Here is a 72089-nt window from a genome sequence, read left to right on the forward strand (position 1 = left end):
AGATGACAGCACTGTGGGGGATCTAGCTCACTCGTTAGAACAGCCACCAGAGATGACAGCACTGTGGGGGATCTAGCTCACTCGTTAGAACAGCCACCAGAGATGACAGCACTGTGGGGGATCTAGCTCACTCGTTAGAACAGCCACCAGAGATGACAGCACTGTGGGGGATCTAGCTCACTCGTTAGAACAGCCACCAGAGATGACAGCACTGTGGGGGATCTAGCTCACTCGTTAGAACAGCCACCAGAGATGACAGCACTGTGGGGGATCTAGCTCACTCGTTAGAACAGCCACCAGAGATGACAGCACTGTGGGGGATCTAGCTCACTCGTTAGAACAGCCACCAGAGAGGACAGCACTGTGGGGGATCTAGCTCACTCGTTAGAACAGCCACCAGAGATGACAGCACTGTGGGGGATCTAGCTCACTCGTTAGAACAGCCACCAGAGAGGACAGCACTGTGGGGGATCTAGCTCACTCGTTAGAACAGCCACCAGAGAGGACAGCACTGTGGGGGATCTAGCTCACTCGTTAGAACAGCCACCAGAGATGACAGCACTGTGGGGGATCTAGCTCACTCGTTAGAACAGCCACCAGAGATGACAGCACTGTGGGGGATCTAGCTCACTCGTTAGAACAGCCACCAGAGATGACAGCACTGTGGGGGATCTAGCTCACTCGTTAGAACAGCCACCAGAGAGGACAGCACTGTGGGGGATCTAGCTCACTCGTTAGAACAGCCACCAGAGAGGACAGCACTGTGGGGGATCTAGCTCACTCGTTAGAACAGCCACCAGAGAGGACAGCACTGTGGGGGATCTAGCTCACTCGTTAGAACAGCCACCAGAGAGGACAGCACTGTGGGGGATCTAGCTCAGAACAGCCACCAGAGATCAGACAGACAGCACTGTGGGGGATCTAGCTCACTCGTTAGAACAGCCACCAGAGATGACAGCACTGTGGGGGATCTAGCTCACTCGTTAGAACAGCCACCAGAGATGACAGCACTGTGGGGGATCTAGCTCACTCGTTAGAACAGCCACCAGAGATGACAGCACTGTGGGGGATCTAGCTCACTCGTTAGAACAGCCACCAGAGATGACAGCACTGTGGGGGATCTAGCTCACTCGTTAGAACAGCCACCAGAGATGACAGCACTGTGGGGGATCTAGCTCACTCGTTAGAACAGCCACCAGAGATGACAGCACTGTGGGGGATCTAGCTCACTCGTTAGAACAGCCACCAGAGATGACAGCACTGTGGGGGATCTAGCTCACTCGTTAGAACAGCCACCAGAGATGACAGCACTGTGGGGGATCTAGCTCACTCGTTAGAACAGCCACCAGAGATGACAGCACTGTGGGGGATCTAGCTCACTCGTTAGAACAGCCACCAGAGATGACAGCACTGTGGGGGATCTAGCTCACTCGTTAGAACAGCCACCAGAGATGACAGCACTGTGGGGGATCTAGCTCACTCGTTAGAACAGCCACCAGAGATGACAGCACTGTGGGGGATCTAGCTCACTCGTTAGAACAGCCACCAGAGATGACAGCACTGTGGGGGATCTAGCTCACTCGTTAGAACAGCCACCAGATAGGACAGCACTGTGGGGGATCTAGCTCACTCGTTAGAACAGCCACCAGAGAGGACAGCACTGTGGGGGATCTAGCTCACTCGTTAGAACAGCCACCAGAGAGGACAGCACTGTGGGGGATCTAGCTCACTCGTTAGAACAGCCACCAGAGAGGACAGCACTGTGGGGGATCTAGCTCACTCGTTAGAACAGCCACCAGAGATGACAGCACTGTGGGGGATCTAGCTCACTCGTTAGAACAGCCACCAGAGATGACAGCACTGTGGGGGATCTAGCTCACTCGTTAGAACAGCCACCAGAGATGACAGCACTGTGGGGGATCTAGCTCACTCGTTAGAACAGCCACCAGATAGGACAGCACTGTGGGGGATCTAGCTCACTCGTTAGAACAGCCACCAGATAGGACAGCACTGTGGGGGATCTAGCTCACTCGTTAGAACAGCCACCAGATAGGACAGCACTGTGGGGGATCTAGCTCACTCGTTAGAACAGCCACCAGAGATGACAGCACTGTGGGGGATCTAGCTCACTCGTTAGAACAGCCACCAGAGATGACAGCACTGTGGGGGATCTAGCTCACTCGTTAGAACAGCCACCAGAGATGACAGCACTGTGGGGGATCTAGCTCACTCGTTAGAACAGCCACCAGAGATGACAGCACTGTGGGGGATCTAGCTCACTCGTTAGAACAGCCACCAGAGATGACAGCACTGTGGGGGATCTAGCTCACTCGTTAGAACAGCCACCAGAGAGGACAGCACTGTGGGGGATCTAGCTCACTCGTTAGAACAGCCACCAGAGAGACAGCACTGTGGGGGATCTAGCTCACTCGTTAGAACAGCCACCAGAGGGATCTAGCTCACTCGACAGCACTGTGGGGGATCTAGCTCACTCTTGATAAGCCAGTCGTGGTGCACTGGCTGAAACGAGAAATAGGCTAATTGGCCCACCGACGGGGATCGATCCCAGACCGACTGCACATCGAGCGAACGCTTTACGACTGAGCTATGTCCCGCCCCATGGGTTTTTTAGGATCGATCTCCGTTGGTGGACACATTGGACTATTTGTTACTCTATCCAGTGCACACCCACTGGTATACCAAAGAATGTGGTATATGCTATCCTGTCTGTGGGATGTTACATATAAAAGATCACTTGCTACTAATAGAAAAATGTAGCGGGTGTCCTCTCTAAGACTATACGTAACAAAAAATAGAAATGTTTGACATCCAATAGCCGATGATTAATAAATTAATGTGCTCTAGTGGTGTTGTTAAACAAAACAAACTTTAACTTTTTATTTCTATCCATCTAACAAGAACATTATTTCACTTAGACTGCCATGAAACAAGCAGAGAAAAGTTCTGTGTCAGGATATCAAATTGCATATTCTTTGCATCAGGGAACTGGCTTCAATATTGTGGCCAACAGTGGTGAACTTGTCATAACACTCCCTGGACATCTTAATCGGTTTCGTGGGTTTCCGACAAGTGTCTTTAAGTCTTTGCCAGGTAGTTTTATGAACCTCAAGACATTGTTCTTTGCCTTTTATGGTACATTTTTAGTAAATTAGTAAATTTTATCATTAGTTGTACCAAAGTAAATGTTTTGCTTGGTCGGTCTACGCAATATATTTGCACGGGTTATGAGCACAATGCGAGTACACTGTTTAAAATCACCTTCGACACCCACATTGGCGTAGCCATGATTATATATTGGGGGTACCTACAATGTTTAGGTCATGTTTATATATATACCGACAGGAAAATACCGGACTCTGTGATGTAGTGGTGAAACAATCAGACTCCAGACTGGTAGGTACTGGATTCGCATCCCGGTACCGGCTCACACTCGGAGAGAGTTTAACACCTCAGTGGGTAGGTGTACAGCCACTACACGGACCTCTCTCTTACTAACCCTAACAACTAATCCACCAGATAGCTGAGGTATGTGCCCAGGATATCGTGATTGCACCTTAACTGGATATAAGCACGAAAATACGTATAAATGAAATGGGGAACAAATGAAATAAAACATGAAATATGAAGAAATAAACTGAAGCACCGAATTGGACATTTGTTCATTTTTTTCAATCAGCAACTTATATATATATATATATATATATATATATATATACATACATACATACATACATACATACACACATACACACACACACACACACACACACACACACACACATACATACATACATATATATATATATATATATATATATATATATATATATATATATATATATATATATATATATATACTGGACTGGTAACCAAAACATAGTGAGTAGATAGTGAGTAGTCCGCATAACCTGCGTTGGGAACCAGTCATCAGATAGACAAATGGAAAATTATCGCATATTTCCAACAAACAGAACAATATTATCATTATGTTACTGTGAGAAATGACGTCGTGCAACTGTTATACCTTAGAAGCGAAGTGTGGCTACCCACAGCATAAACACTTATCTAATAATCGTTTAGCAGTGGTTGGGAGCAGAATAAAACCATCAATTTCATATCGTACACGACATGACACTCTACCCACTAAGTTCAATATTGCCATTATGTAACAATGAGAAATGACGTCAGACAACTGTTAGAACTTAGAAGCGAAGTTTGCCTATCTACAGCATAAACAAAGGTCGAAGAATCGTTGAGCACTGGTTGGGAAGGTAACAGAAAAAAAGTGATCGAGTTCATATGCTACACGGCATCGCGCTCTACTAACTACACTGAATATTGCCATTATGTTAGAATGACGTCACAGAATTGTTCGACAAGCAGATGCGAAGTTTCGCTCCCCACAGGATGAACACCTATCTAAGAATCGTTTTGCGCTGCTGGTTTGGAAGAGGATAATACCATCGACTTCAAATTGTACATGATATGGTGCTCTACCCATTAAGCTCAATATTGCCATTATGTAACAATGAGAAATGACGTCACACAATAGTTAGACCTTTAAAGCGAAATTTAGCTAGACACAGGACATACCAAGGTATAAATATCGTCGGACACTGGTTGGAACGAGAATAAAAGCAATGACTGCATATCCTGCATGACATGGCGCGCTATCCACTAAGTTTAATATTATCATAATGTTACTGTGAGAAATGACGCCATGCAACTGTTATACCTTAAAAGTGATGAGTGGCTACCCACAGCATAAACACTTATCTAATAATCGTTTAGCAGTGGTTGGGAGTAGAATAAAACCATCAATTTCATATCGTACACGACATGACACTCTACACACTAAGTTCAATAATTGGCATTACGTAACAATGAGAAATGACGTCAGACAACTGTTAGAACTTAGATGCGAAGTTTTCCTATCTACAGCATAAACAAAGGTCTAAGAATCGTTGAGCACTGGTTGGGAAGGTAACAGAAAAAAACCTGATCGAGTTCATATGCTACACGGCATCGCGCTCTACTAACTACACTGAATATTGCCATTATGTGAGAATGACGTCACAGAATTGGTGAACAAGTAAATGCGAAATATCGCCCGACACAGGATGAACACCTATCTAGGAATCGTTCTGAGCTGCTGGTTTGGAAGAGGATAGTACCATCGACTTCAAATTGTACATGATATGGCGCTCTACCCATTAAGCTCAATATTGCCATTATGTAACAATGAGAAATGACGTCACACAATAGTTAGACCTTTAAAGCGAAATTTAGCTAGACACAGGACATACCATGGTATAAATATCGTCGGACACTGGTTGGAACGAGAATAAAAGCAATGACTGCATATCCTGCATGACATGGCGCGCTATCCACTAAGTTTAATATTATCATTTTACTGTGAGAAGTGACGTCATGTAACTGTTAGACCTTAGAAGCGAAGTCTGGCTACCCACAGCATAAACAAATATCAAATAATCGTTTAGCAATAGTTGAGAACAGCATACAACCATCAATTTCATAGGGTACAGGACACGACACTCTACGCATTAAGTTCAATAATTGGCATTACGTAACAATGAGAAATGACGTCAGACAACTGTTAGAACTTAGATGCGAAGTTTTCCTATCTACAGCATAAACAAAGGTCGAAGAATCGTTGAGCACTGGTTGGGAAGGTAACAGAAAAAAAAAAAAAGATCGAGTTCATATGCTACACGGCATCGCGCTCTACTAACTACACTGAATATTGCCATTATGTTAGAATGACGTCACAGAATTGTTCAACAAGTAAATGCGAAATTTCGCTCCCCACAGGATGAACACCTATCTAAGAATCGTTTTGCGCTGGATTGGAAGAGGATAAAACCACCGAATTCAAACTGTACATGACATGGTGCTCTACCCACTAAGCTCAATATTGCCATTATATAACAATGAGAAATGACGTCACACAATAGTTAGACCTTAAAAGCGAAATTTGGCTACACCAATCACATACCAAGGTATAAGTATCGGTGGGCACTGGTTGAAACGAGAATAAAAGCATAGTCTGCATATTCTACATGACATGGCGCGCTATCCACTAAGGTTAACATTACCATTATGTTACTTTGAGAAATGACGTCATGCAACTGTTAAACCATAGAAGTGAAGAGTGGCTACCCACAGCATAAACACTTATCTAATAATCGTTTAGCAGTCGTTGCGATCAGGATAAAACCAACAATTTCATATCGTACACCACATGACACTCTACCCACTAAGTTCAATATTGCCATTATGTAACAATGAGAAATGACGTCAGACAACTGTTAGAACTTAGAAGCGAAGTTTGCCTACCCACAGTATAAGCAAAGGTCTAAGAATCGTTTAGCAGTGGGTGGAAGCAGAGTAAAACTATCAATTTCATGTCGTACACGATATGTCACTCTACGCACTAAGTTCAATATGGCCATTATGTAATAATGAGAAATGACGTCAGACAACAGTTAGAACTTAGAAGCGAAGTTTGCCTATCTACAGCATAAACAAAGGTCGAAGAATCGTTGAGCACTGATTGTGAAGGTAGCAGAAAAGAAGTGATCGAGTTCATATGCTACACGGCATCTCGCTCTACTAAGTACACTGAATATTACCATTATGTTAGAATGACGTCACAGAATTGTTCGACAAGCAGATGCGAAGTTTCGCTCCCCACAGGATGAACACCTATCTAAGAATCGTTTTCCGCTGCTGGTTTGGAAGAGGATAATACCATCGACTTCAAATTGTACATGACATGGTGCTCTACCCATTAAGCTCAATATTGCCATTATGTAACAATGACAAATGACGTCACACAATAGTTAGACCTTAAAAGCGAAATTTGGCTACACACAGAATATACCAAGGTATAAGTATCGTCGGGCACTGGTTGGGACGAGAATAAAAGCATAGACTGCATATCCTACATGACATGGCGCGCTATCCACTAAGTTTAATATTATCATTATGTTACTGTGAGAAATGACGTCATGCAACTGTTAGACATTAGAAGCGAAGTGTGGCTACCCACAGCATAAACACTTATCTAATAATCGTTTAGCAGTCGTTGGGAGCAGAATAAAACCATCAATTTCATATCATACACGACATGACACTCTACCCACTAAGTTCAATATTGCCATTATGTAACAATGAGAAATGACGTCAGACAACTGTTAGAACTTAGAAGCGAAGTTTGCCTATCTACAGCATAAACAAAGGTCGAAGAATCGTTGAGCACTGGTTGGGAAGGTAACAGAAAAAAAGTGATCGAGTTCATATGCTACACGGCATCGCGCTCTACTAACTACACTGAATATTGCCATTATGTTAGAATGACGTCACAGAATTGTTCGACAAGCAGATGCGAAGTTTCGCTCCACACAGGATAAACACCTATCTAAGAATCGTTCGTTTTGCTGCTGGTTTGGAAGAGGATAAAACCATCGACTTCAAATTGTACATGATATGGTGCTCTACCCATAAGCTCAATATTGCCATTATGTAACAATGAGAAATGACGTCACACAATAGTTAGACCTTAGAAGCGAAATTTGCCTACACACAGCATATACCAAGTATAAATATCGTCGGGCACTGGTTGGAACGAGAATAAAAGCATGACTGCATATCCTGCATGACATGGCGCGCTATCCACTAAGTTTAATATTATCATTATGTTACTGTGAGAAATGACGTCATGCAACTGTTAGACAAGCAGAAGCGAAGTGTGGCTACCCACAGCATAAACACTTATCTAATAATCGTTTAGCAGTGGTTGGGAGCAGAATAAAACCATCAATTTCATATCGTACACGACATGACACTCTACGCACTAAGTTCAATATTGCCATTATGTAACAATGAGAAATGACGTCAGACAACTGTTAGAACTTAGAAGCGAAGTTTGCCTATCTACAGCATAAACAAAGGTCGAAGAATCGTTGAGCACTGGTTGGGAAGGTAACAGAAAAAAAGTGATCGAGTTCATATGCTACACGGCATCGCGCTCTACTAACTACACTGAATATTGCCATTATGTCAGAATGACGTCACGGAATTGTTCGACAAGCAGATGCGAAGTTTCGCTCCACACAGGATAAACACCTATCTAAGAATCGTTTTGCGCTGGTTTGGAAGAGGATAAAACCATCGACTTCAAATTGTACATGATATGGTGCTCTACCCATTAAGCTCAATATTGCCATTATGTAACAATGAGAAATGACGTCACACAATAGTTAGACCTTTAAAGCGAAATTTAGCTAGACACAGGACATACCAAGGTATAAATATCGTCGGACACTGGTTGGAACGAGAATAAAAGCATGGACTGCATATCCTGCATGACATGGCGCGCTATCCACTAAGTTTAATATTATCATTATGTTACTGTGAGAAATGACGTCGTGCAACTGTTATACCTTAGAAGCGAAGTGTGGCTACCCACAGCATAAACACTTATCTAATAATCGTTTAGCAGTGGTTGGGAGTAGAATAAAACCATCAATTTCATATCGTACACGACATGACACTCTACCCACTAAGTTCAATATTGCCATTATGTAACAATGAGAAATGACGTCAGACAACTGTTAGAACTTAGAAGCGAAGTTTCCCTACCTACAGCATAAACAAACGTCTAAGAATCGTTGGGCACTGGTTGGGAAGGTAACAGAAAAAAAAAGTGATCGAGTTCATATCCTACACGGCATCGCGCTCTACTAACTACACTGAATATTGCCATTATGTTAGAATGACGTCACGGAATTGTTCGACAAGCAGATGCGAAGTTTCGCTCCACACAGGATAAACACCTATCTAAGAATCGTTTTGCGCTGGTTTGGAAGAGGATAAAACCATCGACTTCAAATTGTACATGATATGGTGCTCTACCCATTAAGCTCAATATTGCCATTATGTAACAATGAGAAATGACGTCACACAATAGTTAGACCTTAAAAGCGAAATTTGGCTACACACAGCATATACCAAGGTATAAATATCGTCGGGCACTGTTTGGGACGAGAACAAAAGCATGGACTGCATATCCTGCATGACATGGCGCGCTATCCACTAAGTTTAATATTATCATTATGCTATACAGAAGTGACGTCATGCAACTGTTAGACCGTAGAAGCGAAGTCTGGCTACCCACAGCATAAACACTTATCAAATAATCGTTTAGCAATAGTTGGGAACAGCATACAACCATGAATTTCATATGGTACAGGACACGACACTCTACCCACAAAGTCCAATAATTGGTATTACGTAACAATGAGAAATGACGTCAGACAACTGTTAGAACTTAGAAGCGAAGTTTGCCTATCTACAGCATAAACAAAGGTCGAAGAATCGTTGAGCACTGGTTAGGAAGGTAACAGAAAAAAAAAAAGAAAAACATCGAGTTCATATGCTACACGGCATCGCGCTCTACTAACTACACTGAATATTGCCATTATGTGAGAATGACGTCACAGAATTGGTGAACAAGTAAATGCGAAATATCGCCCGACACAGGATGAACACCTATCTAGGAATCGTTCTGAGCTGCTGGTTTGGAAGAGGATAGTACCATCGACTTCAAATTGTACATGATATGGCGCTCTACCCATTAAGCTCAATATTGCCATTATGTAACAATGAGAAATGACGTCACACAATAGTTAGACCTTTAAAGCGAAATTTAGCTAGACACAGGACATACCATGGTATAAATATCGTCGGGCACTGGTTGGAACGAGAATAAAAGCAATGACTGCATATCCTGCATGACATGGCGCGCTATCCACTAAGTTTAATATTATCATTATGTTACTGTGAGAAATGACGTCATGCAACTGTTATACCTTAAAAGTGAAGAGTGGCTACCCACAGCATAAACACTTATCTAATAATCGTTTAGCAGTGGTTGGGAGTAGAATAAAACCATCAATTTCATATCGTACACGACATGACACTCTACCCACTAAGTTCAATATTGCCATTATGTAACAATGAGAAATGACGTCAGACAACTGTTAGAACTTAGAAACGAAGTTTCCCTACCCACAGCATAAACAAAGGTCGAAGAATCGTTGAGCACTGTTTGGGAAGGTAACAGAAAAAAAAGTGATCGAGTTCATATGCTACACGGCATCGCGCTCTACTAACTACACTGAATATTGCGATTATGTTAGAATGACGTCACATAATTGTTCGACAAGCAGATGCGAAATTTCGCTCCCCAGAGGATGAACACCTATATGAGGACTATATAAGAATCGTTTTGCGCTGGATTGGAAGAGGATAAAACCACCGAATTCAAACTGTACATGACATGGTGCTCTACCCACTAAGCTCAATATTGCCATTATATAACAATGAGAAATGACGTCACACAATAGTTAGACCTTAAAAGCGAAATTTGGCTACACCAATCACATACCAAGGTATAAGTATCGGTGGGCACTGGTTGAAACGAGAATAAAAGCATAGACTGCATATCCTGCATGACATGGCGCGCTATCCACTAAGTTTAATATTATCATTATGTTACTGTGAGAAATGACGTCATGCAACTGTTATACCTTAGAAGCGAAGAGTGGCTACCCACAGCATAAACACTTATCTAATAATCGTTTAGCAGTGGTTGGGAGTAGAATAAAACCATCAATTTCATATCGTACACGACATGACACTCTACCCACTAAGTTCAATATTGCCATTATGTAACAATGAGAAATGACGTCAGACAACTGTTAGAACTTAGAAGCGAAGTTTGCCTACCCACAGCATAAACAAAGGTCTAAGAATCGTTGGGCACTGGTTGGGAAGGTAACAGAAAAAAAAAAGAATGATCGAGTTCATATCCTACACGACATCGCGCTCTACTAAATACACTGAATATTGCCATTATGTCAGAATGACGTCACGGAATTGTTCGACAAGCAGATGCGAAGTTTCGCTCCACACAGGATAAACACCTATCTAAGAATCGTTTTGCGCTGGTTTGGAAGAGGATAAAACCATCGACTTCAAATTGTACATGACATGGTGCTCTACCCATTATGCTCAATATTAACATTATGTAACAATGACAGATGACGTCACACAATAGTTAGACCTTAAAAGCGAAATTTGGCTACACACAGGACATACCAAGGTATAAATATCGTCGGGCACACTGAAAGAATAAAAGCATAGACTGCATATCCTGCATGACATGGCGCGCTATCCACTAAGTTTAATATTATCATTATGTTACTGTGAACGAAATGACGTCATGTAACTGTAGACCTTAGAAGCGAGTCTGGCTACCCACAGCATAAACACATGACACTATCAATAATCGTTTAGCAATAGGTTGAAACAGAATAAACCATCAATTTCATATCGTACAGGACATGACACTCTACGCATCCACTAAGTTCAATATTGGCATCTCACTCTAGTGCACTAAATATGGCATAACAATGAGAAATGACGTCAGACAACAGTTAGAACTTAGAAGCGAAGTTTGCCTATCTACAGCATAAACAAAGGTCGAAGAATCGTTGAGCACTGATTGTGAAGGTAGCAGAAAAGAAGTGATCGAGTTCATATGCTACACGGCATCTCGCTCTACTAAGTACACTGAATATTACCATTATGTTAGAATGACGTCACAGAATTGTTCGACAAGCAGATGCGAAGTTTCGCTCCCCACAGGATGAACACCTATCTAAGAATCGTTTTCCGCTGCTGGTTTGGAAGAGGATAATACCATCGACTTCAAATTGTACATGATATGGTGCTCTACCCATTAAGCTCAATAGTGCCATTATGTAACAATGAGAAATGACGTCACACAATAGTTAGACCTATAAAGCGAAATTTAGCTAGACACAGGACATACCATGGTATAAATATCGTCGGGCACTGGCTGGAACGAGAATAAAAGGAATGACTGCATATCCTGCATGACATGGCGCGCTATCCACTAAGTTTAATATTATCATTATGTTACTGTGAGGAATGACGTCGTGCAACTGTTATACGTTAGAAGAGAAGAGTGGCTACCCACAGCATAAACACTTATCTAATAATCGTTTAGCAGTGGTCGGGAGTAGAATAAAACCATCAATTTCATACCGTACACGACATGACACTCCACCCACTAAGTTCAATATTGCCATTATGTAACAATGAGAAATGACGTCAGACAACTGTTAGAACTTAGAAGCGAAGTTTCCCTCCCCACAGGATGATTAAATGTCTAAGAATCGTTGGGCACCGGTTGGGGAGATAACAAAACAATAAAAGTGATCGAGTTCATATGCTACACGGCATCGCTCTCTACTAACTACGCTGAATATTGCGATTATGTTAGAATGACGTCACGGAATTGTTCGACAAGCAGATGCGAAGTTTCGCTCCACACAGGATAAACACCTATCTCAAAATAATTTTGTGCTGGTTTCGAAGAGTATAAAACCATCGACTTCAAATTGTACATAATATGGTGCTCTACCCATTAAGCTCGATATTGCCATTATGTAACAATGAGAAATGACGTCACACAATAGTTAGACCTTAAAAGCGAAATTCAGCTACACACAGCTTATACCAAGATATAAATATCGTCAGACACTGTTTGGGACGAGAACAAAAGCATGGACTGCATATCCTGCATGCAATGGCGCGCTATCCACTAAGTTTAATATTATCATTTTACTATAAAGAAGTGACGTCATGTAACTGTTAGACCTTAGAAGCGAAGTCTGGCTACCCACAGCATAAACACTTATCAAATAATCGTTTAGCAATAGTTGAGAACAGCATACAACCATCAATTTCATAGGGTACAGGACACGACACTCTACGCATTAAGTTCAATAATTGGCATTACGTAACAATGAGAAATGACGTCAGACAACTGTTAGAACTTAGATGCGAAGTTTTCCTATCTACAGCATAAACAAAGGTCGAAGAATCGTTGAGCACTGGTTGGGAAGGTAACAGAAAAAAAACTGATCGAGTTCATATGCTACACGGCATCGCGCTCTACTAACTACACTGAATATTGCCATTATGTGAGAATGACGTCACAGAATTGGTGAACAAGTAAATGCGAAATATCGCCCGACACAGGATGAACACCTATCTAGGAATCGTTCTGAGCTGCTGGTTTGGAAGAGGATAGTACCATCGACTTCAAATTGTACATGATATGGCGCTCTACCCATTAAGCTCAATATTGCCATTATGTAACAATGAGAAATGACGTCACACAATAGTTAGACCTTTAAAGCGAAATTTAGCTAGACACAGGACATACCATGGTATAAATATCGTCGGACACTGGTTGGAACGAGAATAAAAGCAATGACTGCATATCCTGCATGACATGGCGCGCTATCCACTAAGTTTAATATTATCATTTTACTATAAAGAAGTGACGTCATGTAACTGTTAGACCTTAGAAGCGAAGTCTGGCTACCCACAGCATAAACACTTATCTAATAATCGTTTAGCAGTGGTTGGGAGTAGAATAAAACCATCAATTTCATATCGTACACGACATGACACTCTACCCACTAAGTTCAATATTGCCATTATGTAACAATGAGAAATGACGTCAGACAACTGTTAGAACTTAGATGCGAAGTTTTCCTATCTACAGCATAAACAAAGGTCGAAGAATCGTTGAGCACTGGTTGGGAAGGTAACAGAAAAAAAGTGATCGAGTTCATATGCTACACGGCATCGCGCTCTACTAACTACACTGAATATTGCCATTATGTTAGAATGACGTCACATAATTGTTCGACAAGCAGATGCGAAATTCTGCTCCCCACAGGATGAACACCTATCTAAGAATCGTTTTGCGCTGCTGGTTTGGAAGAGGATAAAACCATCGACTTCAAATTGTACATGATATGGTGCTCTACCCATTAAGCTCAATATTGCCATTATGTAACAATGAGAAATGACGTCACACAATAGTTAGACCTTTAAAGCGAAATTTAGCTAGACACAGGACATACCATGGTATAAATATCGTCGGGCACTGGTTGGAACGAGAATAAAAGCATGACTGCATATCCTGCATGACATGGCGCGCTATCCACTAAGTTTAATATTATCATTATGTTACTGTGAGAAATGACGTCATGCAACTGTTAGACATTAGAAGCGAAGAGTGGCTACCCACAGCATAAACACTTATCTAATAATCGTTTAGCAGTGGTTGGGAGTAGAATAAAACCATCAATTTCATATCGTACACGACATGACACTCTACCCACTAAGTTCAATATTGCCATTATGTAACAATGAGAAATGACGTCAGACAACTGTTAGAACTTAGAAGCGAAGTTTGCCTATCTACAGCATAAACAAAGGTCGAAGAATCGTTGAGCACTGTTTGGGAAGGTAACAGAAAAAAAAGTGATCGAGTTCATATGCTACACGGCATCGCGCTCTACTAACTACACTGAATATTGCGATTATGTTAGAATGACGTCACAGAATTGTTCGACAAGCAGATGCGAAATTTCGCTCCCCAGAGGATGAACACCCATATAAGAACTATATAAGAATCGTTTTGCGCTGCTGGTTTGGAAGAGGATAATACCATCGACTTCAAATTGTACATGATATGGTGCTCTACCCATTAAGCTCAATATTGCCATTATGTAACAATGAGAAATGACGTCACACAATAGTTAGACCTATAAAGCGAAATTTAGCTAGACACAGGACATACCATGGTATAAATATCGTCGGGCACTGGCTGGAACGAGAATAAAAGCAATGACTGCATATCCTGCATGACATGGCGCGCTATCCACTAAGTTTAATATTATCATTATGTTACTGTGAGAATGACGTCATGCAACTGTTATACCTTAGAAGCGAAGAGTGGCTACCCACAGCATAAACACTTATCTAATAATCGTTTAGCAGTGGTTGGGATAATAAAACATTAATTTGATATCGTACACGAATAAAACCATCAATTTCATATCGTACACGACACAACTGACACTCTACCCACTAAGTTCAATATTGCCATTATGTAACAATGAGAAATGACGTCAGACAAGATATATCATTTATTTTATTTTACTCTTTTTTTTTTGCCCCCAGGAAACCATTGGGTGATTTAGAATTAGGGAGCCCTAATTCATTGCCCCTTTTTATGTTTATATTAAAAAAAAAGAGAAAAAAGAGGATTATATGGCAAAGTGTCCATATGTTTAAGAAACATTACACACACTCTCTCTCTCTCAAGAATGAAATGCACAAATCATATATGAGCTGCGGAACATCAAAGTAGCTTTGATCATTTCTGATCTCTTTGTGTTGTCATAACCGACCCGCTTTATTTTTCAAACAAACAAAACTTTATAAATAAGTACGTTTCAAAACTCCCGTCCCAGCCAATGCCCCACGACTGGTATATGAAAGATCATGGTATGTACTATCTGATCTATGGGTAAGTGAATATAAAAGAACCCTTGCTTTTTTGTTAGGAGTAGCCTATTGAGTGGCGGCAGCGGGTTTCCTCTCTTGGTCTTTGTGGTTCTTAACCATATGTCCGACGCCAATATAACCGTAATTAAAATGTTTTTGGCTAGTTGTTTAATAAAACAGTGAATAGTTAAGAAACACGAATAGTTAAGAAAGCATTTCCTCTTTACTTATTTTTTTTATTACCTAATTATTATTTTTTTAATGCTATTAATTTATCATGTACCTCCATAGTCATTTTCGGGATAATAAATAAATCATAATTTAAATAAATAAAAATAAATAAATAAATCAGTCAATCAATAAATCAGTCAATCAGTCAATCAGTTAATGACTCTATTTGTCACAGCTGTAATCAGTCTTTGGCTGAAAAAATATATATATACATTTTGCACGAAATGGACTACGAAACTTCAGTGTATAAATGTTTCCAAATATTTTTCAACAGTATAATCTTGTTTATAGTGACAAGACAATGATAGACGTGAGGATGTAAATAACCTGAATAACATGTTTTGTACTGATTTCTAAGGCGTTGTTTGATAACTTGGGAAGATAAGTCATTTTCCCCAGGCTTCTATAAATCCAAGTTCATAAAGAAGAGTTACATATGAAGCCCGAATCTTATAATTTGTAATACATGTCATCTCAAGCTTTGAAAATCGGTACGTTTCATACAAAATAGGTTTGGATACGAACAATTTTTAACCAATATAGGTTGGATAACACGAAATCATTTCACATAGGCGACAATATTAACGTTTGTAAAGTTAAAGTTTGTTTTATTTAACGACGCTACTAGATGTTAGTGTTTGAGGCTAAATATAGTATATGCAGCGTTTCAACCCACGAGACCCCCCCCCCCCCCCCCACACACACACTACACCACACACATTTTACAAGCGATCAAAGTAAGAATTTGAAGGATCTTTATTTATTTATTTATTTTATTATTATTATTAACTTTACCCGTAAATGGTTTTATCCCTACAAATATCCCAGAGTAGAAAACACTTCAACGCCGCCCACCCCCAAAACACGAACATATACGTACCGCACGCACACTCTAAATTGCCTTATAACATGTCATTGGATTTTTTAAAATGTCAAATATGAACTCGTATTTAATAGGTGCCCACCCACTCCCCAGCTGCTGCCATCTTCCGACGCCTATGCTTTTGTATAAAATATTTAAATACTTGCATGCGTTCACTTAGTATACATGGGGAAGGAGTGTTTTAACGACGTAAGCCTATTTACTACTTACCCCGCATAATGAGCGAGAAAACCCGATACCGCCACGTCGTGGACTACTCTATTCAATTAATTAATAGAAAGGGATATTTTATATTCTCCATCCCGCAGACAAGATTGTACATACCAAGGCTTTTGATACACAAACTATGGAGTATTAATGGAATGAGACAGACTAAGGGACCATGGTTACATCATTATATAAACGATACGGTATTATTTTAGCTCTCCCCTGCGCGTGCTGTAACCTCACCGTGGTGCAGGGGTGTAACATTCTCTTTGAGAATGGCCAATACAGCACAAAATTGAAATTTTGGGTAAAAGTCAGCATCTATCTGTGATATTTGTATTTTTGCACAGTTCTTTACACTGTTTCTGTTTCTGTCGTCAGTGATTAGACTGCGTTATGTTTTAGCACTAAGCTGTGTCTCCCACACCTCATAAGATGCAACAATTCTTGCAGTTTACAATTTAGTGTATTATTATTTACTAAATGCTTTCGGAAACAGAAGCAATATTTTCTTTCACGACATATTTTAAACAATGGCTATTAAATGTGTAACAGTATGTTTTATGTACAAATGACCCGTGTTACAGCGGCGACTTTTTTCCGAACGGCACTCTTTTAAGAAAAAGAAATGAATGCACTACTTTGGGGTACGTAATGTGTTTTCTCAAATATTTTAACTGGGATATTAACAGTCTTTATTAACAGGTGAAAAAAAAAGGAAAAAAGAATAATAAATTAAATTAATATTAATGTAATGTAATGTAATGTAATGTAATGTAATGTAATGTAGTGCAATGCAATGTAATATCATGCGATGCGATGCGATGCGATGCGATGCGATGTGATATAATATAAAATAATACAAAATGCAAAAACGAAAAAAAAATCATGACCCCCCCCCCCCCCCCCCCCCCCCCCCCCCAAAAAAAAAAAAAATCCCCCAAACAAACAAACAAAACAAAACAAAACAAAATAAACACACGCACACAAAAACACCAAAAGACCACAAAAACGTGCAATAGGTATCTGGTTCCGTTCCGGTCCGGTCCGCGTTTTACCAACACCCCGTGCTTTTGGACATTACTGAAAGGTAATGGACTGTTTTTTAATACTTTAGTAGTGCAGGTGTATTTTATTGCTAAATCGTCAAGATTAGCCTAATAAGTGACGCCAACGGAGTTTTCTCTGACTCTCCAGATCAAAGGTTAGACACCAAATACTACTAGCCGTAGTTTACAAAATGGAGCGGCACGTAGCCTAGTGGTAAAGCGTTCGCTTAATACGCGGTCGGTTTGAGATCGATCCTCGTCGGTGGGCCCATTGGGCTATTTATCGTTCCAACCAGTGCACCACGGCTGGCATATCAAAGGCCGTGGTATGTGTTATCCTGTCTGTGGGATGGTGCATATAAAAGATCCCTGGCTACTAATTGAATAATGTAGCGGGTTTCCTTTCTAAGACTATTGTTGAAAAAAAAAAATTGACATCCAATAGCCGATGATAAATAAATCAATGTGCTCTAGAGGTGTCGTTAAACAAAACAAACTTGACAAAATGTGTTGATGTGTATAAGCTACGTCATCACAACTGTGACACTATTCAATGAGCTCTGTCTTGTGCAACTTCAGATTTATGAAACAAATCAGTGAAGTGGCAGTCAGCCTATAGACGACACATCTGACAGTGGTTCATGAGAGCAGCCACGCCCTAATTAAAGCATCCTTTGAACACTGCCTGTACATAGATACCGGCCTAAACACGTTAAAGGTTTTCTTATTCATATGGCCATACTACACTGTGATTGATCAAGGGGAAATAACTTCTATATTTTTTTTGTCTTTAATAATGAAGATAACCTGATACTTCAAACTCAGTGAATGATTGAAAATAAGTTGAAGGCGCAAAGCCTAGTTTCAACCCTTGAAAATAGACACTAAGTTTAGTTAATCTACAAACCTTCAACACATTTGGATACGGTTATAACAGAGAGAAGCTAAAGTGTGATGTTTAAAGGGGGAAATACAGTGAAAAAGAACTAGAGTTTGTCTCAATAACCATTACTTCTCAATAACCATTACTTCTCAGTAACCATTACTTCTCAAAAACCATTACTTCTCAATAACCATTACTTCTCAAAAACCTGGATGACCAAAACCACTTCAGGTGTAGGAAAATTAATATTCTAAATAATAAAATGTAATTATTTCTAATTTAAATGATAAAAAACGGCTTTAATAATTAAAATGCGTTGTTGTGTTTATAAACTAGGGTCGGTAATTTTAAAGGTTTTGTTAATGGCACCACTAGAGCACATTGATTTATTATTCCCCAGATATTGGATGTCAAGCATTTGGTAATTTGAAATATAGTCAAGGAAACCCGCTATATGTTTCTATTAGTAGCAAGGGATATTTTATATGCACCATCCCATAGACAGAATAGCACATACCACGGCCTGTGATATACCAGTCGTCGTGCACTGGCTGGAACGATCCTAGCCCGACCTGGCAAACCTAACAAACGGAGACTTGCATTCATTTTATATCAGATAAGATAATTCAACTACAATAATAGATAAAATGTCGGAGAATATGTGTAAAACAAAAGACTAAAGTCCAGGCGTTATTAATTTATATAAATACTATAATAAGTTAAATTTCCAGGATTTTACATAATTCTTGAGTCAATTAGACATGACCCATGTTATCTGAAAAGTCCATTTTTATACATAATCCTTGACAATACGTATTCCCATCAACCATATGTACGCATGGTAAACAAATGTATCGTCCGTTGCCCTGTTTCGGTGAGGTTCCTGTTTCGGTGGTTGCGTCGTTTTTGCGCAACTGTACGTACATTTGAATAGTTTTGACTTTTGCATGAGGAAAGTAAACAAATGTCTGTCATGTTCAAAGAAATGTTCGTAAAAATAAAGTTAAAACAAGCAAAGAAAGCAAAATTGAACTTTATCCACTCATAAACACGGCACATTTCTTAATACCTTTTTTTCTATTATTTTCAAAGACTGTAATTTGAAAGAAAACTTAATTTTAAAAGCTATTTCTGTCTGTTCTCAGCTGTACTGGTAACTGGTGTCTAGTTTTTGAAGTCATATGATTGTCACAGCGTCTGCTGGTAAAACTTTCTTTACAGATACTTGCCAAAAATATATTGTCCTTATATGTTTTAACATAAATATCTTTCTGGATATCTGTTTATATATTTATTAAAACTCAGAATACAGCTTATATTTTTAACCAAACAATTTTACCATCATAACCATTCATTTGCTCAACTTATAACACGATTGCAAGACATCAAAAGTGTTATATTCATTATCCAAAAAATTTGTGTTAACATGGACTTGTGTTAACACGAAGACTCCATTTTGTAATTTGCCGTAAAATATTTTTAAATATTTTTTTTATAAATTATTGTAAGTGAATGTTTTGTTGAACAATATACAAGTTTTGATAAAACACTGACATTTTTCGTATTGGGAAGTTTTTGCTGTAAGCTATACCACTAAACGTATCACTCACCGAAATAAGTTACATAGTAGTTAACAATATTTACTGCTAATACAGGTTTTGACGCACGTGTGGTAAACTTAGCTACTTAGCGGCCAGTTTAGTGCTCATGTGAAATAAGGAAGGAAATGGTGTATTTAATGACGCACTCATCACATTTTATTTACGGTTATATGGCGTCGGATGTGCTCATGTGAAGCATAAGAAAGTAGGTATTTGAATAACAACTGTCTGTTTATAAATATTGATATGCTTTAGAACCAAATGCTTTATGCTCACCGAAACTGGTCCACCAATGATATTAATTTTTAACAGTAAAGCAGGGACAGTAGCCCAGTGGTCATGCGCTCGTTTGATGCGCGGTTGGTTTGGGATCGATCCCTGTCGTTGGGTTCATTGGGCTATTTATGGTACCAGCCAGTGCACCACGACTGTTATATCAAAGGCCGTGGTATGTGCTATTCTGTCTGTGGGATGGTGCATATGAAAGATCCATTGCTACTAATGGAAAGATGTAGCGGGTTTCCTCTCTTAGACTATATATCAGAATTACCAAATGTTTGACATCCAATAACCGATGATATCTGACACCCAGTAGCTAAATGTTTGACATTCAATCTAACAGTAAACCATTACGCCGTGCGGCAGAAATCTCTAGATAATCGATTTTAAAAACCGCACTGCATGCCGCATGAAAGAAAGCGGTTTCTTCTGATATAAAAACGTCGGTTGTCACAATTTTAAAAAGTGTTTTGCAACATCTTGTATCTGTATTTAATGTTTTGTATCAATGGCTTCCAAGTGTGCACGTTAAATAGTTACAAGATCAAATTTAAAAAGAGAAAATTAAATGTTTACCATTAGGCCTACGTCATGCGATAGAAGTAGCTTCATGGTTGAAGCCATAATAATTTTAAACGAAGATTAACAGGAGTATTGAGCCGCCATAAACATTTGGGCCCTATTGGGCTATTTCTGGTGAACAGTGACTGTTAAAAAACATTAGTCTATACGAAAAGTCTGAAAAGACTGATCCACTTAAATCGTCAGTCCGTCTTAAAACCTAAGTATTGGCTTGTTAAAGGAAGGAAATGTTTTATTTAACGACGCACTCAACACATTTTATTTACGGATATATTGCGTCGGACATATGGTTAAGGACCACACAGATATTGAGAGAGGAAACCCTCCGTCGCCACTTCATGGGCTACTCTTTTCGATTAGCAGCAAGGGATCTTTTATATGCACCATCCCACAGGGTAGTACATACCACGGCCTTTGATATGCCAGTCTGGCTTGTTAAGGTTCTAACAGACCAAATCAATTCATACTGCCGATAAAGTTAACGTTTACTAATAGAACTCATATAAGCAGCGTATCAACACACACAGGAAGTAAGCAATAAAAAGTGTGGCACCTCACATCTAATCTACCTGCAAAAAAACTGGGGGGTCACATACAATTTAAATATTTAATTAATGTTTTTATTAGCAACGGTCATTTTTGCTGAAAATTGCAGTTCCATTTTTGGAGGTACCCCGCATTGGTTTCAACCTCTGGTATATACTGCATAACAACTGTATAACAAATAAAAAGTGTATTTATTTATTGTCAATGGATAATAATAGTATTTGCACAAATAATCAATGTCACATATTACTTTCAATCACTCCCACAGCTGTTTTTACTCCGTAAATATTTGAGGTGCACCTCGAACTTTGACACGTAACTCTATTCTTTTGTACCATGCAACCTATATAAAAAAAAGTTTTTTTTTTTTTTAAATGTCCAATTGGGTGTTTTTATGACTATCAGGATCTTTTGTGTTCTGATATGATGTGACAACATAATTGAAAGTGTTGTTGCTACAGTGCAACCTGATTTAATGTACACCTCAGGTAGCATCAGTGTTATGCAAAGTTGAGAAAAAGAGAAAGAAATGCTTTATTTAACGACGCACTCAACACATTTATTTACGGTTATATGGCGTCAGACATATGGTTACGGACCACACAGATTTTGAGGGAAAACCCGCTGTCGCCACTTCATGGGCTACTCTTTTTGATTAGCATTTACCATAATTTGACACCCAATAGCCGATGTATTTTTCGTGCTGGGGTGTCGTTAAACATTCATTTATTCTTTGCGATTAGCGGCAAGGGATCTTTTATTTGCGCTTCCCACAGGCAGGATAGCACAAACCATGGCCTTTGTTGAACCAGTTATGGATCACTGGTCGGTGCAAGTGGTTTACACCTACCCATTGAGCCTTGCGGAGCACTCACTCAGGGTTTGGAGTCGGTATCTGGATTAAAAATCCCATGCCTAGACTGGGATCCGAAACTAGTACCTACCAGCCTGTATACCGATGGCCTAACCATGACGCCACCGAGGCCGGTTAAAAAGTTGCATACAAATACAATGTATCATATTTAAAACAAATAATAAATAGAAATACTACTCTTGAAGATACATACATACATACTATGGGCTGGTTGTGTATGCTTAGTGGTAAATGTAGTGTGTGCATGCGTAGTCAGAATCTCTCATTTTTAATAAATCATTCCCTTAAAACTTATTTATTGCAGTGACCCCGTGTTTTGAAAGACTTTAATGGGCATATGATAAGAACTTCACTAGAAAAAAGGACATATTGCATGTGACATCTGAAATGAACACCACTGCATCAACAGACAGCAGTCAATTAATGTGGTACACATCATGGTGGGGGAAAACACCCAAGGTATGGAATATGCTTAGATGTGAAGTCACTGAATGCAATATCTTCAAACCCATCAGCCTAGTTGGTTTTCATATATGTATTATTAAATCCACTGACAGCTTCCAATATTTCAGTGATTGGTATTTACAGACATGTATCATATCTATAGTTATCATTAGGCTTTTACATCTTTATTTTTTATTTGTCATAAGAAAAACACATTCAAAGCATCAAAAGTGTGCAGAAGTCAGTTTTCTTTAATTATTTTTTGTTTTAACAGAATATAATATTTATACTGGATGCATCACTACTATCTATAATGTAACACATCATTTACATAGTAATACTGGAAAATATAGCTTTGTAAGTGTGCTAATAATGGAAGAACATATTGATACACTCCTAGGTAGAGTACTTGATATATACTTCAAATACTCTTTACTCTAGAAACCTCAGTGAATATATGGACAAGATTTAATGAATAGACCTAAAGCTATGATTGCCAAGCATACAAGTAAAGAAAAGAAGGCAAAATGGCTACACGGAACCCACTTCTGTATATTTTAATGTTTTTGTACAGTCTTAGGAAACCCGCTACATTTTTCCATTAGTAGCAAGTGATCTTTTATATGCACCATCCCACATACATAATAGCACATACCACAGCCGTTGATATACCAGTCGTGGTGAATTGGCTAGAAAATTAAGACCACCAGAAACACAAAGGTTGGGGGTTGGAGAGTGGTGATGGTGGTGGGATTGTTCTGTGGGGACAGCTGCAGTTCTATAGTACATCGCTGCCCTGATGTGTAATGGGAGTTGTACGATCGTTTAACACTAATGGATTCGTCACACACACAAAAAACGGCTGTGGTATGTACTGTCCTGTACTATATTGGAAAGTGCACATAAACGGACCCTTTGCTGCGTTTTCAATAGGAGCAGCCTATTTGGCGGTAGCGGGTTTCCAACCATATGTTAGACATCAAACAGCTGTTTACAAATTATATAATGTACTGAGTGATCGTTAAACAACCATTCCTTTCCTTTCCACTCTTGTCGTGACGCCTGCTGGTAGAGAGTTATAGATGTGTATTGGTACGAAAAGAGCGTACACTACTAGCTTTTCAACAATAACACGAGTTTTAGATATGAAGCTATTATCTGTGTCCATGGCAACCGACTTATTTACCTACGTTAACGACAAATTAAAAACCGCACGAGACTGCATCGAATCGATTTGTCTACGTTCCTTCCTGTCTGCGGCGGAATGAAGCCCAGTGTTAAAGCGCTCACCTCATGCGCGGTCAATCTAGGATCGATCCTCATCGGTGGGCCCATTAAGCCATTTCTCGTTCCAGACAATGCACCAGGATTGGTTTTTCAAAGCCCGTAATATGTGTTATCCTGTCCGAGGGATGGTATATATAAAATATCCCTTGTGGTTAAAAATATCTGAGTTCACTTCAAAGTGTAGCTCGAATCACCTCCAGCCCTGCCCTTATTGATATTGATATGTAGGGGAAAGCTAGAGAAAACTCTGTTTAATGATTTGGCAATCGTCGACAACCAAATGGTAGCAAGCTACTGCAGAGGCGAATCTAGGGGTGGTGGTGGTGGTGGGGGGGGGGATGGGGGGGGGGGGGGCAGGGACCCGGCACCCCCTTAAATTTTGCGACAGTTATCATTTTATTATATATTAATTTTCATTGTTTTACGATCCCATCCAAATCTCCCCCAAAGTTCCATTGGTATTCCGCCTCATGTCCCCCCCCCCCCCCCCCCCCCCCCCCCCTTTCCCCCAAATGGATGTTCTGGATCCGCTACTGTATTGTGTTTAAAATACAAATTGTTTTCTAAATCTAATGCTACATATCTTTAGTTTGGTTATTCTCGAGTCCAGTCGTGGCATTAAACTTACATATTGTGAACCAGTAACAACTCTACACGAAGAAACCCGACGCCTCTATGCGAAACGAACCTGCGCTGTATTTTCTTGTGCTGATGTAGCGCAAAGTGTGTGCGTACGTGACACGTTGGTTCTGGTTAACAACATGTAAGTTGCATTGTGATAGCCGATAATTAATTAATCAATCAATCAATCAATCAATCAATGTGCACGAGTGGTGTCGTTAAACAAAAACAAAACACCTTTATATATCATTTCACAGTGTAGGCGTGTGTATAGTATATAGAGGATATTTCATGTTTGTTGTCAAATATTGATTCATTAATCATCGGTTATTGGATGTCAAACATTTGGTAATCTGACATGTAGTCTTAGCGAGGAAACCCGTTACATTTTCCCATTAGAAGCTAGAAATCCTTTATATGTATCATCCCACAGACAGGATAGCACATACTATGTCCTTTGGTATACCAGTCGTGGTGCATTGGCTGGAACGAGAACTAGCCCAATGGGGCCACTGACGGGGATCGATCCCGATTTTGGAATCCCATTTCCATATGAATATGCCGCATGATCGGATCCGTATCTGTGTGTATGTGAACATAGCTAAAAGCTAAGCCTAATAACTAGAGTCGGTGCTTTTAAGTGTGTTCAGTGAAATAACATTATCTACTTTCTAAATGTGCCTACACACCTGATGATTAAGCAGTCGTGACTACCTGCTGCGTTTTTTTTTTACACCATTCGTTTACAGTCACGTGTACAGGCTAACAGTTGTTAATCATTGATGCCCGTGATAGATCGCGCCATCACTGTGTCGCTGGTCCATGACGCTATTCCTAATACATTATCTTTGAATAAATCATACGCTTTCCGGTATTACTTAAACTTGTTCATAAAAAATCATTTTCATTTAAAAAACCATGACAGTGAAGGCTAAACATTCTCATATGTGGTTTGCAAGTTTGGTTCTTGCATTAAATAGCGGCATGGCATATATAGAGGATATTTCATGTTTTTTTGTCAAATATGATTTATAACTCATCGAGTGAATTTTGCAATCATATCTCACGAGTCGCGATTGCGCGGCGACTGTGATATTATTGCAAACTTCACCATATGAGATATAAATCATATTTGACAAAAAACATGATTTTTTTTTTATTATTATATAACTTTTGGCAATTGACCTTTATTTTAAAATGCCAGCAACAAAATACTTCCGGCTTTCTTACAGTGAAGATAATACTTTTTACAGTGACGATAACACATTTTAGAGTGAAATAGTGAAAATTTCACTCTAAAAAATGTGTTATCGTCACTGAGTGACTGATAACACTTTTATTTACTGATATTTTAAGATATTTCATTAAATGTTATATAATAAATTATATTTTACAGTGGAGTTTACAGAAGCGTGTTTGCTATAATAACATACAGACACGGGCGTCAAAATTAACGTTTCCTCCATTTAGTGTCAGTATTCTTTTAGTGATTTTTTTCCCCAGATTCTTTTGGCCAACCCATCGTTAAACTGCAGCACACTGCATTTAATACATCAACTTTAACATACATAATATATTTTCTTATATTAATTTATTTCAACTTATTTTCGTGCTTATATCCAATTAAGGTTCAAGCACGCTGTGCTGGACAAACATGTCAGCTATCTGGGCTGTGTCTGTCCAGGACAGTGGGTTAGTTGTTAGTTGTTAGTGGTTAGTGGTCTTACGCCTACTCATTGAGTTTTTAAAACTCGCTTTGGGTCTGAGCCGGTACCAGACTGCGAACTCAGTACCTACCAGCCTTATGTCTGATGGCTTAACCACGACACCAGCGAGACCGGTATTTTATTTTCTTATATAAAAGTATTTTGGGGTTTGTCTCTCTCTTTTTTTTCATATTTTATTTACTTTGTTTTTTTGGTGGGGGTTTTTGACATTGGTTACTATTTTTGTCTATTTTTCGTTTTTGAAGTGTTACCTCAGATCCAATCCAGTGTGGCTAGGGAAAGGAGGTTCTTTATGCCAGGAGACAGATTTCTCTGTCCTATTAGGGGGCGGAACGTAGCCCAGTGGTAAAGCGCTCGCTTGATGCGCGGTGGGTCTGGGATCGATCCCCTTCGGTGGGCCCATTGGGCTATTTCTCCTTCAAGCCAGTGCACCAGAACTGATATATCAAAGGCCGTGGTACGTGTTATCCTGTCTGTGGGATGGTGCATATAAAAGATTCCTTGTTACTAATGGAAAAATGTAGCGGGTTTCTTCTCTAAAACTTAATGTCGAAATTATCAAATGTTTGAAATCCAATAGCCGATGATTAATACATCAATGTGCTCTAGTGGTGTCGTTAAACAAAACAAACTTCTTCTTCTGTCCTAATAAACACAGTTCATACCAGATCAGTAACAAAGACCATTCTAACATAAAGCTGACAGTACTGTTAATTAAATGTGTGTTTTGTGTGTTTTTTAATTCCAGTAATAGTAATACAAAATATAATATTTAACCTACCCCTACGTAACATCTTAGTTTCTATGCCTTGTATAACGTTAAATTAATTTCATTTCCATTTGAACGAGTGAAAGAGTTGGTCGACTGAACTGAACCCAATTTGTTATGCAGGGACATGTACCCGCTTGAACGCACGTGTCCTGTTCAGTTTAACACGGAAATTCAATTGAAACTTCCCAATATCTTGTTATCGACCCGGGCACTTTAATTTCTGTTTAATCTGCGATCTGTGGGTACAAAGGGCACGGCTAGAAACTTAAGTCTTTTAATAGTGTACACGTGCTGTGACGTGTTGTCAGCAGTCGATCTAATGTGGGTTTTGTGTGTTGTAAACCTCAGTGAATTTCCAAGAACGGAACGCATTATAATTTTCAGCTATTGTCTAGAATAAAAATTTGTGTTTCGTATTGTTCCGAAAAAAAAAGAAAAAGAAAAAGAAAAAGAAGTACGATACTTTGCACTAGGTGGCCATCACAAATGATCAAGTTAATGTCAGTATTAAGTACGGACTACAAAGTTATATTGGTTTTCGTGATGCGAGGAATTTAAATTTAGTGAATGAATGGATGCATATTTTTTTCTCTTCAAAAATAGTGAATCTCTCTCTCTCTCTCTCTCTCTCTCTCTCTCTCTCTCTCCTCTCTCATCTCCTCTCTCTCTCTCTCTCTCTGTGTGCGTATATATATATATATATATATATATATATATATATATATATATATATATATATATATATATATATATATATATATATATGTATATATATATATATATGAAGAGTTTTAGGCGCAAAACGTGATATATATATATTTTTTAATTTTTAGTAAAAGTGATTTTTTTAATTGGCGTATATCGCTTTTGATCAAAAACGGGATTTACCCAATACAATTTCATAAGGATCAATCGCGGGCCTACGATTAGCCCTTAGTGACATACAATAATGACTTTAACTAAAAACAAGAAAGAAAATGGTTTATATCGCGTTTTGCGTCTGAACTCTTCATATATATATATGTGTGTGTGTGTGTGTGTGTGTGTATGTGTGCGTGCGCGCATGGTTGGATGGGTGAGTGGGTGTTAATGTAAATAAATAAATAAATAAATAAATAAATAATACTTTTAAGAAGTTTGTTTTGTTTAACGACTAGAGCACATAAATAAATTGGAGAATTAAATATACTGAGAGACGACGTGGCTAACACCGCGTCCGTCAGTTATAAAACTAAACCGGCGCAAAAAGTCAACCCACCAACTCCGCCTTCACGATAATAGGTGTGCAATATGACCCCCGGTCAGCTAGCCGTGCATGGGGCTGCTAGACAATGTAAACATTTTGTTTAAATTCTTTTACAAAACTATTTAATATTACAGCGGTGCGTGCTGTATCGTGCCGGCGGTGATTTCCGCGTCTATTAAAACGTCTGTTGACGAAACCGAAACCTCACGAAAAGAAACGACATTTAATAGGGTCGCATTGTTGCGCCTATTGGTCTGAGAACATTTTTGGCCCTTTTTGTCGTTATTACTGGCGAACGATATCAAATTCTTGTCAGGAAGCATTTATTAAGATGAACTCTTTTGTCTGTGAAACCAGGTGTTCGCAGGCACGCGCTCTCCGCCATATGTCACGTGGCGCAAAGCCACGAAAACTCTTTTGTCTCGCGCTCTCGCGGGAGCGACGGAAACGTTCCAACGAAAACACCGATAATCTATTAATGAATAATAAAATTTAGTGTGCAGGTAATTTCGGAAATAAAGACAGACTGCCGCGAAAAACCGAAAAAAGCTGAGAACCACCATCTGCATATTGTTATGGCCTATTTTGATATTATCAAAAAACGCGTTTGGCGCGTGCAGATACAGGGACACAAAGGGGTCAACCTTAAAATGGATTTTTTTTTCTCGAAGAAATGTAGCTACCTCGTGCCATCACTTTGCTGACTGTTCGCTTCTGCACACAAACATTAAAAACTACACAGAACTGCACTTTAGACAAAAAACAAAGGATGAGCGTCTAATTTGAATAATTTATTCCATTCACTGTTGACCGGTGTTGACCAAGTATTTGTCTGCCTACTGTCAGTTGTTATAGATGTTGCGGGCAGAAGGGGAAAACGGTCGAATCGATCCTCAGTGATAACTGTGACAAGCAGAGCACCATTTGCACCAGTCTGAGACAGACAGACCGAAAAACAGAGAGAGAGAGAGAGAGAGAGAGAGAGAGAGAGAGAGAGAGAGAGAGAGAGAGAGAGAGAGAGAGAGAGAGAGAGAGAGAGAGAGAGAGAGAGAGAGAGAGAGAGAGAGAGAGAGAGAGAGAGAGAGAGAGAGAGAGAGCTTGTTTTGTTTAACGACACCTCTAGAACACATTGATTTATTAATCATCGGCCATTGGATGTCAGACATTTGGTAATTTTAACATATATTCTTAGATAGGAAACCCGATACATATTTCCATTAGTAACAAGGGATCTTTTACATCCACCATCACACAGACAGGACAGCACATACCATGGCCTTTGATATACCAGTCGTGATGCACTGGCTGGAACGAGAAATAGCCCAATGGGCCCACCGGCGGAGGTCAATCCCAAACCGACCGCACATCAAGCGAGCGCTTTACCATTGGGCTACGTCCCGCCCTGACAGAGAGAGACATACATACATACATAACTGGTTCAACAAAGGCCATGGTTTGTGCTATCCTGCCGGTGGGAAGCGCAAATAAAAGATCCCTTGCTGCTAATCGGAAAGAGTAGCCCATGTAGTGGCGACAGCGGGTTTCCTCTCAAACTCTGTGTGGTCCTTAACCATATATCTGATGCCATATAACCGTAAATAAAATGTGTTGAGTGCGTCATTAAATAAAACATTTCTTTCCTTTTACATACATACAGACAGGCAGACAGGCAGGCAGGCAGGCAGGCAGGCAGACAGACAGACAGACAAAGAGAAAAATAGGTAGGTAAGTAGATAGATTGATAAATAGAAAGAGAGCGAACAACAAACAACATCATATTAAATAAATACTAAAATAAATAATATAAAATAAATAAATAAATAAATAAAAAAATCAATCAATCAATCAATCAATCAATCAATCATTGAATAAATAAATAAATAAATAAATAAATAAAGGGAGATAAACCTGTGCTGACTCTCGATAGACAAACTGTTATTTCCCCAAGTGCTCCCAGTTTTGCTATAACCGAGACAGTTAGTGAAGGTTCTAATCGACCAAATCAATTTCTATTGCCGATGATGTTAACGTTTACTAACAAAACTGTATAAGCAATCTGATTAAAATTAGCTATACTGGTCTACCAGTAGATCTAACAGCATTGCGTGGACTCCCATGTCCAGGTGATATTTCATCTATAAATAATTTAAATATCGACCAATTACACTTCGTCCTTTATAGCGTTATTCGGGAGCATACAAATTCTAAAAATATCGGACGAGACTATTTATGCAATAGGCGAACTTGTTGGGAGGAGTGCAGTAATAAACTCTGGATTGTATACTAGTATAAACAGATTTTATGGCTATACCATCACGGTGTTTTTTTCGTCTTGAAACGAATTTTATATAAAATTTTATATTGAAATTAGTTTCCGGCATACTTCGTAATTCACTCGAATCATTTCGTATACCATCGGCATAATCCCGAATGTTTTCAAATTCTTTTCAAATCACTGGCATGATTTTGCAAGCAAGGTTTTGATTGGTCGAATGAAAGGTCAACTGAACATGAACTCCAACGGGCTGCTGTTAGATCCACATGTAATAGTGGAGCTAATTTTAATTAGATTGTGATATAAGCAGCGTATCAATACACCCAGGAAGTACATCAATCAATAAAAAGTGTGGCACCTCACATCTAATCTACCTGGGGGGGGGGGGGGGGGGGGGGGGGGGGGGGGGGTTCGCATACTATTTAAAGCGGCTATGTCTGGAATCTTTTTATTATTTAAGCATTTAGAACAGAAAATCCCATTACGTTTGGTGCATATAAGACGCCGCACTCCGAAATGGTTTCACTACACTGGCTTTTCCAAGTTAAAAATAAACCCACTATTTTGAAAATAGGACACTTTTGCCGGGCTCCCTCTGGGCTAAAAATAGTACGGTTCGGCTATTGTTGCATTACAAAAAACGAGCGGATTCTAGCAGCCAATTCCTAGCAGCCAATTACGCTAGCAGCCAATTTCAGCAGACCCTCATGGCGACGATCTAAACACCGGACTCATACGCCTTTCGATTGTTACCTTTTTTTTCTTCTTTTTTTTTAAAAGAGATTTACGTGCACATTCAGAGCAAGCTGTTGTAGCACACGCCTATCCTGGCCACAGGGACCGGCCTTGGCCGGTTCCCTCTGTCCAGGACAGGAAAGGGTTGGGGGAGGGTTGTAGAGAGGGAACGCCTGCACTGGCAAGTGCAAGGGAGCACCAGCAGTCCAATGTTGGTGGCAGGCGGGATTGTTACCTGTATTTCACACACTTTTATACACACTGTTATGCTAATTTTTAATTATTCACTACAACTTAAGAATTTTAGAGTTTTAAAGAGTACTTTTATATAATAACAACACAAAAACAAAATAACAACCAAGACTCATTTTCACAGTCTTATTGTTACTAATATCCGTATAAATACAACTTAACCGTTTTATTAAGCACTTTTATAATATCTGAAGTATCACTTTAAAAATCCGTTTGTACTACGGTAATATAGGATGTCCAACTAGTATGGTATAGCCAACACCACAACACACATTATAAAAGGCGTAATGGTCCGGTGTTTAGAACGTCGCCATGTGTGTCTGCTGAAATTGGCTGCTAGCGTAATTGGCTGCTAGGAAGTGGCTGCTAGAATGCGCTCGGTATTACAAAATGGCGAGAATTGTTCTAACTGGCTAGTAAGCATTTGACGATATACGTTAATGACGACAACTTGCGAGTGAATTAAAAGTGCAGTTATGCTTGTATTTGAACTTAGAACTTGACTCTATACGATTGAAACCAGACATTGCAGCTTTAAGAAATTTAATTAATGTTTATTAGCAACGGTCATTTTTGCCGAAAATTGCAGTTCCATTTTTGGGGGTACCCTGCATTAGTTTCAACCTCTGGTATATACTTCATAACAACTGTATAACGATACAAGTGTATTTATTTATTGTCAGTGGATAATAGTATTTGCACAAATAATCAATGTCACAAATTAGGCCTATTACCAATCACAGCTACAGCTGTCTTTACTCCAAAAATATTTCACAGTACACATCGAACTTTGACACGGAACTCTCTTCTTTGCTACCATGCAACCTCAAGGGCTCCCAGTTTCGGTATAACCGAGACAGTTAGTGAAGATATGACTGCTAACACGTACGGCAATCAGTAGACGATGAAACCGGAAATGCGTTTTACGTCATACCTGTCTGCGCTTTCAGTATAGATAACATGTTGCTCCAAACGTGTAGAATATCACATACAAACTGTATATAATGTGTACTTCAACTGGTGTTTACATGGTAGTTATGTATGAAAGTTGTATGTGTATGCAATATGGTAGTGTCTGTCTGTCTCTCTCTCTCTCTCTCTCTCTCTCTCTCTCTCTCTCTCTCTCTCTCTCTCTCTCTCTCTCTCTCTCTCTCATACACACACATGCATATGTATACACATACTGTTTAATAAGTGCTTTATATACGAGTGTATAGCTTTAATTATGTATCGTTTATGTATATACAATAATACCATGTACAGCAATGATTCCAGGCCCCAACCTTGACCTTGCTTATGTTTCTGGGGACAGTTAAAAAAATATATATACAAAAAAATAAAATAAAATATGGTAGTCCTAGTCCTTAAAAATGTTTATGAATGTAAAATTTGCGAATATATATCATGTTCATTCAGCTTTGGTTTAAAAGCGAAAGTCGATGGATTTGATCAATATATCTATATGTCATCACTGGCGACCGGTTTTACGTGCACCACATCTGATTTAACTTCAGTTCGTGTAGGTGTATATTTCTCAATATATACTGGAACACATACACGTTTGAATTTGCAGCCTCCCTACTGGGACAAAAATTGCTATTGTGGAATGTCTGTATTGACAAATCACATCACAAATGGAGACTAGGCCCTATTTGGTTTGTGTGTGTGTAGAGGTTTTTTGTTTTGTTTTTGGGGGGTGGGTGGTAGTTGTCCTATCTTAAGTTGTTTTGTTTGTTTGTTTGTTTATTTGTTTATTTGTTTTTGTTATTTAAGAACATTACATCTGGATGAAGATAAGCCTCGTTTAAATAGACACACATACATGTAGTTATATACATGGGCGTATGGGGACTCTTTGATTTAAGGGGGCTGGAGGGGTTGATTTGCCCGAAATTTTACCCAGATAAAAACTGCCCGAATTTTCCACACTGTTTTGCCCGAATTTGGGGGGGGGGGGGGAGGAATTGCCCCTGCCCCCCTGCCCCCCCCCCCTCCCGGGTCGTACGCCCATGGTTATATATGTACAAATACATCGAAATCAAATAGCAAAAATAAAAGAACATATATAGAAGAAAAAGAAAAAACCATCAAGATATAAAAAGACATTGTAATTCAATGTATATATATTAAAAAAACAAAAAAACAAACCCAGTTGGTAGAAATAATGAAATGTAACATCCTGCATAATTTTCCACATAATTATTGATGATTCGTGTTGTGGGTGTATCAGCCGTTTGACGCTGTTCCGTATGAGCCTCCCACGTGCGTTATTGACAGAGTTTCTCGGAGAAAATGACACACATCTCTGACGTCACTCTGTTGTTTACATAGCAGATTAGTTTGCACTTACCACAGAGTTTATCGCATATTACCCTTTAGGTTCACGATTCAGTTATGAATGTAAGACACCCACGCACCATTTTTGACAAGTGTTAACTAGCAGGCATTTGGTTAATGTTAAAAATAAATAAATTAAGATGCGATATTGAGGGGGGAAAAAAACCCCGGAGAAGAAGAAGAAAACGACGAAATGGAAGAAGATGAAGAGAAAAGAAGAAAACGACAAAGAAGAAGAAGGAAAAGAAGGAGAAGAAGAAAAAAGAAGAAAATAAAAGAAGAAACAAATTTAAAGAAAAGCAATTTGTTTTACAACAGGTCGTCAGATTTTAAATACGACTCTTTCGTGTTTATCACGACCGAATTTTTATAAGTTTAACTCAGTAAGTTTGTATGATAATGAAAACATTTAAAGATCAACAATAAGTCAGGGATCGATCTTAACGGTCGCCCGATCGCGCTTGACGACTGTCAATATACCGACGGGCAAGTCAAACCCCTGTCCCAGGTTGCCCGCCTGGTGACAACAAAATATTTATTGAGAGTCGCAGTTGAATGACTGAATGTTGAGAATTATATTCATGTAATGATATGCGGTTAACCGTGGAATCAGTTTGGTTTCGGTTATAAAAGAAAACCGAAAACCGTAATCCTGGAGAGAAAAAAAAACCCCGTACTTTCGGTTTTCCAAATTTGCCATTTTCAGTCCAGCTCGTCCGAAATGGAAAACAAAATTCCTATGCGAGTCAATACGAAAATCCACTTCTGGCAATAACCTGCCGAACGACTCAAATTGTTGTGTTTTGTGATGTTGATCTGCGAATTCGGTACACGTTTTGAACGTCGCGTGGTTTCCTTTGCATTTGCAAACCCGTCCCCTACGCGTGCTGTAACCTCACTGTGGTGCAGGGGTGTAACATTCTCTATGAGAATGGCCAATACAGCACAAAATTTAAATTTTGAGTAAAAGTCAGTATCTATCTGTGATGTTTGTATTTTTATACGGTTCTTTACATTGTGTTTTTGTTTACATTTTTAATTTTTGTTGATCATCAATTAATGTTTTGCATCTACCATAGTTTGACACCCAATAGTCGATGTATTTTTTGTGCTGGGGTGTCGTTAAACATTCATTCATTCATTCATTTATTCATTGCAAACTCGTCGTCATTTTAACTTGGCGAAAACGAGGCAAAAGTCGTCCATGTTTATTATTTGTTTGAACCCTTCATTTGTACCTGTACTTTATTATTTGTACCTGTACTTTATTATTTGTACCTGTAAGGTATTTCCAGTGGGTTTTTCAATATCAGCTATTTTCGTTAATTTCCGAGACAAAAGATAGATCCACTATTAACACTGCGATCAGAAACTGTTTTCTTTGTATCAAAATAAGAATTAAGATAAATTGTTTGTTAAAGTTAAACCGGATTACAAACGAACACAATTACCATGGTGTCGACCGTTCTGATCGTATTACGTGACGTTACCCAAGGACTTCCAATATTGACCCATTTGAAACTTCGGCCGAGGTGTACCGAGTGAGTTTGTCTTGAACTACATTTTTTGTTGTTGTTGTTGTTATATTCACTACTTTTTTGTTTTAGTTGCAAACTAATACCATGCTGACAAAGAGTTTATTTTATATATATGGAAAAAAGCATGTTCACAAAATATGAGGGAAAGATTCTCGGGCTAGTAATAATATCTGTAGGCTAATGTATTTTTATATTTACTAACCCAGCTGCCTATAGTCCGTCCCATCGGGAACGCCTTTGTTTCATACTATAAAATTTATACAAGTTATACAGTTATAACAAGTTATTTATTTCAGAGCCGATTGTTTTCTAAATTACACACAAACATAGTATTCTTTTAAATGATTATTTCCAAAACACTTTTTCTTTTCTTCTTACGTCAATCCAAACTGAAATTATTTACAAAACACATTTTTGTAGAAGGATGGGACGGACTATAGTTGGGTTTTATTGTGTGTTTAAAAAAAAGAAAAAGACATACAAGCCTGGAATGTAATGAATTTCATCGGCAGTCACAGTGGAATGACTAGATGTTAAGATACAATGTGTATGTAAATAATGTTATATTGACAGTCTGGGTAGAAGGAAGGATTGTAATCTGCATGGCTAATTAAGTTTTAAATAAAATGGTATTTTATTTTATTGACTGACACTAAAATATTGTTCTATGTCCAAAATAAATGTTTTCTCATAGTATATGTTGTTTGAATATTGATAAATGTATTTGCTTTACAATTTGAAAAAAAAGTTTAAATCGTGAAAAAACACAAGGGCAAGTGAAAGTGCTGTCAACACTTGCCCAAAAGGCAAGTCAACATTTTTCTTAAGCGCGAAAAGTAATAAGTTATGATATTTAATGTACTTAATGTGTGTATGATGTGTATTTGTATTCATTGTCAAATATGTGTTCTGCCGTCCTACGAACCCAAAACGTGTACATATGGATGCAAAAAGTACATTGGTTGCCATGGAAATGGTCATTGGTTGAAATCGTGCAAAAAATAACTCAACGAACGAACAAAGAATGTTACAAAATTTAGATTTCTGTCATGACAACGCTCACCCAGAATAAACACCCCCCCCCAAGCACACACACACACACACACACCGACACGCACGCACGCACGCGCACACACATACCACGTACACAGACACGACACACACCACGTACGTACGCACACACACACCAAGTACACACATACACACACCACGTACACACACCACGCACACACACACACACAAACATACACACCACGTACACACACACCACGTACACACACATACACCACGTACACACACACACCACGTACACACACACACCACGTGCACACACACATACACACCACGTACACACACACCACGTACACCCACCCACACACCAAATACACACACACACACACACCACGTACACACACATACACACACAAACACATACAGACACATACACACGCACACACACACACACATACACACACACACACCATTTGCACTGAAAGAGAAATGTATGATTGGAATTCACAACAAAGCTGACCTTCATATTAACAGCAGTGAGAAGGTGATAACAAACATAATAATCTGACATGACATGACACGAGTATTGTACAAGGTTGAAATAAACACTTTTATCATGCAACCATGCTTCTTATTGACCTGATAATTCGAAGTGTTATCATGTCACTAAGAAGTGTTATCATGTCAGTAGGAAATGAGTTGTGCGCATGACGGATGTTTGCTCAATTTTCAGGTAGATCGTTTTCTCGTTTTTCAAACATCCATTTACAGCAATAATTCTTTAACTGCATAAATAAATATAACATTTACACTTCCATTAACATCAAATTGCCTCTTATTTTTCAATTCTCCATTATTCGCTCCATTCGGAACAAGCCAGCGTTTTGAATTAAACATTTTGAAACAAAAACGTAAATAGAAAAAAAGAAAGAAATGTTTTATTTAACGACGCACTCAACACATTTTATTTACGGTTATATGGTGTCAGACATATGGTTAAGGACCACACAGATTTTGAGAGGAAATCCGCTGTCGCCACTTCATGGACAACTCCGATTAGCAGCAAGGGATCTTTTATTTGCGCTTCCCACAGGCAGGATAGCACAAACCATGTCCTTTGTTGAACCAGTTATGGATCACTGGTCGGTGCAAGTGCTTTACACCTACCCATTGAGCCTTGCGGAGCACTCACTCAGGGTTTGGAGTCCCATGCCTCGACTGGGATCCGAACCCAGTACCTACCAGTCTGTAGACCGATGGCCTAACCACGACGCCATCGAGACCGGTAAAACGTAAATAGCTTCCTGCAAAGAATGTTTACATTTAGAACAGCGTCTGACGTCACAGTCACTAGCAGCCAGTGATGTAGATCTTCTTCATGTCACACGAGTTTATTTTTACAGAAAAGGTACAACAATTGTAATGTGACACAATAGACTTTGAAACATAATCAAAGTATTTTATTTAAAATTTGGAAACACATGATTTTTAGGCTGGCTATGCCATTCCCAAGATGCTTTTGGGCACCTGCACTTGTCCGACTTCCGGAAGTAGTTTCTACATGATAAAACTAATAGTTTCTCTATACCGCTTTTGACTGAAACGTATTACAAAAATATAACGTGAAAGGGATTACATGATAACAAAAATATCAGGTTACTACGTTTTGATATCGTGGTTATTTGGCTCGGTTCGATAACGGTGTAAAAGGCTCGCTGAAGCTCGCCTGTTACACCGTTATCTAAACCTCACCAAATAACCACGATTTCAAAACGTAGTTACCTGATATTCTATATATATAAACTGACGTTCGTGGTACTGTAGTTTTAAGACTGGAAGATACTCTAGGTAGTTGGTGTGCCCAAGTTAGCGTGCTTGATCTTTCTTGGACATAAATAAGCCGGAAGAAGGGCTATCACGGACACGCTCGTTAAATGGTAGTATTGGTATTTCTCTGTGGTGACGAAGTGCCGACATCGACTTCACAACCATTGTTTGCTTTGTCCAAGTCTTCCATCGATTAGCAAACGCGACAGCTATTTAATTAATAGCCGATCGCGACCCCAGTGGTTTGAAGTCTTGTGCACCCGTATAATGTGACCCCCTCCATTCCTTTGGTGGCGTCATAACGTATAAATGAAGGAAGTGAGGGTTATGCGCATATGCACGCACGAATGAATTAGTGAATGGATGAATGAATGGTTCATGAATCAGTCAATGAAAGGATGAAAGAAATAATGGATATAGATGGATGGATGGGTGGATGGATGGATGGATGTATGTATATATATAGATATGTATGTATATATATATATATATATATATATATATATATATATATATATATATATATATATATATATATATATATATATATATATATATATGAGTGAGTGTGAGTGAATTAGTGATTGAATGAAGGAAGGAAAAATTTTACGATAATCCTGCTTAAACAGTACACAAATTCATACATAACTGCTTGCAGTCAGGTTTATGACTACAACATACAATTACGTACTTTATGATATAACATTTAGTGAAATATTTTAAAATATCAGTGAAATAAAAGTGTTATCAGTCAGTCAGTGACGATAACACATTTTAGAGTGAAAATTTCACTATTTCACTCTAAAATGTGTTATCGTCACTGTAGAAAGTGTTATCTTCACTGTAAGAAAGCCGGAACTATTTTGATGCTGGCATTTTAAAAATAAATATAAATTGCCAAAAGTTATATAATAAAACAAAATGTCATGTTTTTTGTCAAATATGATTTATATCTCATATCGTGAAGTTTGCAGCGCAATCGCGACTCGTGAGATATGATTGCAAAATTCACTCGATGAGTTATAAATCATATTTGACAAAAAACATGAAATATCCTCTATATATGCCATGCCGGTATTTAATGCAAGAACCAAACTTGCAAACCACATATGAGAATGTTTAGCCTTCATTGTCATGGTCTTTTTAAAAGAAAATGAATTTTTTATGAACAAGTTTAAGGCATACCGGAAAGTGTATGATTTATTCAGATATAATGTATCAGGAATAGCGTCTTGGACCAGCGACACAGTGATGGCGCGATCTAACACGGGCATCAATGATTAACAACTGTTAGCCTGTACACGTGACTGTAAACGAATGGTGTAAAAATAAACGCAGCAGGTAGTCACGACTGCTTAATCATCGGGTGTGTAGGCACATTTAGAAAGTTGATAATGTTATTTCACTGCACGCATTTAAAAGCACCGACCCTAGTTATTAGGCATAGCTTTTAGCTATGTTCACATACACACAGATACGGATCCGATCATGCGGCATATTCATATGGAAATGGGATCCCAAAATCGGGATCGATCCCCGTCAGTGGGCCCATTGGGCTAGTTCTCGTTCCAGCCAGTACACCACGACTGGTATACCAAAGGACATAGTATGTGCTATCCTGTCTGTGGGATGATACATATAAAGGATTCCTTGCTTCTAATGGGAAAATGTATTGGGTTTCCTCGCTAAGACTATATGTCAGATTACCAAATGTTTGACATCCAATAACCGATGATTAATAAATCAATGTGCTCTGGTGATGTTGTTAAACAAAACAAACCTTATCTTTAACCGATAATCGAACGTAGTGTTCACATATGTACGGTTATAACTGCAATGCACGTACGGCAGCGGTTACGGCAGTAATACAAGTAACATGCTCAGATGCAGTTTTTATTTTATTTTATTTTATTTTATTTTATTTATTTATTTATTTATTTATTTATTTATTATAATTATAATAATAATAATTATTATTATTATTATTATTATTATTTTATTTATTTATTTATTTATTATAATTATAATTATTATTATTATTTTTTTTTTTTTATATTATTTTTTTTTTGGGGGGTGGGGGGTGGGGAGTCTATTTTGTCAACTTCCAGCATGCGGTTTGACGTGTGGATCCGATTTCAATCGCTACATGCGGCGATCGAATTAATCTTGTCGTCCGTATCCGGATGCCGTATTCGTATTCTTATTTGGAAACAACAGTCAGCGATTTTTACAGCATCCGTATCCGCATTCGTATCCGTGTATATGTAAACAGAGCTTAAACTAATTTTGGCTGTAACAGCATTGCTTACAACATCTGTATACAATTACCGCATTCAGTATTTACTTTCGATGAAGACGGACGTCAGCCCTTGCTCTCTCGATCTGCCCCCCCACCTGGGGGGATTGCTCAAGTCATACGGAATGCTGTTGGAATACCGGGTATCGTACACCGGGTCACGGGCCTCCGTGACCTTGGTGTACGGGAACCCACCATCTCCGAAGAGAGGAAGATATAGGAAGAGGAAAAGCGCGCCAGGGAAGGAACAGGGGGGGCCAAAGCCAGCGGCTAAACCGTTGGTGGCGGCTCCTTCTGTGAAACCGCCCACAGCCCAGCCTACGACCGAGAGGAAGAAGTTGGACAAGCTCCCGACAGAAACCACACGGCCGACTACGCCACCGCCAACTCCGTTCGAACCCATGTTCCCGGAGTTGGCGACCAGGCACCCTATTCGTCACTCTACTTCAACTCCGGAATTTAACCGTGCTACCAAGGAGGGGCACGACCGGAGTTCGGCCCTACCCGCCGTTGGAAAGAGGAAGGCCGAGACGACTGCGACCACCACCAGCAGGGACCCTCCCCAACAACCGCCGCCGCCCCCCAAAGGGGCTGAACCAGTGGAAGGCACTCAAGCCTGGACGCTCCACGGCCAACTGAACAAACGATATGGCAAGTGCTACAGGATGGATATCACTCGGCCTGAAGACTTTCTCTGCCCCCCTTCTGAACATGGATTTAGGAAGATCCCTAACGGCGAGGGAGACTACGAAAACCATATCGTCAGCCTAAACGACGGAATCAGCTGTTTGTTAGTGACACACCGCAAGGGACAACTCTACAACCAGGCTCTGCTGATCGCCCAGATGGATAACGTCTCAATCCATCGCATCCTGAAGAAGATCTTCGGAGGTGATCAGTACCCTAAGGCTGCCAAAGTCCTAGGCACACCAGAGTTCCATCAGTTCCTGCCCAACTACGATTCCAGAGTTTGGCTCTCCTCGCCGTAGTTACCAATCTCCCACCAATCTCCTACCAACCTTTACCTCCGTGAGTACTAACCTTTTTATTGGGTTAGACTTTAAACGTTTTGGAAGCAGTTCTAAATTCTTATGTTTATTTTTTTATAAGTAGTCTAACGCATTTTATTTTGGCGCCCGTTCAATTGCTCAAAATCACCTTAAAACTTTTCGGCCGAGCAGTCTTAACTATTTTTGGCTAAAATTTTAGAGTCCAGACATGCATCGGTATGCAGTACTCTTTGTAGACTTAGGTAAAAAACAGGCTTCACCGAGGAATCGAAATTCAGCCAATCAGAACACGGCTCCCACTCGGTGTTACTTCTTGTTTATGAAGTGTCTGCTAGTCGGTCCGCGCTAACTAAATGGCTTTTTTCCAAATTCCGCCCACTTCAAACTTACCCCCCCCCCCCCCCTGCTCCGGAGTCAGTCACTGGCGAAGTCAGAGGCTAATTCCGAAGTGGGCGTGCCTGAACCTTCGTGGATAGGGGCACGTAAATATAGTTACCCATACCCATATACAATTACCTGATGTCTCTTGTCATCCGGGTGTTTGAAATAGCTTCAGTTGTTTTATGCGAAACAAAGAAGGTACGTACATCCTGCTTAGGGCCAGTTACAGTTTGTTTCGTTTGACATCACTAAAACACATTGATTTATTAGTCATCGGCTATTGGATGTCAAACATTTGGTCATTCCGAATCGTAGCTTAGGGTCAGTGACTTTCAATTATTTACTAAACAGGTCAACAAAGCTGACTTGTAATTTACGTTTCCAGCTATGTGAACAAAAATGTATTAACTAAACAGCACCAGTCGTTTGTACATACGGATTACTGCGTGAACGTATTTATTGTGCGAACGCTTTTAAAGGTATTCGCGAAGGGCCATGGAAGCTTATGCGATGGCTCGGCGCTCATGGTCTGTCAACCTTTCACATTTGCGACGTCTTCCCAAGTTCCAACAGTCAGATTTTAACAAAATGTGGTCCAAGTCATCCTTGCATGATACTGACCAAGTATTGTTATTCGAAATCCAAGATGGCCTCCCTAGCCTCTGATTGACTGAGACATTTTGGACTTCGTCTCAAGTTCAACCATGCACGTTTTGATCAAACATCGTACCAATAATCACTCTGATCAGGTGTTGTTAATTTTCAGGCCGATTTGAAATCCAAGATGGCCGCCCTGGCCTTAAATATGCTAAAACATTTTCGACGTCTTCTCAGGTTGTCATCTTTTGGGTCGATTCGAAATCCAAAATGGCCATTCTGGCCTGTAACTGACTGAGACATGTTTTACGTCTCTTCAAGTCCTACCAGGCAGATTTCAACAAAACCTGATTCAAATAATCATCTCTTGAAGTGTTGATATTTGTTCGTCTAATATAATATTCAATATGTTTCACCATGCAGATTTCAACCAAACTTGGACGAGCGATTCTCCCAAGTGTTGTTATTTTTCGTGACGATTCGAAATCTATATTATGGCTGCCATAGCCTCTGATTGGCTGAACGATTTTCGACTTGTTGTTAAATTGCATCATGTAGATTGAAACCAACGTTGGTACACGTGATGCTCTCATGATTAGGATCATCGACGGTTTAAAACCTCGTTTATTCCATAAATAAAGGAAGGAAATGTTTTATTTAACGACGCACTCAGCACATTTTATTTACGGTTATATGGCGTCAGACATGGTTAAGGACCACACAGATATTGAGAGGAAACCCGCTGTCACCACTTCATGGGCTACTCTTTTCGATTAGCAGCAAGGGATCTTTTATATGCACCATCCCACAGACAGGGTAGTACATACCACGGCCGTTGATATATACCAGTCGTGATGCGCTGGCTGGAACAAGAAATAACCCAATGGGCCCACCGACGAGGATCGATCCAAGACCGACCGCGCATCGAGCAGACGCTTTACCACTGGGCTACGTTCCGACCCTCGATAAATATGTCACGGTGAAATTAGAATGCACAAAATGTCAAGGCATCTGCTGTAATTAAAGGGGATCGTTTAGTGGGCCAGGGTACAATACAAACGCATGCACTTCATTTCTTCATTTGTTATGTTAATGTCAAAACAATGGTCACCAAACAGCCATCTGTGATAAATCATTATTGTTTTGGTTCACTTTTCAGTCATTTTAATACCAGGTGAGCAATTTATGACTTATGGATGGGCCTCTTGTTTTTAATTAATGCTGAGCGAGTGCGAATTTCATAAATTAGGTATAGCATATCCGCGTGAGTAATAACTTATTTTTATCCTATAATTTAATTCTGATAACCATGTCATAAACCCATGTGATAATTGTAGTGTATTAACCCGGCTAATAATGGTATGCAAATTTGCAAGGTCTCTCTAGGTAATTTGTTGCTGTGGATGGGTCATTTGGTTATAAGTCAAGAAGACCTGCATACCTGAGCGTAACATTTTCAAAGATTTAGTTAAAATACGTGTGACATCAAACTAATTTGTGCAAATCGTGATGACATCATATTACCGATGGCGATGACTTTAGTACTATAATTTACTAACAATTTAATTAGAATGTTAGTTTAGAAGTGTTATAGGATAAATAGAATTCGCTACTCGTGAAATATCAACCTCGTCTAGTTAATCGACATTTGTCTCGGCAAATACCAATTAACATAGACTCAGTTGATATTTCAGTTGATATACTCGTGATGAATCCTCTATATATCGAAAACGCGGGCGTGCGTGTAAAAACAACCCCGAGAACTATCACAGTAATAAAAAACCCGAAACTTTCTCCACAAATACCCGCGAAAAAAAACAAAAAAACTCAACAACCCCCCAAAAACAACCCAAAACAAAAATGAAAAATACCCCCCCCCCAAAAAAAAAAAAAAATAATAAAAATAAAAAAACACAAAAAATAAATAATAATAATAATAATAAAAAATAAAATAAAAAACCCCCAAAAACCAACCCCCCCCCCCAAAAAAAAAACAAACCCCCAAACAACCCAACCCATTCCACACACAAACCAAAACCAAAAACAAAAACAACAATAACAAACAAACAATAACAACTAAAAAGCAAAACAAAACAAACACAGAATACTGTTTCCTAATGACTGTGCATAGGTGGAGATATCTCGAATACCTGACGGCCGTCAGGTTAAACACTACAGAAACATTCCTACAGGGACATATTCACGAAATACGCGTGACTCCGTTTATAACAGGATGTACGAAATGTGATAGGTACTGCATAGCTATTTACCAGCCTAGCTCACTTCGTGATTATGTCCTCAGGTTGATAGGTAATGGGTTCAAACCCTTCTTAGTTCAGATTAGATACAGCCCTCACACCCGTAGACCTATTTACCAGCCTAGCTCACTTAGTGATTACGTCCTCAGGCTGATAGGTAATGGGTTCAAACCCCTCTTAGTTCAGATTAGATACAGCCCTCACTCCCGTAGACCCTATTTACCAGCCTAGCTCACTTAGTGATTACGTCCTCAGGCTGATACGTAATGGGTTCAAACCCCTCTTAGTTCAGATTAGATACAGCCCTCACACCCGTAGACCCTATTTACCAGCCTAGCTCACTTAGTGATTACGTCCTCAGGCTGATAGGTAATGGGTTCAAACCCCTCTTAGTTCAGATTAGATACAGCCCTGACACCCGTAGACCCTATTTACCAACCTAGCTCACTTAGTGATTACGTCCTCAGGCTGATACGTAATGGGTTCAAACCCCTCTTAGTTCATATTAGATACAGCCCTCACACCCGTAGACCCTATTTACCAGCCTAGCTCACTTAGTGATTATGTCCTCAGGCTGATAGGTAATGGGTTCAAACCCCTCTTAGTTCATATTAGATACAGCCCTCACACCCGTAGACTCTTTTTACCAGCCTAGCTCACTTAGTGATTACGTCCTCAGGCTGATAGGTAATGGGTTCAAACCCCTCTTAGTTCATATTAGATACAGCCCTCACACCCGTAGACCCTATTTACCAGCCTAGCTCACTTAGTGATTACGTCCTCAGGCTGATAGGTAATGGGTTCAAACCCCTCTTAGTTCAGATTAGATACAGCCCTCACACCCGTAGACCCTATTTACCAGCCTAGCTCACTTAGTGATTACGTCCTCAGGCTGATAGGTAATGGGTTCAAACCCCTCTTAGTTCATATTAGATACAGCCCTCACACCCGTAGACCCTATTTACCAGCCTAGCTCACTTAGTGATTACGTCCTCAGGCTGATAGGTAATGGGTTCAAACCCCTCTTAGTTCAGATTAGATACAGCCCTCACACCCGTAGACCCTATTTACCAGCCTAGCTCACTTAGTGATTACGTCCTCAGGCTGATAGGTAATGGGTTCAAACCCCTCTTAGTTCAGATTAGATACAGCCCTCACACCCGTAGACCCTATTTACCAGCCTAGCTCACTTAGTGATTACGTCCTCAGGCTGATAGGTAATGGGTTCAAACCCCTCTTAGTTCATATTAGATACAGCCCTCACACCCGTAGACCCTATTTACCAGCCTAGCTCACTTAGTGATAACGTCCTCGGGCTGATAGGTAATGGGTTCAAACCCCTCTTAGTTCAGATTAGATACAGCCCTCACACCCGTAGACCCTATTTACCAGCCTAGCTCACTTAGTGATTACGTCCTCGGGCTGATAGGTAATGGGTTCAAACCCCTCTTAGTTCAGATTAGATACAGCCCTCACACCCGTAGACCCTATTTACCAGCCTAGCCCACTTAGTGATTACGTCCTCGGGCTGATAGGTAATGGGTTCAAACCCCTCTTAGTTCAGATTAGATACAGCCCTCACACCCGTAGACCCTATTTACCAGCCTAGCTCACTTAGTGATTACGTCCTCAGGCTGATAGGTAATGGGTTCAAACCCCTCTTAGTTCAGATTAGATACAGCCCTCACACCCGTAGACCCTATTTACCAGCCTAGCTCACTTAGTGATTACGTCCTCAGGCTGATACGTAATGGGTTCAAACCCCTCTTAGTTCAGATTAGATACAGCCCTGACACCCGTAGACCCTATTTACCAGCCTAGCTCACTTAGTGATTACGTCCTCAGGCTGATAGGTAATGAGTTCAAACCCCTCTTAATTCAGATTAGATACAGCCCTCACACCCGTAGACCCTATTTACCAACCTAGCTCACTTAGTGATTACGTCCTCAGGCTGATACGTAATGGGTTCAAACCCCTCTTAGTTCAGATTAGATACAGCCCTGACACCCGTAGACCCTATTTACCAACCTAGCTCACTTAGTGATTACGTCCTCAGGCTGATAGGTAATGGGTTCAAACCCCTCTTAGTTCAGATTAGATACAGCCCTCACACCCGTAGACCCTATTTACCAGCCTAGCTCACTTAGTGATTATGTCCTCAGGCTAATAGGTAATGGGTTCAAATCCCTCTTAGTTCATATTAGATACAGCCCTCACACCCGTAGACCCTATTTACCAGCCTAGCTCACTTAGTGATTATGTCCTCAGGCTGATACGTAATGGGTTCAAACCCCTCTTAGTTCAGATTAGATACAGCCCTCACACCCGTAGACCCTATTTACCAGCCTAGCTCACTTAGTGATTATGTCCTCAGGCTGATAGGTAATGGGTTCAAACCCCTCTTAGTTCATATTAGATACAGCCCTCACACCCGTAGACCCTATTTACCAGCCTAGCTCACTTAGTGATTACGTCCTCAGGCTGATAGGTAATGGGTTCAAACCCCTCTTAGTTCATATTAGATACAGCCCTCACACCCGTAGACCCTATTTACCAGCCTAGCTCACTTAGTGATTATGTCCTCAGGCTGATACGTAATGGGTTCAAACCCCTCTTAGTTCAGATTAGATACAGCCCTCACACCCGTAGACCCTATTTACCAACCTAGCCCACTTAGTGATTACGTCCTCGGGCTGATACGTAATGGGTTCAAACCCCTCTTAGTTCAGATTAGATACAGCCCTCACACCCGTAGACCCTATTTACCAGCCTAGCCCACTTAGTGATTACGTCCTCAGGCTGATACGTAATGGGTTCAAACCCCTCTTAGTTCAGATTAGATACAGCCCTCACACCCGTAGACCCTATTTACCAGCCTAGCTCACTTAGTGATTACGTCCTCAGGCTGATAGGTAATGGGTTCAAACCCCTCTTAGTTCAGATTAGATACAGCCCTGACATCCGTAAACCTAATGGGGCGGGACGTAGCCCAGTGGTAAAGCGTTCGCTTGATGCGCGGTCGGTCTAGGATCGATCCCCGTCGGTGGACCCATTGGGCTATTTCTCGTTCCAGCCAGTGCTCCACAACTGGTGTAACAAAGACCGTGGTATGTACTATCCTGTCTGCGGGATGGTGCATATAAAAGATCCCTTGCTGCTAATCGAAAAGAGTAGCCCATAAAGTGGCGACAGCGGGTTTTCTCTCTCAATATCTGTGTGGTCCTTAACCACGTGTCTGACGCCATATAACCGTAAATAAAATGTGTTGAGTGCGTCGTTAAATAAAACATTTCCTACCCGTAGACCAAATGTCACAAATTACCACATTATATACACCCGATAGCCGCAATAAAAACGGGTAGCGTACTGTGATGTCGTTCGTTTTCTCATCTCATTGACAAAAATCCCATTGTCTTATTGCCCTGAGGCAGTAAATGGCTATCTGCCTAAACAGTTATTAATTGCAGATGTCAGCTAATACACAGCTGCGCATATTCCACGAATAGACCTTGGTGTACGATAAATATAGCTCTTTAACAATAGCTTGGCCTTCACTATTGGCACATCGGTACACTGAGGAAGTGTTCCGGAGATCAAAGGTCATGAGTTCAATTAAGAGCAGGAGACCAGTGGAACGGCTCGTAAACCGCACGAAGGACAGAGATGGTCAACTGTGTGGTCGGTGTGAAACAATATATTAACACATATTATATTTCTGTCATGCACAAGTTAATTAGCAATTAACAAACAGAAGGATGTCCATGACTACAAAACGAATTTTCGTAAATTAACACACTCCCGATACCCCTCACCTCCCCCTCCAAAAAAGAAAAAAAGGAAAAAGAACAAAAAGACCCCAATAAAACACACACACACACACACACACACACACACACACACAGAGAGAGAGAGAGAGAGAGAGAGAGAGAGAGAGAGAGAGAGAGAGAGAGAGAGAGAGAGAGAGAGAGAGAGAGAGAGAGACATCAAACAAAACAAAACATTAACCCAAAAACCAAAAACAATGATAACACAAAAAGCAAACAACTGAACACACACCAAACTGGTCAGACTAATCCCACTGTAAAACCTAATGAGAAATGGTAATACATATTACAGTCGGGGAGACAAGAACTGGGATGTAGGGGTGAATAATAAAACAAATGTTAAAAGATAGGAAGAGTTGCCAGATTACCAACACAATAAGTGGAAATCAAAGTAACGTGAGCAGTGCGATAAAAACAAATTATCCGAGTATTATCTCCCATCACATCTACAACAGGATAACAGCATTCATGCTATCTGGGTTGTGCATACGCAAAAGAGGGAAATGCATACGGAAATACGCGAAGTCACCGAGTAGAATTTCTGGAAAACGACCGTGACAACAAAACAAAACTGCTTTCCTACACCATCAGTAAACAAATCTGCTAGAAATGCCAGCTCATCAAAACACCCATCCAGAGATGTCCTCTGTAAACAACCGAGAGAAGTGCACAGTCTACCTCTTAGCCCGAGTACTCTGACGGTAAGAGAGCAAGACGAACATTTGGATTTATACTTTGATTGACAACCTCATGCGCAACTGAATATTTTTTATGAGGTAAACTCAACAGCGTTGAACGAACGTGCACTAAAATTTAATACGATCTGGGTTAAAATCACACTGAATTGATTGAAAATTGAGGATTAGGATTGAACAGGGGGAGGGCTGGGCGAGTCAACTACTGCAACATTGTCCCACCTACCAGAACCAGAGAAAAGCAGTCTGGCCTTCAGACGAACCCCTGAAGGAGAAACTCTTTGGCCCCTTGGAGAACCTACGGAACACAGCAGCTTTTGTTCGAGCCACTGGGGTCTCTGTCTGAGCGAGCGGCGATGACGACGACGACGAAGAAGAACTACTCGCCGACAAGAGTGCGGTGGAGTATAAATCTAGCTTTACAGTCAGAGTACTCGGGCTATCTATCGCCATGCATTTCCTAGACGTTACAAGCAGAACTTAGTTTAGCTGCTGATGCTGTCAAAGTAGAACACGAAGATTAGCCAAGAAGCTCAGAGAACCTGAGCTATTCTCAATAAATAATCACTGTGACGTCCCGGGCAGCATCATCTACGTGAATCAGTGGTCCACGCTTCTTCCTCCTCTCTGGCCCATGGACCTGTGTCAATGAAATACTTATTTCCATTACCTGACTGGCCATGAGAGGTTGGGACGAGGAAACAAGAAGAATACCGCGGACTTACAGGTCTCGCCTGCCACAAACTTGTTCGATGCCACTGTCAGTTGCAGTTAATTTCAGTACATGTTAAATTAAAAAACAAAGAGATAAACTTTAAAATCAATTAAATAAAACAAAATGAATTAATTTTCTTTTGACACACATTATGATGAACACCAATAGGTGCAACTATGAATCAAGATTTATTGATGAAGCAAAGCGCAAAACTTTAAAGTGGATCCGTTCAGCTGATTTTTTTTTTCGTTCCATCCAGTGCACCACAACTAGTCAAAGGTCGTGGTATGTGCTTTCCTGTCTGTAGGATAGTACATATAAAAGATCCCTTGCTGCATTACGAAAAATGTAGCGGGTTTCCTCTGTTGACTACGAGTCAAAATTACCAAATGTTTGACATTCAATAGTCGATGATTAATTAATCGATGTGCTCCAGTGGTGTCGTTAAACAAAAAAACTAAAATCAAACGTTGAGCTAATCGCAAAAGTTGACGTCGTCGCCGCCGCCGCCGCTCCGCTGGAAAACTAATACCTGAATGTCGCCTTTTCACTTCGCAAAGGCGAGACACAGTTTTCATTTCATTTCAACTTATTTTCGTGTCTATAGCCAATTAAGGTTCAAACACGCTGTCCTGGGCACACACCTCAGCTATCTGGGCTGTCTGTTCAGGACAGTGGGTTAGTTGTTAGTTGGTTAGTGGTTAGTGAAAGAGAAGAGGGTGTAGTGGCCTTACATCTACCTATTAAGCCCTTAAGACCTCGCTCTGGGTTGGAGGCGATACCGGGCTGCGAACCCTGTACCTATCAGTCTGTAGTCCGATGGCTTAACCACTGCGTCACCAAACCTGGTTGTGAGACACAAACGGCAGACTTCATGGAGGAAGGACTAAGTGAGTTTCTAAATAGATCATGACCTGCCTGAAGCCATGTGAGTGTTTAACGTGGATCTCAACCTTTTTTATATGTCTACTGACACCCAAGCACTGCGCAGTTTACTATTTTACTACTTCCTGGGTTAATGTCTGTAGTAACTCGATTGATATGCTGTGCTTTATTATGATTCTATTTTATTGAAATGATGGTAATTTAAATAGATTGGAACTTTACAAACACATATATAAGTATACATTTATAATTGTAATAACGATTAATTATTAGTCAATAGAAATGTTTCGCAGACATTGAAATTCCATACACTAGGCAGACTCAGAGTCCTCTATAGATAATAGAGATATACAGAAGAAAAAAGAAGAAGAAGATGATGATGATGAAGAAGAAGAAGAAGAAGAAGAAGAAGAAAGAAGAAGAAAAAGGAGGAAATGTGAAGAAGAAAACATATTTCCTCTTTCTAATCAGCTGCCAATGCTATACTCTCAAACCATAATATTATAATGAAATGTAATTTTAAAAACACAATCACCATAAAACACGAAATGTATCCAATATTTAACATTTTTCTAAATATTTCTCGTCTAAACGTCATTACAGTTTATAATGGTTATCATTGCAAGGACAAACTTAAAAATGGTATCTCAAAGTTCTATATCGGCGGTTTCCTGCCACAGTTATTTATTACCTTTTACTCTGTAATATAAACATTCAATTGCATGCCTGTAAAAATAACAACCAAAGAATTTAATTTACTAGTAGAGAAAGAAATGTTTTATTTAACGACACACTCAGCACATTTTATTTACGGTTATACGGCGTCAGACATATGGTTAAGGACCACACAGATATTGAGAGAGGAAACCCGCTGTCGCCACTTTATGGGCTACTCTTTTCGATTAGCAGCAAGGGATCTTTTATATGCACCACCCCACAGACAGGGTAGTACATGCCATGGCCTTTGATATACCAGTCGTGGTGCACTGGCTGGAACGAGAAATAGCCCAATAGGCCCACTGACGGGGATCGATCCCACACAGACCGCGCATCGAGCGAACGCTGTACCAGTGGGCTACGTCCCGCCCCTTTGCTAGTAGAGAGAAAAATAAGAATATTTTAAGAAGAAATTTGTTTTATTTAACGACATCACTAGAGCACATTTATAAATCATCGGCTATTGGATTTCAAACATATGATAATTTTGACAGTCATTTTTCCATTGGCAGCAAGGGATCTTTTTTTTTAAATATTCCACAAACATGATAGCACATACCACGGCCTTTGATATACCAGGTGTGGTTCACGAGAGGTAGCTCAATGGGCCTACTGACGAAGATTGATCCTAGACTGACCGCGCATCACGCCCCCCCCCCCCCCCCCCCCCCCCCACACACACACATACTTAGAAGAATCTTTTAAAGGATGACCGACGGAATTTGACGAATTCGGTTAAAGTGAATGCTCCGTAACGTTCTGCCAGACAGATGTTGCCAATATGTTTGCTGTCTTTGTGAAAATCAGATATCTACAACGGCCCTATCTAGCTGCAGACAGTCATCTTGTCAGCTTTGGTGGACTCTTCGATTTCATAAAATCTGACAAGACAGCAACCTAGTGACACAAATAGCGAAATAGGCACTATAACTTATTAATAACACCTTTAAACAATCGACCTAGGTATTTGAATTGCCTGTTGTTATCATGACTTGTAGTTCCCTAAATGCATCGTTTGTCAATAAGCTGGAGTTTATTTTCACCGATACGTGTCACGACTTTACAACAACAAACTATGGACAATATAATATATACAAACGATATCTCCCGCCAGTAATCTAGTACTGGCTAGAGGCTACTCGATTGAAATAGATGTCTGTGCAGGGCATTGAGAACAGTCAAAAGAAACCGCTCGATACGCAATAACAATTAAAGCGGCAATCTCTAGAATACATGTTTGGACATCCAATAGCCGATGAGTGGTGTCATTAACAAATTAACATAGTTTTCTTAGCGGGGTGGGATGTACTCCAGAGGTAAAGTGCTCGCTTGATGCGCGGTCGATCTAGGATCGATCCCCGTCGGCACATTTTTCGGTCCAACCAGTGTTCCATAGCTAGTTTAACAAAGGCCGTGGTATATCTTATCCTGTCTGTGAATATTGCAAATAAAAGATCCCTTGTTGCTAATTGGAAAGAGTAGCAGATGGCATGGCAGTAGCGGGTTTGCTCTCTCATTATCTGTGTGGTCCTTGACGATATGTCCGACGTCATATAACCATAATTAAAAATGTGTTGAATATGTCGTTAAGTAAAACGTCCCTTCCTTCCTTTACATATTTGTGATAATTTACGTTAATAATTTGATAATTTTGACGTTAATCTAGGTCTCATAAAAATATATTGACACGTCATACGTGACAGAAAGACGGACATATTATCAACTGTTCTCTGTAACCATGCATTTCAAAACATGGTGCTTAAGAAAGAAAGAAAGAAATATTTTATTTAACGACGCACTCAGCACATTTTATTTATGGCGTCAGACATATGGTTAAGGACAACACAGATTTTGAGAGGAAACCCGCTGTCGCCACTTCATGGGCTACTCTTTCCGATTAGCAGCAAGGGATCTTTTATTTGCGCTTCCCACAGGCAGGATAGCACAAACCATGACCTTTGTTGAACCAGTTATGGATCACTGGTCACCGGCCTCGGTGGCGTCGTGGTTAGGCCATCGGTCTACAGGCTTGTAGGTACTGGGTTCGGATCCCAGTTGAGGCATGGGGTTTTTAATCCAGATACCGACTCCAAACCCTGAGTGAGTGCTCCGCAAGGCTCAGTAGGTAGGTGTAAACCACTTGCACCGACCAGTGATCCATAACTGGTTCAACAAAGGCCATGGTTTGTGCTATCCTGCGTGTGGGAAGCGCAAATAAAAGATCCCTTGCTGCTAATCGGAAAGAGTAGCCCATATAGTGGCGACAGCGGGTTTCCTCTCAAGATCTGTGTGGTCCTTAACCATATGTCTGACGCCATATAACCGTAAATAAAATGTGTTGAGTGCGTCGTTAAATAAAAATAAAACATTTCTTTCTTTCTTTGGATCACTGGTCGATGCAAGTGGTTTACCCCTACCCATTGAGCCTTGCGGTGGTGCTTAACAAGACAACTGACAATAGTACATTGATGGCGAAAATCATCCAGTTTGTTAAGACTAGCTGTATCTAGATTTTGTAACAGTAATTCGAGACATGGATATCTCAAGGGATAGATGTGTAAGCCGCTTTACGTTTGGTAGGTACTAGGTTCATAGTGCACAACTATGTTCAGAGGTTGTATGTCATTCAAAAGCCGACCGGTGCTCCACGACTGGCCTATTAAGGGTACTGGTGTGTGATGACCTGTCAAAGATTATGCATCAGATGTCAAAAGCCCTCATTTTAAATCTGTGAGGCTGCATTGAAAATTAAATTATATCATTAATTTTTTTTTTTTTAAATGAAACTTAATGAATATCGATTGACATTGGACTTTTTGTTTTAAATAATTAAAACAACTGCTTGTCATAACAATAATTCATTAAAAACGAAACACATCTGTGACCTATATTTGACCACCAAAACAGATACATGTATTGCTATTATTATTATAATAACATTTACATATTGTTGGTCTTAAACACAGAAGGTCATCGTTTATGCCCAATACTTATATAATCTATACACAAGTCCGTTTTAACAGTTTCCTATCGTTCTAACTTTTTCTTCTCTTTTGATTTGCACCGCTGAAAGCCTCTTTTGTATTTACCCGATGACGCATTTAATAAGGATGTTTTTGCGCTCAGAGCCAGTTGACTACCGTTCACACATCGTACTAAATATTACATACAAAAATAAATTACATTAATGTATCCGTAATGGAGTTCGCCATATTTGTTACTTGACACAGAAGTGGCCATTAAACAGGCAGCTGTGTATATATTCTCGGCTAAAAAGGGCTGGTTATCTACACGGCGGTCATATTTTTGGGAAAAAGCCCAGTGCAAAGCCATAACACCCTATCTAAACTTCCTCGTGCATAGTACATGTTACATCACGTAGCAGTATATTCCTGACCGGCCTCGGTGGCGTCGTGGCAGGCCATCGGTCTACAGGCTGGTAGGTACTGGGTTCGGATCCCAGTCGAGGCATGGGATTTTTACCGACTCCAAACCCTGAGTGAGTGCTCCGCAAGGCTCAATGGGCAGGTGTAAAACCACTTGCACCGACCAGTGATCCATAACTGGTTCAACAAAGGCCATGGTTTGTGCTATCCTGCCTGTGGGAAGCGCAAATAAAAGATCCCTTGCTGCCTGTCGTAAAGAAGAGTAGCCTATGTGGCGACAGCGGGTTTCCTCTAAAAACAGTGTCAGAATGACCATATGTTTGACGTCCAATAGCCGATGATAAGATTAAAAATCAATGTGCTCTAGTGGCGTCGTTAAATAAAACAAACTTTACTTTACAATATATTCCTCATATACTGTTGTTTAACAGCCTGGGTGTGTGGCAATAAAGTTTTATTTCAAGTTTCAACGTTTCAAAGTATAAAGGGAAGTAAATTTTTGTTTACAGAACTACTACTATGTTTTAAAGTTTGTTTTGTATAACGACACCAAAAGAGACCATTGATTAATTAATCATCGGGTAATGGCTGTCCAGCATTTAATAATTTTTATATATTGCCTTCAAAGGAAAGCCTACCGGCCTCGGTGGCGTCGTGGTTAGGTCATCGGTCTACAGGCTGGTAGGTACTGGGTTCGGATCCCAGTCGAGGCATGGGATTTTTAATCCAGATACCGACTCCAAACCCTGAGTGAGTGCTCCGCAAGGCTCAATGGGTAGGTGTAAACCACTTGCACCGACCAGTGATCCATAACTGGTTCAACAAAGGCCATGGTTTGTGCTATCCTGCCTGTGGGAAGCGCAAATAAAAGATCCCTTGCTGCTAATCGGAAGAGTAGCCCATATAGTGGCGACAGCGGGTTTCCTCTCAAAATCTGTGGTCCTTAACCATATGTCTGACGCCATATAACCGTAAATAAAATGTGTTGAGTGCGTCGTTAAATAAAACATTCCTTTCTTTCTTTCAAAGGAAAGCCTCTACAAATTTCCATCAGCAGCAAAACTATTTTATATGGCGCGGCCTTTGATATACCAGTCGTGTGGCGGAAAAACCACCGAAGAGGTTCGACCCTACGACTGAAAGACCTGAGACAAACGCTCTACCGACTGAGATACCCCCCCCCCCCCCCCCCCCACACACACACACACACACTCACATCGTTTTGCTCACACCTGCTTCCTGGTTGATTTGAAGATTCAAGTGTTACTTACTTCCTGTGACGTTTCAGCAGCAATAATAAAATATCCAACACAGTTGAATGGAACACAGTGTAAACACAAGAACAGTATTTATTTTTATTAGTGGTGGTGGCGGTGGTAGTGGGGTATGGTCCGGCCTCGGTGGCGCAGTGGTTAAGCCATCGGATTACAGGCTGGTAGGTACAAAGTTCGCAGCCCGGTACCGGCTCCCACCCAGAGCGAGTTCTTAAGGGCTCAGTGGGTAGGTGTAAGGCCTCTACAATTTAGCTCAGTCGGTCGATTGCTCGCTTGAGGTGCTTGCGTCGCAAGATCGAATCACCTCGATGGATCCATTCAACTGATTGTATTTTTTTCTCGTTCCATCCAGAGCACCACAACTGGTCAAATACCATGGTATGTACTTTCCTGTCTGTGGGAAACTGCATATAAAAGACCCTTTGCTGCATTAAAAAAAATGTAGCGGGTTTCCTCTACGAATCAGAAATACCAAATGTTTGACATCCAATAGAAAAGGATTAATTAATCGATGTGCTCTAGTGGTGTCGTTAAACAAAACAAACTTTAACTTTAACCCTCTTCTCTTTCACTAACCACTAACCCAATGTCCTGGACAGACAGCCCAGATAGCTGAGGTGTGTGCATCAGGACACTGTGCTTGAACCTTAATTGGACATAAGCACGAAAATAAGTTGAAATGAAATGGTGGGGTATGAGTGTGTGTGTTTTTTGTGTGTTTCAGAAGATGGCATATGGCTGGGGTCTCATTGCCTGTGATGTTGTTCAACAGGAAATGCCTTTGTCCACTGATGACTGCAATGTGATTTTAGTATAGTATGTATGCAAATGCGTTTTAAGGTCCAGTCATATGGATTTGATGTGTAAACGACAAGAACAACAGAGACACAACTTTAATGAAGAAATGTTTACAAGATGCATTGTTTCTTCCAAATGTATGATTTACTAATATAACTTATTATGGTATATTCTACAATATTTAAGGTTATAAAAGTTAAAGTTTGTTGTGTTTAACGACACCACTAGAGCACATTGATTGATTAATCATTGGCTATTGGATGTCAAATATTTGGTAATTTTGACACGTAGTCAGAGGAAAGCCGCTACATTTTTCCTACTGCTGCATGGGATGTTTTATATGCACTTTCCCAGACTCAGCTACATCCCGCCCTTTGGACATACAGTCTAAGAGAGAAAACCCACTACACTGTTCCGTTTGTAACAAGGGATCTTTTATATGCACCATCTCACAGACAGGATAGCACATACCACGGCCTTTGATAATCAGTCGTGCTGCACTGGCTGCAACAAGAAATTAGACCAATGGGCCCACATACGGGGATCGATCCTAGACCGACCGCTCATCAGGCGAACACTTTACACCTAAGCTACGTCCCGCCCCTATTTAAGGTTGTATGTACATTTTTAATTGTTTGACCAACTAGATAAAATAAAGTACATCGTAGTCGCATGTGTTGTAAAAAAAAAATTCTAAATACCCTGTTGTTACATTTATAATTCTATATCATTTTGCTTTTGTCTTTTCCATTTGCATCAGAAATCCAAATATTCGACAGATTACAAAAACAATAAACAAACAAACAAATAAACAAATAAACAAATAAATAAACAAATAAATAAATAAATAAATAAACAACCAACAACTAGGAAAGAAACCAAACAACATTCAACAAGAACGAAAATAAAATAAATCAAAAAATAAATCAAAATGTTTTTCCGCTCCTACAATCATGATAACCTTGCCTCCCACCCCACACGTGTGAATCAGATAAACAAGTCTACGAAATGAAATAAACCATGTATGATCAGTGCACTTCTAATAGCATTTCTTCAGCCTCCAGGGCGAGCCGTGGGCGGCCGGATCCAAAACAATATCCCCATTAAACAATTGCCTCGGCCCGCGAGTGTACGTATTCAGTTAGCTCGATCAATGCCGATATTGCGTCGGTGGATTCCGAACATGACGTCAAGCCAAGGTCGAACACCTAATGCGTTAACAGAGCATGCTCCCATGAGTTCTAGCCAGTCTGTTTCACCGCCCCTGACGTGGGATGTCGTGTTGTTGATCAAGACATAACACACAATATTCAACTGGAATTTTATTGCTTTAGAAAAACATGTATCCAGGCCATATCCTAGCTACACCAATAAATCGGTTTATGTCATTTTAAATTAAAAAAAAAAATGGAAAAAAACCAATACCAATAACAATATATTAAAATATTTTTAAAAAGCATTTTGAAGCAGTGTTGTTGTCTTTTTCTTTTCTAAAATTGTAAACACAAGATCACAAAATTCACAAAACATCGTAAGTTTATGACGATCTATTGATTGAAAACATATTTTATTGCATATATATATATCCAACTTACAAGGACCTCTCCTAATGACAAATATTAAATTGTACAACAATGGCGACTTCAGTTTTCAATCAATCAATCAATCGATCAATCGATGATTGAATCAATCAATCAATGATTCAATCAATCAATCAAAATAAACGTTGATGATCTATATTGCGTAATGTTTTGCGTGACAGATACAAACACATGTAAATATACGGCTACTAACCATAATTGTAAAGTTACGATGTTTTGTCAATTTGACCCTAAAATAACTATAGTCCGTCCCACGGGGAACGCTATGGAATTTACTACAAATTATTTATTTCTGAGCTAATTTTTCTTCTAAATTGCACACAAAAATAGGTTGGTTTTTTTGTGGGTTTTTTCCAAAACACTTTTACTTTTCTTCTTACGTCAAAGCAAATTAAAATTATTTACAAAAAATATTTTTGTAGGAGGATGGTACGGACTATAGGTCTTCTCGGTGATGGGAAGTAGCCCATTGGTAAAGCAAGGATCGATATCCGTCAGTGCGCCCATTGGGCTGTTTCTCATTCCAGCCAGTCTTAACAACACTGGTATTTCAAAGGCCATAGTATATGATATCCTCTCGGTGGGATTTTGCGTGAAATAAAAAAATCCCTTGCTACTAATTAAAAAATGTAGCGGGTTTCCTCTGTAAGACTATATGTAAAAAATACCAAATGTTTGACACCCGATAGCCGATGATTAGTAAATTAATGTGCTCTAGTGGTGTTGTAAAACAAAACAAACTTTAAAGGGACATTCCTGAGTTTGCTGCAATGTTTAAGATGTTATCGACTAACACAGACTTTTTAACGATTGTAATTAAATATCAAATATATTTTCCTGCATAAAATATTACTTGCTGTATATTAAACATTTTTCTGATCACTCTAATATTTGTACTGGGTTAAATTTCGTTTTATTTCCTAAAATATATTTTTTTCGTACATACGAAATTATTTGAAGACGAAATCCAGTTTTGGCTTCTTACAAATATTAAGACGACCAGAAACACATTGAATATACAGACACTTAACATGTAAGATCAATCGTAGAAATATTTTATTAGTCGGAAACATCTTACAATGCAGCAAACTCAGGAATGTCCCTTTAACTTTGAAGGTCTTCTAAATTTAGACAAAATGGTACTTACTTTTAAAATAAAAAAGGCACATTTATTATTATTATGGGAGGTGGGGGGCAATACTAAGGTCTTGAAGATCCTGTTTTTATAAATTGCAACGTCACACCGTTTTTGTTAGCAGTGTCTTTTATAATACACGTACTTGAAAAAAAAAAATCACTTCACAAATCTTTGCATGAATAAATACTTGCGTGTACTATGTGTGTCTGGTTCATCTGATATCTGTATTAACCAAAACCTGTATTGAAACGTGCAGTCTCGAGTAGTATACATGTATGTTGTAGGATATATCAACAGCAATACATTTCAAGTTTAACGTTTGTTTTCTTTAACGACATCACTAGAGCACATTGATTTATTAATCATCGGCCATTGGGAAGGAAGTCTAAGAGAGGAAACCTGCTACATTTTTACATTAGTAGCAAGGGATCTTTTATATGCACCATCCCACAGACAGGATAGCACATACCACAGCCTTTAATATACCAGTCGTGGTGTATTGGTGGAGGGAGAAATAGCCCAATGGACCCACAGGGATCAATCCCAGACCGACCAGTATCAAGCGAGTGCTTTACCACTAGGCTACGTCTCGTCCCGCAATACATATAACTGTAGTTGGTAATCTAGCTTACGTACAACTATTATTTGCTATTATACCGGTAACCATTATTAAAAACGTCGCTCGTGTCTCTTTGTCAGATCAAGGCAGCTGGCCAAGTGCATGTCCCCTGAATCAATTCTAATTTATGACTCACTAGAGCTTGTGGCAAGTAAAACGTATTTCACCAAGGACATACACTTTATAACCGTAAACGGTAACAATTTTACTGTCCTCTATTTAGTAAACTATGCTATATCATTGATAGGCAATATCACAGATTTAAAATACGAAAATAATACAATCTGTTATAAATGGCTCTTGACAGAGAAAACTTAAAGTAATGATACTTCGTTTTTAAGAATACACCTGTGACGTCACTGTATTGTCTCAACACTCCATAATTTTTCAGTAATGGAACGATGATTCCGTAACTCTCCACTGTTAAGAGTAATATAGATATATATAAAAAAAAAAAATAAAAAAAAATATATATATATAGATAGATAGATAGATAGACAGTATTTTGGTACTAATGAAAGGCCTCATATACCGAAATTCAGTTATCTTCTTCTTGTCCAACTTATTTTCGTGCTTATATCCAATTAAGGTTCAAGCACACTGTCCTGGGCACACACCTCAGCTATCTTGGCTGTTTATCCAGGAGAGAGGGTTACTTGTTATTGTTAGTTGTTAGAGAGAGAGAGAGAGAGAGAGAGAGAGAGAGAGAGAGAGAGAGAGAGAGAGAGAGAGAGAGAGAGAGAGAGAGAGAGGGTGTTACACCTACCCATTGAGTCGTTAAAACTCGCTGTGTGTTGGAGCCGGTACTGCGAACCCTGTACCTACCAGCTTTATGTCCGATGGCTTAACAACGACACCACCTAGGCCTGTTGTTTTAGTTATCAAACTCCCTGTAATTATAATCTGCTACTGCGACAAAGTGATTCTTACACGGAACAATACACTTTATGGAAGGCTAGTATAGTTACCGTGTATGTCATTCATAGCAAAGTTCTTTTCAGTAATGTTTGGTAGGTCCCTGTTTACATGTACATCTGTCAGAAAATGTAAGGCAGCAATCCGAATTTTGGTGCCCTTGATACGTAGAACAAGAGAATTAGACCTCAATCTATAACAAGAATATAACGTAAATATGTTTTCTGTTAAAATCTGTTTACTGTTCTTAAACATTTTCATTTTTTAAAAAACAAATTACAAACATTTTATGATTTCAGTTTTATAAGTATAATTTGATGTAAACTATAGACCTACAATATCATAACAAGGACAAAAATATGCTGCATTAATTTTTCGCTTATGAATATCGTGAATTCACAAAGTTCGAAATTGTGAAGACGACTTCACCAGGAGAAGTGCGTTCAGGCGATTTATAGATGATCTGCACCGTCACTCCAATCTCACATACACCAACTCATAATTGTGTTTGTCCCGCCATTTGTTTCCACGAGTTGTGAAGATTGAGATAGAAAATCACACCCCAGTTCAGGGGGCGAGAAGTAGCCCAGTGGTAAAGCGCTCGCTTGATGCGCGGTCGATTTGGGATCGATCCCCGTCGGTGGGCCCATTGGGCTATTTCTCGCTCCAGCCAGTGCACCACGACTGGTACATCAAAGGCCGTAGTATGTGCTATCCTGTCTATGGGATGGTGCATATAAAAGATCCCTTGCTGCCAATAGAAAAGAGTAGCCAGTGAAGTGGCGACAACGGGTTTCCTCCTTCAATATCTGTGTGATCCTTAACAATATGTCTGACGCCATATAACCGTTAATAAAATGTGTTGAGTGCGTCGTTAAATTAAAAAAAAACCCATTTCCTTCACACCCCATTTCATAAGTTGTGTTCACGGGTAATTTCGCCAAACGAACGCTCTTCGCAACTAGTAATTTGGAAATACGATATTCACGACTTCTAATGAACGCAGGATTAGTAGCTTGTTTTCTGGGGAAAACGTGATGTTCATGGGAAATCATCACTGGTTTTCACTATAAACGAATTTGACTTGAGACAGGTAAAGTACTATTGTATTGTTTTTACTGTATTTTATTTTTTGCTTATCGTATTGAAAAAACCCCGCATGACCCGTGTGAACATGAAGTATCAATAGAACACCCACTGAAATACATGGTTTTTCACACGACACAATTACATTGGCTTTATAAAGTCTTCAGCAATGGTTAGGCGTCATTTACCGCCCACTGAGGTGGCACAAGCCATTCGAATGCTTCAAGGAAGGATGTCACAGACTTCAGTTGCTAACCAGTACAACGTTCATCGCAGTGTAATTCCCAGGGTCTTTACAGGTTTCACTAGACTGGTCTATTCATAGAGCGACCTTGTCCAGGTTATCCAAGGATAACAACTCTTTGTGAAGACCAATATCTGGAATCATTGGCAAGAATAAATAGATTTTCAACTGTATGAACTCTACAAAATTATCTAGTAAGAGTACATAATAATCAAATACTAGTATCTGCTCAAACTGTTCGGGACAGATTCCATACCGATGGCCTGCACCGCAGATGACCACCGCAACGAACCCAACTCCCACAGCATCATCGACAGATGACCACTGCAACGCACCCCACTCCGACAGCATCCTCTACAAATGACCACCGCAACGCACCCCACTCCCACAGCATCATCGACAAATGACCACCGCAACACACCCTACTCCCACAGCATCATCGACAGATGACCACCGCAACGCACCCCACTCCCACAACATCATCGACAGATGACCACCGCAACGCATCATTGACATATGACCACCGCAACACATCTTTCCCACAGCATCATAGACAGATGACGACCGCAACGCACTCCACTCCACAGCATCACCGACAGATGACCACCGTAACACACCCCACTGCCACAGCATCATCGACAGATGACCACCGCAACGCACCCCACCACCACAGCATCATCGACAGATGACCACCGCAACGCACCCCACTCTCACAGCATCATCGACAGATGACCACCGCAACGCACCCCACCACCACAGCATCATCGACAGATGACCACCGCAACACACCCCACCACCACAGCATCATCGACAGATGACCACCGCAACGCACCCTACCACCACAACATCATCGACAGATGACCACCGTAACGCACCCCACTCCCACAGCATCATCGACAGATGACCACCGCAACGCACCCCACCACCACAGCATCATCGACAGATGACCACCGCAACGCACCCCACCACCACAGCATCATCGACAGATGACCACCGCAACGCACTCCACTCCCACAGCATCATCGACAGATGACCACCGCAACGCACCCCACTCCCACAACATCATCGACAGATGGCCACCGCAACGCACCCCACTCCCACAGCATCATCGACAGATGGCCACCGCAACGCACCCCACTCCCACAGCATCATCGACAAATGACCACCGCAACACACCTCATTCCCACATCATCGACAGATGACCACCGCAACGCATTCCACTCCCACAACATCATCGACAGATGACCACCGCAACGCACTCCACTCCCACAGCATCACCGACAGATGACCACCGTAACGCACCCCACTCCCACAGCATCATCGACAAATGACCACAGCAACGCACCCCACCCCCACAGCATCATCGACATCATACACAATGGCTAAATGAGCCGGGAATGGTTCTAGTTGAAGAATGGCACAGCATTCGGCAACGGCAGCTGGATCGTCCCATTGAATGATACATGTCCAAGACGTATACAAGCCTGCATTAATGCTCACCAAAGTTACACCTGATATTAAAGCCAATTACTGTAACAAAAATACTAGTTTTAATTAAATTTTAGTGTTCAACTGATTAGTTTGCACAGGCATTTTTACAGGTGTTGTATTCACGAGTAGATACTTCCAACAATTAGTATTCGAAACTAATTTCTTATCGTTCCAGCCAGTGCTCCACAACTGGTATCACAAAGGCCGTGGTATGTACTATCCTGTCTGTGGGATGGTGCATATAAGAGATCCCTTGCTGCTAATCGAAAATAGTCGCCCATGAAGTGGCGACAGTGGGTTTCCTCTCTCAATATCACGACTGGTACACCAAAGGCCGTGGTATGTACTATCCTGTCTGTGGGATGGTGTATATAAAAGATCCCTTGCTGCTAATCGAAAAGAGTAGCCCATGAAGTGGCGACAGCGGGTTTCCTCTCTCTATATCTGTGTGGTCATTAACCATATGTCTGACGCCATATAACCGTAAATAAAATGTGTTGAGTGCGTTGTTAAATAAAACATTTATATCTATCTATCTCTCTCAATATCTGTGTGGTCCTTAACCATATATCCGACACCATATAACCGTAAATAAAATGTGTTGAGTGCGTTGTTAAATAAAACATTTATATCTATCTATCTCTCTCAATATCTGTGTGGTCCTTAACCATATATCCGACACCATATAACCGTAAATAAAATGTGTTGAGTGCGTTGTTAAATAAAACATTTATATCTATCTATCTCTCTCAATATCTGTGTGGTCCTTAACCATATATCCGACACCATATAACCGTAAATAAAATGTGTTGCGTCGTTAAATAAATTTTTGTATTTCATTGTTGTTGCTTAACATTTTGTGAAGAGTATACTAGTATATCTGAGTAAATAATTCATATTTATCGTGAAATGGCAACGCCGAGGTTATCAAAAACTAGTTTCTGTTTCTTTAACAGACGCTTTAATAGTACACCCACAAGATAGCTGTTGAAATATCCTTTGTACTTGGTTTTGTACAGTGATACTGTATTTGACATGACACCCGTGCTGACCTTTCGTTAACTATAACGACTAGTTCAATTAAAGTTTGGATAATATCCCGTATAAATAGACATGTTGTTTTGCTAATAACCGACTTCGTTAATAATAAATACATGACGTACAGCGCGGTTGCTACGCGTTGACACATCTAAATTTAAAATACTTTAAACACACGCTGGAGATGTGCTGTTGAAAAATTAAAAACCAAGAAGCTCTTTCTTCCTTTTTTTTAATAGTAGGATCAAAACGAAAAGAAACAACAAGAGTTTAAATGTTAGAATAAATCGTTTAAATGTAAGAGAAACTGAAAAAAAAGTACATCAAATGAGATAAAATGAAAAAAAAGTAAAGTTTGTTTTATTTAACGACGCCATTAGAACACATTGATTTTTTTTTATCTTAACATCGGCTATTGAACGTCAAACATACGGTCATTTTGACACTGTTTTTTTAGAGGAAACCCGCTGTCGCCACAAAGGCTACTCTTTTACGACAGGCAGCAAGGGATTTTTTTATTTGCGTTTCCCACAGGCAGGATAGCACAAACCATGGCCTTTGTTGAGCCAGTTATGGATCACTGGTCGGTGCAAGTGGTTTACACCTACCCAATGAGCCTTGTGGAGCACTCACTCAGGGTTTGGAGTCGGTATCTGGATTAAAAATCCCATGCCTCGACTGGGATCCGAACCCAGTACCTACCAGCCTGTAGACCGATGGCCTAACCACGACGCCTCCGAGGCCGGTAAGAGATAAAATGATAGCATGGAAAGGGGTAGGTCTATTGGATTATTTCTCATTCCAGCCAGTGCTCCACAACTGGTGTAACAAAGGCCGTTGTATGTACTATCCTGTCTATTGGATGGTGCATACAAAAGATTCCTAACTGCCAATCGAAAAGAGAAGGCCGTGAAATGTCGACAGCGGGTTTCCTCTCTCAATACTAGTTGGGAAGCACTGGTTGGTGTATGTGTCTTATATATTATTGATGAGACAGTTACACGTAACAATTCAGACCCATGATTTTAAACACAAGTATTTATTTTTATATTGGCAATGGTACAGTTTACATACATATATTACATAATTAACAAAACACAACAAAAGTGGGTGTGGTTTTAATACATATAACCATGTACAGATAAACGTGATTTATATTACCAGCATTAACTATTTTCCTGCAGTATCTGACCTGTAATTTTCCCTGTCTGCACTAAGTATACATTTTCCTAGGTTATTCAGTTCCTTGTGTCACCGGTACTTGATAACTGAACAAAGCGATAAACACTGGGCGCTTGTAAACAACACAAACACAACATCGATAATAAACGTGCTAAGAAACGCCTCAATGCGATTTACTTTGGAAATGCATTTTTCTTTTTAAAGGAATTCCTTTTTATAGCGATGTATTAAATGCTCTGGCTAAATTTTTATTTCTCAAATGCAAATAACTGTATTCTCCCACAGTGATCTGGACCCCGAACACACCTCTTGTCGATAACATTTTAGAAAAAGATGTCTTTTCAATTCATTACCATCAATGTTTAACTCTGATGCACAGTCGATCCATTATCAACGATTTGCATCCTGGTTGCGGCTGTTTTTCAGGTCAGTTCTGTAATATAGTTACGTTCTTTGTTCGTCCGTCTTCTTGAAAACTCATCAAAGGCTGTAGTATGTGCTATCCCGTCTATTGGAGGGTGCATATAAAAGATGCCTTGCTACTAATGGAAAAATGACAAGACAAGACAAGACAAGACAAGATATTTATTCACTTATTGAGGCCACATGACCAAGATAACTACTTTTAAAAACAAATTTCCTCTCTAAGACTATATGTCGAAACGACCAAATGTTTGACATCCAATAGCCAAGGATTAATAAATCAACGTGCTTTAGTGGTGTCGTTAAACAAACAGATTTTTTTTTGGGGGGGGGGGGGGGGGGGGTGTTAAAAAATCATAACATTCAAACACCAAATGTCGAGCATGTTCCATTCTGCACGGGTGTACCGTGCGAGTGTGTGCGGGTATGTGCACAGGTCGTGAAAACAGCGTATCAGCAATTTAATTGTTTTGCGCGAATTTTCATATGCTCCAAATTTTCTGTCGGAATTCGAGAGAAAACCCCCACAGGTGACCGTGTTTGTGCGGGTTTGGTGGGAACCCAGGCATAGTCAGTCACTGGTATAACTGGGGGGGGGGGGGGGGGGGGCGTAGCCCAGCGGTAAAGCGCTCGCATGATGTGCGGTCGGTTTGGGATTGATCCCTGTCAGTGGGTCCATTGGGCTATTTCTCCTCCAGCCAGTGCACCACGACTGGTACATCAAAGGCCGTGGTATGTGCTATCCTGTCTATGGGATGGTGCATATAAAAGATCCCTTGCTGCTAATCGAAAAGAGTAGCCCATGAAGTGGCGACAGCGGGTTTCCTCTCTCTATATATCTTTGTGGTCCTTAATCATATGTCCGACGGCATATAACCGTAAATAAAATGTGTTGAGTGCGTCGTTAAATAAAATATTTCTTTTGGTATAACTGACGCTCCACGACTGGTATATCAAAAACCGTGATATGTCCTGTCCTATCTATAGGGAAACAATAAAGTTTGGTTTGTTCAACGACACAACTACATTGATTTATTAATCATCGGCTATTGGATGTCAAACATATGGTAAATGTTGACACAGTCTTAGAGAGAAAACCCGCTTCCATTAGTAACAAGTCACTATCCCACAGACCATCCCACAGACAGGATAGCGCATACCACGGCCTTTGATATACCAGTCGTGGTGCACTGGTAGGAACGAAAAATAGCCCAGTGGGCCCACCGACGGGGATAGACCCACCGCGCACCAGGGGAGCGATTTACCACTGGGCTACGTCTCGCTCCTGTGTATATGAAGAATTTATTTTCAAAACGCGATATATCCCTTTTTGTCATTTTGAGAAAAACATATTTTTAAAAATAAAAAGCCAGCCAATGCTTTAAAGATTAAATTAATTATTGTGTTGTATGAATAATCGTTTATTGATTAAAGTATTATAAATCTACCTTTCAAACGTTTCTCACTAAAACCAAAATTGCGACTTTTCAAAATTCAAAACGCTATATGAATTTAATAACAATAATTTTTGTCACTTGAAAATAATTCCTGTGGCACCTTTTAAGCAGAAAAACCCAAAACAACAATAAGAAATGTTTAATGACTAACCAACACATTGTGTAATCGGTAATTACCGGCCTCGGTGGCGTCGTGGTAGGCCATCGGTCTACAGGCTGGTATGTACTGGGTTCGGATCCCAGTCGAGGCATGGGATTTTTAATCCAGGTACCAACTCCAAACCCTGAGTGAGTGCTCCGCAAGGCTCAATGAAGTAGGTGTAGATGGTTTGTGCTATCCTGCCTGTGGGAAGCGCAAATAAAAGATCCCTTGCTGCTAATCGGAAGAGTAGCCCATGTAGTGGCGACAGTGGGTTTCCTCTCAAAATCTGTGTGGTCCTTAACCATATGTCTGACGCCATATAACCGTAAATAAAATGTGTTGAGTGCGTCGTTAAATAAAACATTTCTTTCTTTAATCAGTAATTGTTGTGTGCTAAACTTTAGATAATTTCAGTAATTGAAATATCTCAAGAAATGAATACCAGTGTGATATAATTTCAGTAATTGAAATATCTCAAGAAACGAATACCAGTGTGATATAATTTCAGTAATTGAAATATCTCAAGAAACGAATACCAGTGTGATATAATTTCAGTAATTGAAATAGCTCAACAAACGAATACCAGTGTGATATAATTTCAGTAATTTCAATATCTCAAGAAACGAATACCAGTGTGATATAAGATCAGTAATTTCAATATCTCAACAAACGAATACCAGTGTGATATAATTTCAGTAATTGAAATATCTCAACAAACGAATACCAGTGTGATATAATTTCAGTAATTTCAATATCTCAACAAACGAATACCAGTGTGATATAATTTTAGTAATTGAAATATCTCAACAAACGAATACCAGTGTGATATAATTTCAGTAATTGAAATATCTCAACAAACGAATACCCGTGTGATATAATTTGACCCGCTATATTAGGGTTCTTACCTTTGTTTATATAAATAATAAATATTAAAAAGTCATGTTAAAGTAATATAACAAAATGGGTGCCTGAACCTTTTTTGGATATAAAAGAAAGAAATGTTTTATTTAACGACGCACTCAACACATTTTATTTACGGTTATATGGCGTCAGACATATGGTTATGGACCACACAGATTTTGAGAGGAAACCCGCTGTCGCCACTACATGGGCTACTCTTTCCGATTAGCAGCAAGGGATCTTTTATTTGCGCTTCCCACAGGCAGGATAGCACAAAGCATGGCCTTTTTTTGAATCAGTTATGGATCACTGGTCGGTGCAAGTTGTTTACACCTACCCAATGAGCCTTGCGGTCCACTCACTCAGGGTTTGGAGTCGGTATCTGGATTAAAAATCCCATGCCTCGACTGGGATCCGAACCCAGTACCTACCAGCCTGTAGACCGATGGCCTAACCACGACGCCACCGAGGCCGTTTTTTTTGGATATATGCACGTAAATAAAGTAACAGTAACAGTAACAAAATGAAACCGACTGGCTGGATGTACGGCCTATACATTACATATCTCTGACATGTACACCTTTCTGTCAGCCATTATAACATACCCCTAGAGTATCTGTTGCATGGCTCCATTACATTTAAAATGTTTGAGTTTGTTATTGTTATTGGATATGGACGTGCACCGTGACATTCAGGTATTTGTGTGGATGAGTGCATGGGAATGTTTGTTTGTTTTGTTTAACGACACCACTAGAGCACATTGATTAATTAATGATCGGCTATTGGATGTCAAATATTTGGTAACTCCAAAACGTTAAACCCATATTTAAGTCTAAGTCTGACTCGTAGTCATCAGTGGAAACCCGCTACATTTTCCCATTATGGAGGGGTAAGCCCCCCAAACCTGAAGATTATCACCCTTCTGAATTGAATGTCCCCTTCTGTAGTTGATTATTATATATCTTTATAAAAAGTACTAACAAAACATTTTTATCGTTAATAAACGCAGTTAAAACCTATATTCGTGACACAATTTCAATAATCAAGAATCAAAAGGTAATAACCACCAATTAAATATTTCCTTTTAAACTGAAGTTATTGTTTAAGAAAACAAACAGGACGCAAAGACATGTATAACATATTAAACAAGTCGACAAAAACACCCACTGCCCAACGAAAATATTCACATTTAGGTTACATATTATCTTCACAAGAGTGGAGAAATGTCTATAATTTACCATTTCAATGTTTAAAAGACTCATTATTATTATGGTTTTAATATAGAATCCTACATAGAATTATAACAACTAACACTTTTCTTTATAAAGTAAAACATATAGAATTAAATATTTGTGAGTTTTGCCATGCACAACCAGAAACATTGGAACATTTGTTCTATGACTGTACCAAAGTCTTAGATGTATGGAAAGAAATTGAAGATAAACAGACTGTTTTGTGTGGAATCATAAATAACAAAAAACCTATAATACTATTTGCTAATTGGCTCATTATTAATTATATATATAAGTAAAATGCAAAAAACAGGAACCTAACGTATATGCTCTTTTAAATTTAAAAAAAGATAAAATACAAATTGAAAAATATGCTCTATATAAAAACTGTCAATTGTTCAAAGAATATGAGGACTATTGGGCACATTGGTCCAATTCCTAGAAACAAGGCATGTCAGTATATTGTTCTAGATAAATTTCTGACAACACAAATTGCACTAACTTCTATCTCTAAGTTTACTCTGTTTCGTCCTTTCTTTTTCTCTCTTTTTTTCCTTTCTTCCATTCTTTAATTATTTTTCTTTTATTTCAAGTTTCCATTGTTGACCCCATTTATATAATGTGTATACATTAATACATGTATATCCATGTATGTTAGTACTGTTGTAATATGCTATAATTATCATAATATATATATCAATATTATTCATAGTTTATAACATCGTTCTAAAGTAGTGATATTAAGGCCACATCCCTGACACTATCATATTTGTTTCTGTGATAATAAACATGTTAAAAAAATGTACTTACAAAAACAAGTAAACTTCCAAATTCAAGCAAAAATAATATCTTGACTTTCTATAAACATTAGAATATTATAAGCAAAACCCAGTAGAGTTGAACCACATGTATCGTACAATTTTGGGTGAGGAACACAAAAATTAATCAACCTGGGGACACTGTATCAAAATTACACATTAAAAAATACACCTCTATATTGTCAATGATTATAGACACCAGAATCAGTAGTGACAGGCGTCAATTGAGGTCAGCGAAAACACCAACCGAAAATC

The sequence above is a fragment of the Gigantopelta aegis genome, chromosome 8, assembly GCF_016097555.1.
Source record: "Gigantopelta aegis isolate Gae_Host chromosome 8, Gae_host_genome, whole genome shotgun sequence".
NCBI lineage: Eukaryota > Metazoa > Mollusca > Gastropoda > Neomphalida > Peltospiridae > Gigantopelta > Gigantopelta aegis.